The sequence below is a fragment of the Diplotaxodon limnothrissa genome, linkage group LG11, assembly GCF_057381915.1.
Source record: "Diplotaxodon limnothrissa isolate DT_005_m linkage group LG11, D_limnothrissa_male_GT1.1, whole genome shotgun sequence".
Classification (NCBI taxonomy): domain Eukaryota; kingdom Metazoa; phylum Chordata; class Actinopteri; order Cichliformes; family Cichlidae; genus Diplotaxodon; species Diplotaxodon limnothrissa.
Genome location: NC_140606.1, coordinates 35473674 through 35545762, shown reverse-complemented (window position 1 = coordinate 35545762; position 72089 = coordinate 35473674). Strand labels below are relative to the sequence as shown.

Here is a 72089-nt window from a genome sequence, read left to right as displayed (position 1 = left end):
ACCTGGGAAAGTTTGGGCGTAAACTGCACCTCTAAGTCCATTATTTAGCTGCAGCTTTAAGCACAAAAATAATACTTGTAATAGTAATCTTAAGAGAGTGCATATTATCCCTCTATTCAGCACTTTGGCTGACACTTGATGTCTTTTAAATGTGCTATATAAGTAAAGCTGACTTGACTTGACTTCTTTATATTACTTTTTGAGTAGTGATTTAAAGGTGGATGCTGAGTTTGCTAACCTCAGTTCCTCTGCTAAACCGCTAACAGAAAATGCCCAATTTCCTTCAGTAATGAGATGGTGCCGGGAGCAGTTTGGAGAATCTGACCCAGGCGGCATCTCGGTTCATAAAGAGTGACTAAATCTATAATGTAGTTAATAAGTAGGGAGTAAGGCCACGTAAGGCCTGAAAGGTAATTAATAAAAGTTTAAAATCAATTTGAGGTAGCCAGTGTGGAGACAATTTGTTAAGTCTGACAGCTGATTTTTAAATGAGATGAAGGCCGATAGGGACTTCTGGCTGAAGTTCAAGGAGAGAAGTTCACAGCAGACTTAAAGTGTGATGAGATGAAAGCATGGAAAGCAAGCTTGGTCCTTTTTTAATACTACATAGTGACGTTCACTGGGCTGTTTATACCTGGTAAATGTTTAGCTTGCATACAAAAGAAGGGCCTAGTCTGTGAATCACAGTTTTTGAAGCCTCAACCACAATATGGTTGTTAATTTTAGAAGTTTGGGCTGGCTTTAACCTCTAAACCAAAGGTAAATGCAGACCCATTAAGTAGCGAGTTATAAGGTAGGCCTGCTTATTGTCATGCTGACTGTTACAACCCCCAGCAAAATCCATCCTACGGATCCTACAGATGGTTTTTACCAGCCTTGAGGTACTTCATGTTGCTCAAGTCTGTACACAGACATATATGTAAACTTATCATGTTATAGTTTTTATGTTTATTTTATCACTGTACATAGTGAGATGGCAAAATGAATAGTGATATCGTGTTGGTGTTGTTCCTGCGTTATCATAAAAATGTTAGTTCAGAATCAACATTGCAACTTATTGATCATGTTGTTTTCATGCCACAGTTGGAGGGGAAAAAGGCATTTTCGTTATTAATTTATTTAATGTACCAAATGTATCATCACATGGGGTCTATCGTTAGCCAAATTAAGGTTATTCGTGTCGGTTTGCTTATGATAGTTTTTAATAGCATTAGCTAACTTCTTGGCTAATCTCTTTAACAAGCTCTTCCACAGCCACAGAAGACATAAGTCATTAGATGAGGGTGGGAAGTCCTGATGATGCCAAGCAAACTGATTTTTAATATGTAAAATTTGTGCTAATTCAACGGGCGAAAAATACTTGAAAGGAATCACCCAGAAAATGTCAAAGGAGTCAAGTTTTCTAACTGCACATGGAAGCACTTCTCCATTTTTAAGTGTACGTGGAAATGTCAGCAGATCATCCATCAATCCACAGACATCTCCATACGCTGTAATGCATCACTTCACTCCTAACAATCACTCATACAGTAAACCTCTAATCCAGCTCGTGCTCTCCAGTTGCCTTTGACAGCAGCTTAGCCACCCTGCCATCCAGCGTAACACAGCGGGTGTGGAAAAGCCCTCAGGGGGGAGATATCCTACGCCACCCCCTCGCCCCCTCCACCTCCTTCCCTGTTGCCCCCGGTGACAGTGACAGAAGTCTGTAATTGCCACCTCGTCAGACGGCTTCATTAAGACGAGTATTGTCTGCGCAGCTGAACGGCGGTGGATGGGGAAGAGAGGAAACTGAGCTGAGGAGAGGAGAGAGCCCACAATGCAATTACTGCATCGCAGTGACAGGTGGGGCCTCCAATCCTCTGCGTCTGTGGGGCCCTGATGCATGTTGGGGAGCTGCGGCAGGCACACATCATTTTTCACCCCCCCGTCATTAGTTGGTAATGATTGGATTATTTTGCAGATGAATCGCTGTACATGTCTTGCTCACAAACATTTCCTCGCCATATTAATCAAAACCATCAAGGCAGTGTAGTCAGAGCGAATTAAAAAAACAACATGTCTACATTAAAAATTACCGTAATCCTTCATCAGCGAGCTTTTAACCCTCTGATTTGAGGTGTGTTGTGGTGTGTGCCATCTATAATGAATGCCTTTGACATCATGACAGTTTTTTATGAATTGTAAAACTCACAATGTTGACAATGTTTGAGGCTGATGACACTTGAAGAGTAGAAGGAGTAATACAACCATAATTTTGGTGTCTTTTTCCAGCCATATATCTCTGATATCTGTTCATTTTAAATTACACTGCCCAGCTTACATCCATTGCCAGTTATGTAAGGCTTGATTCACAGTAATTCATAGCTCTATACCATAGCCTACACTGTAGGCTAATGTGTACCTACCTTCCTTCCTGGTAGTAATATACTCTGTAACCACAGTATTGATAAAAACAAGAACAATACCTCAGAGAAACAAAGTGTAACTGGCTACAATTGTATTTAATTTGCTCACTTTGCTAATAAATAGCAGACTTCCTCCCAGCTCAGACAGTGGATGTATAGATCATTTCTCCTTCTTGTGTTTCAGTAAAAGTAACTGTTTATAAAGATCTTTTAGCAACAAGTCCACGTGATCAGCTTAGTTTCAGTCATAATGTGGGCACACAAGCCCACAATGAGGTCTTCCATTGCATCAGTCTCTATAGTTTACTGAGATTCAATGTAAGCTTGTAAGTTAAGTTTAAGACCAACATGTGTCCAACTCTGATAACAAATGAGATATTGCATCATCATAAACATACTTTATAATGATTGGCTGTTGTTTTAAGATCTTAGTTCTTGGTCACCTTTTTTAGTCTGCAAATGTATCTGCACTTGTAAACTGTGGCTCCTTAATTGTGAGCTAGAATTAGCTTGCCTAGTTTAACCAGTGTTTTCACTCATAAACTTTTTGTTTCTTTTTATATTTGAAACGTTATTTTCTTAACTGCAATTGAATAAACAGAGAGAGAAAAAAGTGAATTTGCTGTAGGTTTATGTGCTTTTTTGTCTTTTGTTTTTACAGGTAACTAAGTACAAGTGACCAAGATTCTGGAGAAATAGGCCTTTTAACTCTTTTGATGATAGTAATGAGCTCTCAAAAATTCCTCAAAGTTAAGTCTCAAAGTAAAGGTATGGAGCCTTCTTGACTCTCGGAGAACACATTCCCACCATGTGAACTTCAGGGGATAATTACTATTTCATTTATAATTCTTAAAACCATTTCTGCCTGGATGTAGTCAAAAATGGATCATTTATAATATTCTGAAGTTTTGTGAATATCACTGATGTTTTGTGTAGTGAATGTCCAATGAGAAAACATCTACCTCGAATAATATTTTAGCAAAAATGCAAAGAGCTTGTGGTAGTAACACCACAAACAAACCTTAGGTGGTTTACAATAAACAGTGAAAAAGTTTTTTACTCTTACAAGAACTTTTGCACAACCCAGACCTTTCAACAAAGGAGTAGAATGTTTTAATATGATTTCTATGAATGACCCTTGAAATCTTTTTAGGTACATTTCATTAAAAAAGAAGAACGCCTTGTTGTTTCGACTATGAGATGAGGTAATGTGTGAAGGCAGCAGTCTGATTCTCTCCTGCTCAGTCCACCCCCGGCGAGACACATTCTTTTCATCCATCGAAATTCCACATGATTGAAATTGCCCTCGGTGGAAACATATCATAGCCATCCACAGCTCTTGGATGGCTCCCATTGGGCGGTTCAGCCCATGCCAAGCATCTGGGTTGGCCGAGAGCCTCCAGGGAGGCCGGGGCTTATGTCTCCATGGGCCAGTAAGCCTAGAGGCCCCGTAGCCCTGGGAAACGTAGCAAATCATGGGTGCACCTTGGCAATGCTACCCCCCCCCCCCTCCCCCCCCATCTTTCCCCTTAGCCTTAGGACTGTCAAAGCTAAAAGAAGGCTAATGGTGGCCAACTGTGCAGCGAGAGGGTCTGGGGTGTTGGGAAGCATGTCTGTAGGTTCATCTGGATTGGCGTCGATAAGGATGTGCGCTCTTCGTCCTCTGCCTATCACTACCCTGCACAGGGTGTGATGCGTTTATGTTTTTGTGCGTTAGACAGTGTATGTGTGTTTGTGTGTGTGCAGTAGTGGCACAATGATGAGGGACTGGCAGACCATCTCCTGAATGCCAGCAGTGACTGATGCCACACCAGACATTCCTTTCAGAAGAAACAGCAGTGCGGTCAGCACCATGCCAGCTTCCAGGGGCCCTCAGGACAGCCCCTCCTCTCGTCTCTCCTCTTCTTTAAGCAAAGACCATGGCAGTGATGGCATGAACTTCCAACGAATGTGTGGAACCGTGCAAAAGGGAAAACAAACTAAAAAGATGTGCTTGGTTTCAACTTCCCTTTTTTTGTTGTTGTTGTGCTGCAGTTTTACTTTGATTCACTTTTAATCAAACACATTTTACTGCATGCGGACCAAAGATTAAAAAAAATGTTTGATAAAAAAAAAAAAACTACAATTAAAAAAAGTGTCCGCTCTTAGAAATTCAGGAATCTTATTGCATCCGTTTGCCAGATTCAGCATTTGTGAACTTTAGTTTTTGACAAAACTAATCAGGACACTCCAACTTTCCAGATATTTGTGGTGTAACTTAAAACATGTGCATTTGCTGGCTTCTTGTTTTAACTGTACTAGTAGAAACCCACCCTTTACAGGGTGGAGTAAGAAGTAGGTTGGGCCACAGGTGTAGCAGCAAAACTGGACATTTTATCCAGGTTTTTATGGTTGGTGCCAATTATCAGACTAACAATATATCTGGATGCAGTTGATTTTATTACTGATTAAAATTCTTTATTAACATGTTACAGAAGACTCATTAGTAGGCATATGTCTTTGAACAGTGCAGCCATGCAGTTGGCAAAGTTTTTTAGGATTTGCTGATAACTTTTCCACTTTCTCCATCTAATACGGTCACTTCTAGGTCACAATTTATTGCTTAGGTTTTCCCAGGCCAAGGGGTAATATCATGGTGGCTACACCCATTTTTTTTTTATACAGTCCAAGTTATAATCACATGAAAAGCTATTAAATCCACTGCGACCTTTCTGCCTCTCACAGATAATGCATTTTGCATTGGCATTGAGTTGGACATTGCATGTGAAGTTTAATGTGCAGATTCCTTCTGATGTGTGTTATAAGACATCTCGGTGGGACTGATTGAGTCCAAAGACAAAGTCATTAAAATGCTGAATGAATATATTTAGAGATGATTGCAGTTAACAGTGTTAAAATTGTTGGGTGCAAACTCCTTACAAGCCATACAAAGTTTGAGATCAACTGTAATCACTGAGCTGGTTTTTGGATTTTTTTTTTTTTTAAATGAATGAGTCTAATGATTACAACATTTGAGTTTTTGGGGAAATCCATTTTTATATGAGTGGTTTCTATGGGTTGTGGGTTTCAGTTATTTGTAGCTTCATCCTCGGCTATAAAATTTCTCTGATTACAGTCAATCAACAACCCACATCATTCAGGGGTGTTGAGCTAAATATCTGAGATATTTTAAAAACTACAATGTTAAACAAATGTTGAAAAATAAATGCTTTTAAAAAAATATTTTGGAGGTAAATTTTTTCATCTTTTCTTTTCCGAAAAGTAAAATTTAAGCATTAAAGCTAAACTCAAACCCACACAGCAGAAGATATCGTGAGCCACGGCTGAGCACTCCTGTCATACGAGTCGCTCCGTCACGTACCACAGATTATTACAGAGGTTAAGGGGGTATTCAATCGCCAGAGCCCCTCATGCTCCACCAGGGCTTAAGTGATGACACAGAATGATTATAGCACAGTTAAATACCTGGTCTAATGAGCCAATTAGCCCTATTGACATCCGTGGCTGTCTCAGAGGTGGAGCGAGCACCATGTACATGCTCCTTAATCAGAACCGATAACACCATTTAGCCTTCAGACGCTAATCCTGACTCGCAGGCTCTCTCTGGAATCCACTGTGATTTCTCTATACTCACGCTGAGAAACTTCACGCCTGATTCATTTTCAATTCCAATCTTCCTGCACAGTTGTGACTTCGCTGTGGTTTTACAACCATTATGACTACTCAGTTTAGTTATGATTTTTTTTATTACTTGCTCAATAACTTCTAAAATAATTTGCGCAGAGAAGATCTTTTTGCACTCTTTCGGTCCAGAGGTGTTCACGTGGACATAAAAATATATTTTCTTTTAATGAATATGTTTTTAAGATGTAAAAGCAGGCAGTGGAAAACCTTTATTCTCTGATTTCCGTTTGATGTACAAAAAATGAAACTGAGAAACAGAAAAAAAATGCACTTCAGGTAAATTTGGGGCATTTCATTAAAACGTGTGCCACAACAAAGACTCTGAAAGACAAACTTTTAGCCACGGGCACTTGTTGAGTCATAATGGAGTGAATGTTTTGATATTATTCATGTTACTGTAAAAATTATGTGTCCTCAGCCTTTCAGCACCGTGAGAATATGTCATATGAAACTTTCTTTCTTCTCTCAGTGTCGCAGTTTGTTTCTCAGGTTTATTTAAAAAACTGAAAAGAAAATCAGTTTGTCCACAGGCAGGAAAAAAAATCCTACTCCAGGGTCTCTTACAAAGCACTGAAATGTCATATTCGAGGAAACGTGCTGGTTTTATATCGAGTGCAGACAGGATGCAAAGACTTCAGTTTGACATGGAAGAAACAGAGCACCTTCTTCTGTGTCTTTGTGGTTGGAGTGAAGCGAGGAAAGAACGACTGAGGTGACAGTCTGCCGCTTGTCTGCTCATCCTCACTTCTGGGTAACAAACATCAAGGTCAGTTGCAAAAACACACATAAACACCAGACACAGGCAGATAAGCACACTTACAGACACACGTGACCAAAACAGAATTTAGGGCATTTTCCATCTGCTACATGTGTTGCACACAGTCCCTCCAACCTCCAAAGGAAGCAGTTGTGTACATACGTTCAAAAAATGCACACGCATGCAAGGAGTCAACAAATCTTACTACAGTGCAGTTACACACCTACATGAACTTTACACATCACCAGACATACAGTGCATGGGCACCCGCTATGCCCACAACAGAAACAACCTTTAAATCATCCTACACTTTCTCTCAGTATCGCTTTGTTTTCACAGTTGTGTCGCTCAAACACGTTCACACACACACACACACACACACACACACACACACACACACACACACACACACACACACACTTGTACTTCTTGAATTCTGAGGTCTAAGATTGAAATAATATATTACTTATACCACAACCCCCCCCCCCCCCCCCCAAAAAACCCCATCACTCCCCCAAATATAGATCTGCATATTCCAACATTGTGCACTGTTTCAAAAAACAGCTTAACCCCCCAAAAGAGCCCTGCAAACTAAAACTGCTTCTGCTCCCTTTCTTAAATATTTGCACGTTCAAATTGCTTCCCGACTTTCCAAAAATGGCTTCACTTTTGAAAAGTGCTACAAAAATACCTTCACTTTTTTTTGTTTTAAACATCCCCGTCACATTGCGCAGAACCTATTATCACTCTTCCAAAATGTATCTGAATCAAAATATTCTAATTTTGCAAATATTTTTCACAAAGATAAGCACAAAAAGTCCTTTGGTGGCCTTGCTCAGAACCATCTGAAACAATTTGAGCTGAGAAGATTTCAAGTTGTTTTAATAAGTTTTTAAGGTGTAAAAGAGACATAGTGAAAAGCTCTGATGTTCTGGCATCACAAAGCTATGCACAAGATATCTTTTGGCATCACAGCCTTGGTGAATATTAGCAGCCAAGAAATAATCGCCCTGTTTTAAAGAGGTTGAAGGGACGGCACTATGGTTCATGCCATGTTTAAGGCCTTGTTTCTTCTTATTTTCTCCTGCTGATTTGTATCATTTGAGTTTGTTTTTTACTTGCATGCTAGTTTAGGACAGCTGGATAGGCTCCAGCGCCCCCCGCGACCCTGAAAAGGATAAGCGGAAGCGAATGGATGGATGCTAGTTTAGCTTTAGACACCAAAACTTTTGTATTCTACTATAGTGGAGTAGTTGCTTAAAGACTGCTTTAATCTATATGATAATTTGGGTTAACCCTACACGCTGAAAAATGATGCTTACCCATTGTGTTTAAATCTGGGACTTTAACTTATTTTCCATTGTGGACCACATACAGCTCATTTTGATTTCATTTTAGTTTCCTTTCCACCAGTATATAGAAGTCTAACCACAAATGTAATCCCTTCGATATAATATAAAAAAAAGAAGTGCTTTAACAGTAGGTCTCAGTTTTTCAACATCATAAAGAAATGCTCTTGTAGTAAATGAAAGTTGGAGTCTTTATTGGTCTGATTCTGGTCTCTGGGCCTTATGTTTGACACCCCTGGTTTAAATGAAGTGCTAAAGGGTTAGACAAGTTGGGAATGTGACAGGCATGTCACTATTGCCACAACTGTCACTTCTGTTAAAGGAAACCTTGTTCGTGCCTTTAACAAAACAACAGTATTTGACATGCTCATGTCTTCCTGTAGTTTACAAAAAACGCCCACAAGTATCCTTCATTGCATAAATGGCTCTGAAAAGTCTATGACTCAATTTGGACCTCAGAAAGACAAGAGCACATGCACGCACCAGTTTGAACAGAGGTGTTATCATCTAAAATCATGTTTCATCATGTTCATGAGTCTCTCTGGTCCCGATCCGTTTGTCAGTAAATCTGGTGTCCAGATGGTGAAGGAGGGAAACATCATACTGTCGTCCCTAAAGAAGCGATATACAGAGCCGCGTAGCTGGCGTGAATCTCTTTTCCACCAGTACCTCTGTGGACCCGCAGAAGTGTCTATCGGGCCACGTCTGCCTGCTTATCCAAGTGGCCACAGGGGAGGGCTAATTAGCAGTTCCCATGGAGAGACACTGTGGCCCTAATAAGAGACGGAGGGAGAAGGAGAATCAATTAAACCTGCGCTGACCCCTGGAAACATCATGGGAGAATCCGTCTCCACACAACCTTTAAAATGAGACAGCAATATGATGGCGGGAATTTAAGCCTCTTGCAGATGAATTTGACCACTCTGGCCTATTTGTGGAGGACAGGCAGTGCAATGAAATGAACACGAGAAAACGGCTTGTATGTGAAAGAAGGCCTGATCCTTATCCCATCTCCAACCTCAGTTTCCTTCTAAGACCTCGATGATATTCTGCTGTGGACATGGACAGCTGGAGATCACCTGTAATACTTCTATGAAGTCTGCTTCATAGAAGTATAACAGGACTCCACATGCACCCCAGTGGACATAGCCCACCTGGGGCTCATGTGTAGTTGGTGCAGTGTAATGTACGTTCATTGAAGAGATGTCCTTAGGATCACGATATTCAAGCAGAACCTGCACTGATTCTCGCACATCTTCTGAACACAAAATGTATGCTAACTGGACTTGAACAGACTCCCAAACCCAGCCTATTTCTAACAGGTTAGACAGGCTACCAGTAAATGTAGAATCATGCTAACCTAACATAACAAAAAGAAATAAATCTTACATATTTGACCTAGGTCATTAAGTGAAATAGGTATGTAAGCATTCAGGACAGCTGACAGTATAAATAGGGATAAAGCGACTCACTATTTAGCAGTTAGCAGTTGCTGCCATGCTAGCTTTGACTTACGAAGCTAGCTATCAGCCTGTGGCACTTTTTCCTGTGTCATTTTTGAGAGCTGTCCAGTGACAAATTTGTTGCCACTCCTCACATTAGCACGAGTTGCATTTAAACAAACACTTAAAACAGATGCTGTTGCCAAAGTCCAAACCACAAATACATTTGTAAGTGTTAATTTGACTTGAGACAAATACATTTTCAGTTTGCCAGATCCCAACTGCTTGTTAAAGCAGTCAAACATGCTGCCTTACTTTCGTTTAAAAGAATGTTGTATCTGTATGAGTTGGTGGTGCTACATGGTTAACGTGCAACAACCTTTCACATATAGCCAGGAGTTAAAGTGACACCTTCAGTTAGTGAGCAATTAAATCTAATAGGCAGGTTAGTGCATATTACTGTTGAGTTCATTTTAATCCACCTGTTGTTGCTTCCAGTGGCAACATGGAGACACTTGCTCAGTAATCAGAAAATGATGACATCCCAAAACCTGGTTACATGGTTACATGTCAGCACTGGTTACATGTCAGCACATCTTTTTTTTTCTTCCTTCTCATCTTAGTGATGCGTTAAAGGTCCTAGTGCAACAGAAGATTTTTCAGTTTTTCAAAAAGCTCAGCAAAATATCACCAAAGAAAGAAATGTTTGCAAAGCTTGTCACACAGTGTGTTGGTAGCTATGGCTGCTGTATTTTCCAGATGTAAGAAATACAAAACAGGACTGGAGAGGAAGATGGGTGATTGTTTTTAAAGGTATGGACTATTCAAGTAAAATTTTATAAGCTGGAACTGATACTGTAAATGAGGCAAAGCATGAATCATTTGCTTATATCTTGTTGTTTTCAGTTGTATACAAAATCTACTTCAATGCAGGTTTTTACACAACTTATTTCAGAATCATTTTAATTCCCACGCTGAATTGTTACACCCGATCTTTGGGTTCACTCACACATAATTGCTTGACACCAACAGCTTCACTTTTAGGAATTTGGTTTGTTCAAAATTTGAAACTGTCAGCTAAATCAATGGTGCATACACACTGGTACCAATACTGCGATACTAACCAGTCTGATACTGGAAACAATTTAACAAATTCTCAATATACAAACATAAAGCTGTTTCTACATTTCATTTATGCCCTTAAATTTCTGAAAGTGTCCTCAAATATTTAAAAATGTTTGCATTTTCTAAGTGTTACTGCTTATAAATGTGCTTTTACATTTCAAAAACGTTTCTTTCAAAGTATGTCTAGATACGGTCAAAAATACCTTCACTTGTGACATTTTATGCAAAAATGCACAAAATGCCACAAAATTAATTCCTATTTAAACTTTAAAGAACAGATTTTGTTGTTTGACTTGGATGCGCTCTAATGCAGAGGTCCGGTACCAGACCGTGAGTCGTTTGGTACCGGGCTGCGAGAGTTGAGGCTCGAGTGTGAAATTTATAGTTTTCAGGGTTTTTATCGTTATTTTTTATTGTTAATTTGGGTTCCCAGGGTCTTCTCCTTTGTATTATGAATAAATCATCTTTTTTTTCTACCGGTACTGTTTTTTCTTTTTCTATTTATCAGCAACACCTATGTTAAACATAATCCGGTCCGTGGCGCAAAAAAGGTTGGGGACCGCTGATCTAATGGTTATATTAACATATATCACTGATAGCAACAGTGATGTTGTTATCAGTGGTGTGGTGTTTGCTGAAAAACAGAAACTTGTGGGATCAATATGCAATGCATTGTGGGTAGCTTCCTCTCATTTATGTTTTGGGAGTTGAGAAACAAAGATCTAGAGCGAAGCAGCAGAGGCACCTCAGGAGGGAGGACAGGATAATGAAAAGTTTGATTATCTGAGTTGCACTCTGTTTTCAGCAGTAATTCATACCAGAAATTAAATTCTGCATAGAGTTCTCTTAATTTGACTTTAATTAAACAATACTCTATAAATGGTACTTTCAATGACCAAATGTTCCCATGTAGCCCGGTGGAGGTCCCCAGGCATTAAGACTGCTGTAGTTGGTCTCATGGGGGTGGACTTGAGTCTGATTTGCAAGAATGACAGCTGATGACTTCAAAAAGTTAATTAACTTTTCAATTAAGTCTGCATCTGACATCAAGTTTTGTTTGCTATAGAACAGCTAGACTGCTGTTCAGGGAGAAACAGGCTTGTGTAATGTAATAGATTGATGCACTTCAGTGTTTGAGCGATCGAATAATGGTTTGTAATGTGAGCACGTGAAGAGATTGTACTCTGGATTTGTTTTAATTTTGTCGTTAGATTGGTGCTATCGTTGTGCTTGAGGAAGTTTTAGATGGTGTGAGCTCAAATATCATGCAGTTCAATTTGACTCCATGAATATTTGTGTTGAAGTGAATTATTCTTGATGCAGTTATGTTGTTCGTGATCTATTATCCATTTTTCCTGTGTTATCCAGGGCACGAAAATATTAGCAACATGCTTGAAATTCTGTAAATAATCTTTTAAAACATTTTATTACTATGATTATATTATTAAAATTATGACTATTCAAAAAAAGTTGTTCAACAAAAATATATTAAAGAAGTTTTTTGTTAGTCCCCTCGTGTCCCAGTTTGGGTTCAAGGGGGCAAATTGACCTCTTTACTTACTTAGTTAGTTTAAGATTAGGCTTAAAACCTGCTCTGGGCTCCATCCCATATTGTGATACAGAGCTATTTAAATGAAATTGTATTGAAAATCCTTTGCAGTCGATGACTGCCTGAAGTCTAGAGCCCATGGACATGTGTTTCCTCCTTTGAGATGCTCTGCCAGCTCTTTACTGCAGCTGCTGCTTGTTTTGTGTCTCTCTGCCTTCAGCTTTGTCTTCAGTAACTGAAAAGCATGTTCTATTGGGTTGACATCAGGTGACTGACTTTGCCATTGAAGCATTTCCTATTTCTTTGCCTTGCGAAACTCTTGGATTGCTTTCCGTCATGGTGGATGGCACCTAGGGATGGGTATCGTTTAGGTTTTATCCGATACCAGTACCAAACCGGTACTTTTGAAATGGTGTCGGTGCTTAAACGGTGCTCGAACCAGTGCTTAAAGAATGAAGAACACAAACTTTGTCCAAAAACCTCTCATGTTCAGCTGGTTTTTTTGTAAAATGATAACAATATTAGCCTTTTCTGCAGCTATAGGGGATTTATGGTATCACTCTTGGCTGGAAGCAGTGCTTAAACAATGGGGGAAAAAAACACAAACTTTGTCCAAAAACCTCTCATGTTTAGCTGTTTCCCTCTTTTTCTTTGGTGCACGTTCATCTTGGTTTCATCTGTCCAAATATTTCTTTTTTCAGAACTGTGCAGGCTCTTATGCGCAGTTCTGAATCTGGCCTTCTTGTTGTTAAGTGAAACCAGCGGTTTACACCTTGTTGTTTCCATTCACAAAGGCGGCTGTTGATTTTAGACCTTGACGATGATACGCCTACCCCCTCGAAAGCGTTAAAGACTCGGTTAAATGTTGTGAAGCTGTTTTTCTTTGCCATGGAAATAATTCTGTCATCGTGCACTTTTGTTGTCTTCTGTGGTTTTTCAGACCCTTTGGGTGTTGCTGAGCTGGCCATTGCATCCATTCTTTTCATTGCTGATTTGTTGATTTTGCCACTCCTACAGTGTTTACTTTCTCTCTGACCTGATAGGCCCTCATTTCCACTGACATCTCTTTGAGCCGTGTATTTAACACTACAGTGGAAAATACAAGTTAAACACATTAAGTGAACAGGCCTCAACTTGTCCAAATAATTTTGAGGATCTGAAAGTGTCTTTGTTCACATTATTGCCACTTAATATCCACACAGAAAAGCAGGTTTTCAAGGAGAATTAAAAGACTACAGCACATATTAATATGAGAATAAGTGATTATCGTATCCTTCTTGATATTAGATCAAATATGCTTCACCATTTGCTTACAGCCACTCTCTCTTTGAATACAGTATTTTCAATCAGTGCACGATTCCTCAATTTTCAGCTAATATTAAGGAGTGCGCCAGGCTCTAATTGAAGTGGCTGTGTGCGCTGATGTGAGGACAATGTGCTAACGGAGAGCTACTCATTAGCCAGACAGTGCCTTACACCTGGGGTTCATTCAGAGCACAGGTCAGAGGGCACGGGAATTTGTACGATAATTATTGACAAGCAGATGTTATAAAATCATTTATGGTAATGCAGTCATAATAAATGGGCTGTGTGCAGCCGGGCAGATGAGTGTCGGAGGACAAGGTTTATGCAAGATGGAGAGAAAGGAGGGAAATTGACTCTAGTAAGATTTTGTGGATGATGAAGAAAATCTATGTCGTAACGAGCACTTGCTTGCATCTCACGGCACACACACACACATACAAATCATCTGTACACTCAAGGATTTGACTGGTGAAGAATGGGGATAAAGCTATTTTAAGGTGTTTTATTGTGTGTAAATTTAGCAAAATAAAATTGTAAAATTTGAATCTTTCACTGGAGGCACATTTGAGTGTTATGTTGCTAAAATAGCATTTTCCGTATGGTTGCAGGCCGAGAGTCACACTTAAAATGTGCGCTTAGGTGTTTGCTACATGTCTAGTTGCTCTTGATCACAATGCCTCCATTTAATTATAAAAATAACCCCTATCCTTGGTGCAAGGAGGCTCCTCACAAATAAAATATTAGGAACTAAAAGGGGGGAGAAAGCTAGGTGTCTTTACATATATTGTCATTTGCTATAAGACACCCTATCTGTCTCTCGAAATGTGTCAGGAATTACCACCAATTCCAAAAACATGCATTAGCCCCCACCTTAGGTGCAATAGTTCTTTTTACAGCGGGCAAATATCGCAGCGAAACATGGCTGTGCGAGGCAGCTAACCTGGCAGCTGGCGGAGAATAACCCAGCACAGGAAGAAAGCAACCATGTTATCATGCACACACATGTGGCCTGGGTAAAGATTAAGCCGTATTCATCCCTGGCTGCTTCGCTCTCTCCTGCCTCAGTCCATCACAAGATATGGCAACCGTTCAGCCAGGAAGCCAGGAGAGGTGCCATGGATTTCACGGCGTTCCCAAATCAGGCCGTCTGGAGACTCGGGCGAGGTGCTCTGCCGCTCTGCAACTCGCCTTGGCTTTCCCACAGATCATAAGCTCTGTACTGATGCTGGGGGTTTGGAATTTTTCTGGATGGGAGTGTCTGCTAACAGAGGCTCCCATCCACCCACCCAAACACACACGCATACACACACATTGACTAAATACAATCCCCTGTTGTGTGCATGGAATTGGGAATCATCTGCTGATTCATGCTTTCTGAGGACTATTGTTTGACAGCGTGTTAATATTTTCTGGGAATTTCTTTTTAGGGGAGTGGATTTACGTGAATGAAAGAAAGAGTGTAAGAAAGGAAAATGATTATTTAGCATGGAGGAGTGAGGGATCATTGCATGTCCCTGCTGACATGTACATTATCACTGAATGGGACTGAGGGCTCAGAGTGCTGTTGGCCTTGACTTGGGAGAGAGGCTTACACCCTGAGATCTACTTAGAGGCCTCTTGCGGTTAAGCCCCTAATAATTCCTGCAGTTCCCTTAAAAAAAGAAGAAGAAACACAAAGGGGAAACAAAGTGATGAATGCAAGCTGTAGCTTAATATATCAGGAGGTGTTCTCAATGAGCTGGAAGCTTTGAGTAAGAGGAAAGGCCATTAACATGGGTCAACAAAAGCAAAGATTAAAAAGATATTAAGCAGCACTTTGATGCACTTGAAGCAAGTGCTGAAAATGATAGAAAGCAACTCTGCATAAGCAAAAAAGTGTCATAATCTACAAAGGCTGAGAGTAAATCTTCTTTTCATAATCAATCTGTCTCGAACTGTAGCAGCAGTCAGTTGTGTCTAACTCACACACACTTGCTTTGTTTGGCCAAGAGTCCACAACCCTAAATATCCGGTTAAATTTCATTCATAAGGGAAAAAAGTTTTGAACCTACTCAAAAATTTGTGTTAAAATCTTAGTTTATTTGTGTATATTCTGTGCTATGTTTGAGCGTGCTTTAGCAGCCTAAAGGCAATCACAGGAAATCTACCCCAAATTTCTCAAAACATTATACAAACAATTACTTTACAGGTGTTTGCAGGAGAGTATAGTGGGGAAATGTCCCTAACAACATCCAGCACCTTTGTATTTTCCATCCCTAGCAATAATGATAATACAATTACAATATTGTCCACTCTTAATTCAAATCAGTGATATAGCTTCTTTAGTATTAATATTATTATTTGGCCATTTTGCCTTTATTAGACAGAATAAGGGAGACAGGAAACGTGAGATCAAAAAGCAGACATGCTGGCCAAGAAGTGAGGCGCACAATCAGTGCTGGTGACATTTGTGTGCCTGCTTTACCCAAGTTAATGTAGGTTAGTAAAAACTACCGGGTATGATAACTGACACAGCTAACCTCTAGAACAACAGAGCCACTTTGTACATTTACTGTGAATTGTGAAGCATATGTAACAATGTAGTGTTGAAACTGTATGTTATTTAATGAATTTCAGAGTATTCTATAAATGGAATGTACATTAAATTTGTGTGTGTGTGTGTGTGTGTGTGTGTGTGTGTGTGTGTGTGTGTGTGTGTGTGTGTGTGTGTGTGTGTGTGTGTGTGTGCACGTGCGTTTGCAATACTTTCCAGTAAAACAGGTAGCTCATTATGCAACTGTTTTACTGGTCCAGTGCACTTGAGATAGACTAAAATGAGTCTGACACCCCGGCTCTGCAGTCATAATCTCAGAACTTCCCACTCATCTGGAATAAGCCACGACAATAACTGTTCACCAGATTTAATCAGTATTGGTGATTAACTTGTAGTTATTCTGGAAAGGTTTACTCGGAAATCTAAAGTCAGAAACAGGATGTGTTTGAAAAGTAGGCAGCAGAATTTACACATTATTTTATATTTTGCTTTCAAACTAATATATTCCGTTAAAGTTTAAATGATTTGCATGGGTTGTATTTAACTCCTTCCAAAATCCTTTTTACACTGAATAAGAAGATTTGGCAAAACATCATCAAACACTTGCTCATTTTCTGTTGATCAATTAATGCATTAACTGGCTAATTTGAGCCGGAAATTGGCAAAACAAAGAGCTCTGCAGAGCTGCAGCTAATGAAATAAAATTTGAAAATCACAGATAAAAATATTTATGAAAAGTAATGTGTGTGTGTGTGTGTGTTTTTTTTAAATAAAGTCATCCATAAATCAAACACTATGTATGAGTAACAAGAACCAAGTGATAAAATTGGTGTAAAAGTCTCAGAAATTTTGCTAATTTGCACCAGCTGTTAGGTGGTAAAATCAATCTTTTAAGGCACACCCCTCATTTAGGGTGTTTGCCACAAAAAAAAGTCAAGAATCAAAACAAAAATGAAGACTTGTTCGCACAGTAATCACGGGTTGCTAATGCAAAAGAAAAAAAAAGTCATTTATTGCTCTGAATTCATGCCGTGAACTTCAGTAATAAAGTCTCATTTTGCGCTCTGAAACTTTTTAATGGAAGCGCATGGAAACAAAAGGCACTCTGCATCGCCTTGAGAGAGCTCTGAAGTGAAGCCAGGTAATGACAACGGGTTATCCAGGCATAAACAATTAGCTTACCCATCTGAATATTCAAGGTGATGCCCGAGCCATTTGTGTTGTACTTCCTACATCTTCGCTTCAGCACACACAGATGATGGGGGGAGGGGGCACAGCGCTGCAGTAGTGGATCCAAAGTGGTTTCCCTGTGTCAGTAATTTTTTATTTTCCAAAAAGCCACTGGTGCAGTGTATTAGTCATAATTTATGTTTATCATCCCTTGTACCCCGACTGACTTCAACAAACCGTTTAACGCTCCAAGCATATGTGCATATGGCTGCTTTAATAGTTATTCTGCATGGAGGAGCACTTTAAAGACTCTAAATCACTTCTTTGGACAAACACTAATGAATTATGTCACCACAAGTGCAATTGAAAAGTGCAGTGCGAACCAGTGGTAATTATTGGGACTCTTGGAGATTTTAATTATCAGGAGGAAGCTCCTTCAAAGTGTAACTAACAGGATTCAGAAGGAGGGAGATGATGGGACAAATCACTCCGAAGCACTTTGGTTACAAAAAAAGAGGACGGACGAGACAAGTGGGTCCCAAAAAAATTTGATTTTTTTTTTTTAAGTTTAAATTAAAAAAAAAAACAACTTGCTGATTCTTCTGTAATTTAAATAAAATCATGCAGCCTTTTATAAATTAACTGCCAAATGTTTTTTATTTAGTTTATTCATGAATGTGTTTGAGGTGAAAAAGTCATCCTCACCAACTGAAGGAAAAGCCCAAAAAGCAAATACAGTGCTGAGTTGATGCTCATCATGAATTATTTAATGCGTTGTTTGTTCCTTGCATGCGGAGCCTTGCGTCCTCATGCATGTTGGCTTTTAATAAAACATGACCTTTCCTCCAGTCTTAATCTCACATCTACTTTTTGCATTTACTTTTGAAATGTGAAAACGAGACAAAGCTGCATAACAGACTTTCTTATTTATCCACCATCATCTAGGCTTATTTTGTCATCAGCAGCACCTGATTTGTATTTTTTAAAAATGCTAAAATTTCAGTCTTTTCCTAATCTCTTTTCCCATGTTTACTGACATGTTATAAAGTTTGTTTACAAAGTCAGATGCAGCCGGTGTCATCGCACCGAGTGTATTTATGTCTGAATACGTAAGCACGACCATTATGAATGTCCTGAAATCAGGTTTATTCTAGTAAAAATATCCTCATTCCAAATCATTAAAAAATGGCAACGAGCTGTGTTTTTTTCTCCACACAAAAAATAGCTGAAATATGGCGTGTGAGAAATGTGCAAGGTGGCCGTCTTACAGAAGGTGTAGAGGTGGGATAAATTTAATTACAGCTTCAAATATTCATTTGGCAAATATATCAAGGTTGGAAACACAGGCCCAGAAATGGCAAGCCAGCCTGGCAGGCGCTCACAATAGTGGATGGCAAATGACAGTAATCCATGAAAAGAGACCAGACATTTATAGAATTTATAGAGAAGGACTCGCCATCCCAGATCTCTGATGTTTGTGGGATTTACTCACTGGCATGTTAAACGTAGGAGAATATATATATAATAATCCAAAACATGTTTTCTATCCACTACTTTAGTTGCTACATTTCCAAACTGATTAGGGTTTAATTATTGAGATGTTTGAACACATTTTCAAACATCTCACCTGACTTTTCATGGGATTAGTCTAAACACTGAGAATATTTTCAGTTAAATGTGCAAAGCCCTCATTTTATTTTCATTTCAGCCTAATGAGCACATACTGACACTCTCAAAGAGCGGTTGCTAATTTCAGTTATGCCAGAAAAGAGCCGCAATCTCTGTGAGTCTTTTGTTCTGAGGCCTCAGACGGTCACTCGACACCGTCGCGGTAGCAGGAAACGCAACATGTGAGCTTCGCTGCTCTCTGATCTAACACGCTTGCCTTCTCGTCTCCAGCTGTGCAACGGGTTGTAGCAGCAGCAGCACCAGCGAGGCATCGAGCACAGGTGAAGGTACACTAGGGCACTTCCTCTTCCTGTGACAGCGAGCAAAGGCGGCCTACTTTGCCTCTGTTATCTCGCTTTGCCCTGCTTAGGGTTGATTTAATCAGCAGGTCGGAGCGGGTGGTAAAGGAGGAAGACGGCCTACCTCACCTTTCCCAAAGCCTGGAAATGGAGGAGAGCACGTGGGCGCTAAGTGGTTCTCCGAAGACCACACAGTCACAGAGTCCCAGTACCGGTGCCAAACATCCACCCTCCTCCCTATCATCTGCTCCTCCCACCCACAATCAGATTAGAGCAGTTCAAACCTCACCCGCCTCACCTCCACCTCCAGGGGGCTCTTTCTTGGGCACGGTTGGGGCTCGGAGCAGGAATCGCTTTCAGGAGGGGAACATGAGGCATCGGTGGGAGCTCAGGTGCAGGGTTTGGTTAAACTTTAATAACAAACTGGTGCAAAACAGTTTAGTCAAAGTTGGAAACTGACACTGACCTACATAATGGAAAGCCACAAAACATCTTCAGTTTGCTGCACGCAACATTGTTATTTCATACTAAAGTCACACAGACACTTCATTGTAGGATCCTGGGTAATAAATTCCGACGGTGAATATTTCTCACCTTAAAGTAAAGACATCGACTGTAAATCAAAGTTTCCTTAGTATCTCGTGTCACGCAACCTTCGGCTTATATTGCGTTTCATACAATATGAGCCAATTTCCGGGCAAATTAGAACAAATCAACATCTTGACTGTGTCATAAATCTGAACAGAAACTTTTGTTTGAGTAAAAACAAGAAGTTATGATGAGCTGTAAGAGAAATCCCCCATACGGGCTTATGTTTACGTTCAAGGAAGTCGCGTGAACAACAAGGAAACCGCTGTTCGGCAGTCGCTGTTGTTTTGTTTTTAAAAGATGACCAACATGATTCCTTAACCGTAACCGAGGGTTTATTACTGTAAAAGTTTAACCATTTGAAGCAGTCATATCAACCCACAGCACAACCTAAATATTATAAACTTAACCAGAAAACATGGTAACTTGCAAACTACTTTCTTTTCAATGGTTTTGAAGCCCAGACAAATTGATTTAGACCTGCTTTTAAGAAAGGACGATAAGGAGGATGATGAATATAGAAAACTTCTTTTGGACAGTAGTGAAAATTTTTACTTTTAAGGCTGTGGTTCTGAAAACATATGTGTGATAGGTCTTGCCAAAGAAACCTGTCACACAGCAACATCAGTGTTTGTTTGGGATGAGATACAGAAACTTGCTAATGACTGCGCCCGAGCACCACCTACAGAGATTTGAATGTCATCATCGACAACAACAACGAAAAAGAAATCTAAGGAAAAAGATGTAGAAGTGTTGGACAGAGTCGTCTGATTCATGTTTGGTTGGTGCCATGGCAGAACCAAAGAAACAGACGAGGCGATGGGAACTTCTTGCAAAATCAAGACGCTGAGTTAAAATCGTAGTAGTCGGGCTGCTGCACCTTGAAGTTTTGAACAACTCCAACGTCTACCTCCACGTCAGCCCCTGCGACGTTACCACTACTGCTCAAATCAAAGACTCGTAAGAAGCGAGTAAATTTGCGAGCCAAATCGCAAAGCGACTTTCAGCTCGGCTGCTGCACGAGAACAGCCTGTGTGGAGGTATGGGAGACGGGAGGAAAGTAGAGGTGGTGGCGGTGGGGTGGAAATCAGGGAGGGAAGGAGGGATGGATGTAGGAGGAGGATGAGGGGGAAGAGAGGGAGGGAGGATTGATAAAGCCTGATCTGTGCCACGGGGCATTTATGGCTGTTGGGGAGGCAGGGGGACGGGGATAGGGGGAAACGGGTGGGAGGAGGCATTGTCTACTGTGTCCGTGCGTTTATAGGATTGAGCTCAAGTTTCCTTTGTGTTTCCATTTTGTTGAGGGATTATGTTCTTTGAGAGAGTTGTGCAAGCAGGCAGGCACACAGAGTGGAGGCGGAGAGGGAGAGAGAGAGAGAAATGGGTGAGGCAGGGAGGGGGCATGAGGGAGGGAGGATGTCTTTGTTCAGAGCGTTGATCATGAACAAGACAGATAGCGGAGGGTGTGTGTCTGCAGGAGTGTGTGCATGTAAGTGAGCGTATCTGTGTGTGTTTAAATGCCAGAGAGAGAGCGTGTTTATGTGCGTGTGTGTGTGTGTCAGAGAGAGCAAAGCAAGATGTCAGGACATGTAACCAGCCATGTAACAATTTAAAATCAATTTGCCTCCCAAGAAGGAATTGCTCTGCGAACAGTTTTTCCCTCCGAGCGTTCTACAGGACTTTCATTCTATCTAAATAGATATCAATTACATAATCGCTTTTCTTCCCTCTGCCCGGCCGCCGGCTGCAAAGTTTGTCACACCGAGCTGCGGTGTAATTGCCCCTCAAGTCGTAATGTTTTGTGATTGCTTGTGACATTTGCAATGTCATTGATCAAACAGGGCACAGTTCTAATGAAGATGCAGAAAAGCTCTGACTGAAGCGAGGAAGTGGGGTGGAGGGGTGGGGTCGGGTGGTGTCTTATGCTTCTCGTGAACTATGTCAACTGAAGCAACAGTTTCATGTTGGAAACCACCTCCTTTCCCTCGAACCGTCACATCCAAAACCACTTTTCCCTCATTAATCGATTGGTGGCGGATGAAAGTGTGTGCCTCTCCAGCATTCATCATAAATTCAAAAAAAGAAAAAAGAAGAAGTAACTGGAAGTCTTAACTGGTGATAATCTGAGCACTGAAAGTTTTCCAGCTAAATACACTTACCTTGTTCCAACCCCACTGGGTAACCACGCGCCCATTGTGTTTTCCTCAACTTGTTAAAACACCACATGGTACATTTGCATAGGATAACCAACATATAGCGAATCATTTGCATGCCTGAAAGTGCACTTGAGTAACCGTAATTACACGTGACACCAATTACTCTGTTACTTTGTATTAAATTATAATGGAAAATTCCACTAGAGAATTGGAGCCTAATTGCATCTTAATTTGCATAATTTTGCATATTAATCACATCTCAGATGAATAATAAATTTCAGCCGATTTTTTTAATTTATGCGCAGATACAAAAACAAGTTGAAAAATAATTTGTGAGTGAAAAAAAAATAAATCAGAAACTATTACTAAGAGCATTTGTGCTAATTTCTCTCATTACCCGACATTTAAGTTAAAGATATCTGCTCTCTTGATCAACGAGTTCTGCATTTGGAAATTGATGGTTCACTCCGGCAGAAAAAAAGACACAAAAGAGGTGCGGAAATGTGAATTTTGGAAATGCCCGTGCGTCCGTTTTAAATAAAAACTTTACGACTCTATTTAAAGCTTTTTCCGCTGCAGCCATGCCAAATGTATTCTGCAATGATAATTCAAATCACTTTCCACCTCTACCTTTTCTTTCTTTCTCTTTCACTCTGTCTCTTTTTTTTCCTGGTCAACACCTGTGCCTGCTATTGTGTGTGGCTCCCTGCCAGCTCACACAAAATCCAATACCTGTGGCCCAGATTAAATTCAAATTTACAAAAACAACATATTTTCAGATTTAACACGCTATCCTTTCCAACACAAAGTTGACCAAGTAGTTCTAAAAACCGGATTATGAAGAAATGTAAAAAATAAAATAAAATTTGAAATTGCAAAATACCACTTTTGTAAAAAAAAGAAAATGTAGATATAAATATATATATGAATCGGTTTTATATGAGCCAACGCAACCTCTTCTTGTGGCACAATGGTACAGGTTGTATCTGGTTTTTTTGGTTTACTGATTGCATTTTAAATGGCAAAGATTAAAAAAAGGATACATCCAAACACCTCAGCTTTACAAATATTAGGCGATAATGTGACACACTTATAAGTCATTACCATTTTGACTGTAATTTCAGCTTCTATGACTTTTGTTTCGTTTTGTTTCACTGAAACAATTTTGAGGGACTGCATATTTAAATTTCACTCGGTATACAGATAAAGTTCACTGGCATGCATGGCTGTGGGTGTGAATGCCAGAAAAATAAAGAACATATAAAGAAACTGATAAATTTGGCTTGTACAGTATATCACTGTGTGTGGTCAGTAGGGCTATAGAAGCACTGTAAATACCAGCTCAAAAAAATAATTACAGTATATATTGTGCGTTATAGGCAGCAGTTAACAGGTACTTATTTGGATAGCGTCATCATTTTCTTGAGCTGAGAAATGTTTCTGCTTTCTTGTCATTATTTGTTTTAATCCCCAGGTTAGAAACCACTGAGTTAAAGTGAGACGTTTCACCTCGTCCTCCCACGTGAACAGCAAAGCTAAAGTGCCATTTACATTCATTTTGTGACGTCTAAGATGTGCTATAGTTGTGATTCCACCCAGACAGCGTGCCCTTATATTTTATATCCACATGTTGTTTATTGATGGAGTTGTCTCATTGCCTCTGATGAACCAGTGTCCATATTTACTCTCAGTGACCTGCCTCATGCACTCTGGAGGGTTTGTTCAGCATGATATGTTCATCTCTGTTAGAGCACGTTACACCAGCGTGGAGCTCAGCCGTGGACAACAGTGCCTTTCAGTGGCACAACAGAGGAACGGACCCAGCGAAGACGCAGGCTGCAGTGTTACAGCTCACACACTGTGATACTGAGTGACAATAATAACACCCTGAGGGTCCGACACTACAACATTATAAGACTAACAGGAAATTAGATTGAATGAATTCAGAAAGAGCAGAAATACTGCTCGGCCTCGAAGGCTATAAATCTGCCAAATATTTTGGAGGGAAATTACCTTCATTTATTAATTTAGTAATTATGACTCATTTACAGTCCCATTTGAAGATACTGACGCCCGAAAATCTCAAAACCAACCTCAACTGAAGAAGGTACACTACCTTTAAGTCAAGTTCAGCTCTTCAAATGACCCCAAACGATACACAAGACTTTGATATGGCTGTATGTGATCACCTTTAAACAACATCACAATTACTTACACTTGCAATACAACAACATGAGGAGAGACCTGGGGACCTAAAAGTTTCACTAATGTGAACTTTACAAGAATTTGAGCAGCTTCAGATTTGTTATTTTCAGCTAAATAACACCAAAGTCCTTCTACAACCCTGCAAAGCTTACAGATTTATCTAAAAGAACATTTTTACCATCAAAATCTCCAGTGTTAAATTAACACTAGAGAGTGTCTATATGGGTCCACTCCTCTGAGTGTTAAATACAACACTGTTGAGTGTTAAATTAACACTTTTGACAGTGTTATATGTTTAAAAGTAACTTAGTCAGTTTTGAAGATTAACAAAGACTAACACTGAGCAGTGCTGATTTTCTAACACTGGAATATTTCTAACATTCTGAGTTATTTTCCAGTGTTAGAAAATCAGCACTGCTCAGTGTTAGCCATTGTTAATCTTCAAAACTGACTAGGTTACTTTTAAACATATAACACTGTCAGAAGTGTTAATTTAACACTCAACAGTGTTGTATTTAACACCCAGAGGAGTGGACCCATATAGACACTCTCTAGTGTTAATTTAACACTGGAGATTTTGCTGTGTACAAGTGCAGGTATAGAATCTGTTCTAAATCTGATGAAAATCTTTCAAACTTAATGAACCCTGAATTTGCCCTCAAATAAGGCGAAATTTGCCCATCTGAATAATACTTCCACTCCAGTCTTTGCTACTTCTCCCACAGATTTCAAGTCCAGGATTCACTGAATTCCACAACTTGCTCTGATAATGTCTCTGATCGTGCCCTGCATTGTTAGTGCACAGCGTGGCCCTGTCTTGGGGACCTTCCCTGTGTCAGTTCAGACTGTGTATGTTTAATTTACCAATGGTGCAATAAACAGCAACCCGGACTCTAACTCTTCCTCGCTTGTGTATTAAACTGCAGATTCTCCAACAATTAATCCCACCCAGCGAGGAGTCGTTAATATTCTGCTCCACTCCACTGGCAGATGTAAAAAGCATTCTCAACTGACACATATAATTACTATGATACATCCCGGAAAGGTTTCCGTGTCTGAGCGCAATTTCAAATAACCAAGTGCTGCGCGGCTAATTATTGATAAATAAAATTAGTTGGGAGAACTTCAGGTGGGCGGGGCCGCGCGCAGGTGTCTGCTGAATGCGTGCGAGCGCGTGTGTGCACAGAGGAGGGAGAGCGCGACGATACAGCGGAGCTGACCTGCAATCACCGAGAACAGCGGGGACTTAATGATGTTTTGGTCTGCTGATCAAATTTCACATTTTCGCACAATCATTTTGGGCACCTGCTCAGAAAACAAAAGCCTGGCTAAAACTGCTGGCCCGTGTGAACAACTCAGTGTGTGTGTGTGTGTGTGTGTGTGTGTGTGTGTGTGTGTGTGTGCGTGCGTGCGTGTGTGTGTGTTGCTGCTGCTGCTTTTTTCTTTTACATGTTCTCTTTTATTGTTTTTATAATAGACTACATGCGGGCAGAGACACACGTAAAGTTTGTTTTCTAGTTCCCTTATTCGACACACACACGCACACACACACACACACACACACACACACGATAAATGAGTATTTATCTCCCTCTACTGGATCCTATCAGTAAAACCACTTTGCTGCCTTTAAATACCCCCAATGAGTGCCATTCACGCATAGAACTCTTACGCAGATCCAGTCTAGTCTTTCAAAAACAATCTGAATTCAATCTGAAGGACCGACTGTGTAAAATACGGTATAAATATGTAGTCACACATTTTGCCAGAAAATACTGAGCATTATCTGTCTGTGCTCAAATCGGTAATGAATATTATATAAAAAAACAGGAAATAAAATGTAGCAGATCGTTATTGAAAATGTTGCAGAAGTTGAATATGATCATTATATGTACTGTTTAGCATACTAACTTGTAGGATAGCATAGTTCAAGAGTCTAAGACTTCAAAGCAATAAAAACATATTTATAAAAATGTAACAATACTGTAGTGATTGTTCAAAGTAAACAGCAGCAGACCGAGTGCTAGAGTTCTGTGAAAGCGAAGACGAACCCCAGCACAGGCAAGGCCAAACACACACAGTCATTGGGCCTAACTGCTCCGATTGTTAAAATTTCCAACAGTTCTTGAAAGCAGCACTGTTATGTGTACGTCGTTTTCACCATAGGCATTATGGGTACAATATGGGGTGAGTTGCATAAGGTTAGAAGAGGCTGCAGTGTGGATGGAGGCTGTCGCCCCGGTCTGTGGTGGACACGGAGCCTTAACGCTGTGTCCTTCCCGCTCTGATGCAGCGGATCAGCAGCCTCGCCGCATGCCGGGAGTTCGGCGGCCTCGTGGCCTGTACAGCGGGGGTCTGTGCCCGCAAGAACAGCTGCAAGCAGCCGGCTGCGCACCGGCAGTGGGACGGTCCGGTTGTGCGTTCCGTGCGTCTTTACACCGTGGCGCCGGGCCGGAGGCTCGTGTTCGCCGGTGTGAAACACAGACTGTTCTGCTCGCAGCATGGAGCTGACGGGCCCAAGGAGAGCTCCGGCCGCCGGCCCGCTATCTCCGTGGTCGGCATTCCAGACCCGATCACATGGATCAGGTGTAAGGTCATCATGTTTGCACTTGATCTGTACTTTGAGTTAGACGTCAACTCTGAGGAGTTTGAAAGAGGTGTGAAGCAGGTAAATACCGACAGGCCGTTTTACTTTTTCATCAGTACTGTCAATAATAAAAAGCACATTTTTCATGCTTCATATGGACCATTGTTTGAAAGAGTTACCTTTAGTAGTAAATACACGTTTACATCTGATACATCAAGAGGTCATGGATTGGATAACGTGTGGGACAACACCACATTAAACTATACCTCGCTAAATAACATTTTGCTCTGTGCTAAAGTTTGCATCACATCACGTGACCTTCATCCGCCTGTTTATCTTCAGCTTTACTTTTTTTAATAGCAGTGTTGTCCCACATGTGCTTGTCCCCCCCCCCAAAAAAAGCATTCCCCCCATAAACAAATGCTTTCCACCTTCAGTGAATGCACACGCAGCCAGGGATTGAACCACCAACCTTCTGATTAGTGGATGACCTGCTCTTCTATCTGAGCTACAACCACCCCTACTGAATGAACCTGCCAAGGTGAAAACTGGGCAGGTTCATTGTGCTAATGAAGAACACATAACACGACTGAAAGCAGCAGAGCAGTTACAGTTTCAACTAGAGACTTTTAAGATTGTGTATTTATTTATTTTTCTGGTTATTACCCAGCCTGAGGCAACATGGCAGGTTGTAAACCCGTTTTAAAGATGCAAACACACACTTGTACCATCAGGAATCGCGGCTTTTTATTAAATACTGTGGTTAAAGAGAATAAGCCACCTTTTTGTTCCTCATCCATTCCAGGCCTTGGTTCATGTCTCCAACAAGATGTCCAACGGCAGATATCATGAGCTAAAGGGGATAGTGTCCAATGAGGTAACACATCAAAGACATAACAAAGGTGTATTTAAAAAAAGCTGACTTTGTTGAGACTGTCTCACACAGACAGTACAGGACTGTATCAAACTGTTAGTGTTAATAAAATCTAACATTTAGTATTTATGTCAAATTAAGACTTTTTTTTCCCACTTTCAGTCTTTTTTTTAGTAATGATCGTCTTGTTTTTCCTTCCAGATGTTGGAATATGTTGAGAAGAGGTGTGGGTCTCTCACTGATGCTCAGAGGAAGCAGCTCGGTGTCCAAACGGATGATATTGTATTTGTGCTTCCAGAGGACATCTCTGTCGTCTTTGATCAGTATGGTCAGTTTGTGAAATCAGAACATGGGATGAGGAAGTGATATGAACAGCAGGACGGACTCTGATTTCTGTCTTTTTTTCTTGCAGGTAGGAAGTTTTGCTATATCGTCATGAGATTTTGGATCCTGTCATCACATGAAGGACCCGATGACCCTGAGGGTACAAAAATCTTCAAAGTGGGATCCAGTGAAGACGGCGGCCCACAGAAGAAAATTGTAACTGCTGTTTATGAGTAAGCACTCATCTCGTCATCTGTCAACATCACAAACAAGCCAATCATCCAGAAGCATGGCTTTGAAACAAATATTTCCTCATTCAGCTCTGGCATGTTAGCAGAGCTGAAGCTATGTCTGCTCTTTCTTTGCTTAAAGAAAACTTTTGATCATTAATTTGCTGAAATGTGCCCAAATCTTTGTTTGTTTTACTTCTCCATATAGGCTATGCTGATGCAAAATTAAAGTGTACAAATATTTGCTTAGAGATAATCTTATGTTGGCAAAAGCTCAAAGCTACCTGCAGGCCTTCCAGCATACAGCAGGTCTGTTTTTGTTGGGAGGGGAGCAGAGCTGCTGGTGGTGAGTTGAAGGTTTTTAAAGTAAATGCAGAAAGAATAACAGTGAAATGTTCAGAAGGATCCCATGGATGAGGGTCTGTGTTGTATTTAATGCCCCTCTTAAGGAAAGTGGCAAAAGTGACATGTATATTTCTACTGCTACTTCAGTCACTTGAAAGTAAGAAACAAAAATAGTACTGGTAGGAAAAAAAGGGTAAAACAATTATTTCTGCTTTCAATTTGCTTTAAAAACTCTTTTTCATTTTTGTTTTTAAAAACTTTTTAGAATTGTGGAATAAGACTATATAACAGATGAACATATTCACTGGGATGTCACCCATGGGTTGGTTGACATATTTTGAAGCCTTTTTGTTACCATTTGGGGGGGGTTAAACCAGAAGTGACCATATTTCATTGAGAAGGTGGAATTTTGCTTACTAGCTGGGTTAGCAGGAATATTTATGTAATATAGTTGTTAATAATATTTGACAGATAGAAGCTTCTTTTGTAGCTCCCTTATGATCTCCATAACAAATGGATCTAAATGTTTGATTTGGCTGATTTTTTTAGGCTGGATGTCCAGGTGTGCTTCCTCCCAGGAATTTGTGTGTGATCTTTCATTCATTAGGTGAATGTGTTAACCACTACACTAAAATCAAACCTGCCCCAAATCACCCACACAGTTAAATTTGAGCTTTACCAGCATCCAGAGATATATGAAATGGTAAAAATGGCCTGTATTTGTATAGCGCTTTACTAGTTCCTAAGGACCCCAAAGTGCTTTACACATCCAGTCATCCACCCATTCACACACCCATTCACACACCCATTCACACACTGTTGATGGCAAGCTACATTGTAGCCACAGCCGCCCTGGGGCGCACTGACAGAAATCTAATATCCCTGGGGTCAAATATCATGTTCTTTTGGAGCCAGCCACAGTGGCCATGTGAGGACCTGAAGTTTATTAAGTTTCTGTGTTGATTCATTTTAGACTCTGAATTTGCAGGTTGGTTTATGACCAACAGCCACACTACTGCGGTGCTTATGGACCTTTAAAACTGAGACTTTTGGAAATGCTGCTAAGCTACTTGGAGTTTGAAAATCTTATCAGCGTATTACGCTCTTTTCACAGTCATCATCTCCTCGTGCTTCTTAGTCACTTTATGTAACCATTCTTTAAAATCATGCATCTAGGCAAAGGAATTCATTTATACCATCATGGTTCTTCCTCCCCATCAAGAAATCAAACAGTTTCAGCTTCCTGTTTACGATGGCAGATGCATGTTCAGTGTACTTGAATGGTCATGTGACTGGTTCTGCTATCACACAATGTGTGCAGGGATGATGTGTGAAAAAACAAACTGAGAGGCAGCAACTTTTAGTCCTCTGTCACTGTTGATATATGATGCATTCAGGCACAGTTGTGTCTGTTGGTCAGTGTTTAGAACAACACCCACTACCATCACATACCTGAAATGAAGCAAATCAATCTTTTTTTTTTCTTTGAAAGCAACCTGGCTGTGCAGAAATCTGATGCCACATCATAAACCTTTGTTATTCTGTGCTTGATCACTGACTGACTGTAAAAGATAAGCAGTAACTTGTAACTTTATTTTCTATTATTTCACCAAATATCAACAAAGAATTGTGGCTTCTTTTTTTTGCCTTAAAGTGTTAAGAAACGTTGGCATAACTGCAATTCCTTCACTGCAAAGGTCTGCTAACTTCCTGTAGTTTGGAATCCAGCTCTGAGTATGTTAAATTCTTCAATAAAGTTTGCTGGTTAAACAAAAAGACAAATCATTCCACACCCACACAGTGCTAACAGTCAAAGCCTCTTTCTGTTCTCAGCCAGTAATCCAGTTGTTGGACCACAGTGTGTGGCTATTCTACCTAATACCCACCTATCTAGTTAGCCAGATTCTCTGTCCTATTGTTCCAGGTCTTAAAATCCTCTCTGAGAAATCCTGTTACACTTCAAATGTTATCCTGAAGGCTCACATGAAACCGACAGTTTGGCATGAAACAGGCGCCATTTTCAGAATTATATACAATTATTTTCAAGGTGAGACAAGAACCAAAACTTAGTTTGAATGTCAGGGTTAGTCGGTCCATCTTTTCTTTCAGCACTTTCAATAAACTTGTACTACTAATCTAGGATGTGCATGATTAACAGTGTGGGAAGTTTTTAACCATCTTTGCTTCGTGTCGTCGCAGATTCCACCGAGAGCTAACGAGGGGAGCCTCTTCTGACTGGACTGTTACCACTGTTTGGCACTGGCACTGGAAACTAGCTGAATAATCGGACTCAGCTTTGCTCAGATTTGTCATTTTTTGCTTTCGCATGGAAGGCAACCTTCAAAGTGAGAAACTGTACTGATCATTTTCCATTTGGATCACATTAAATGGGACCCAGAGTGCTGGAGCTGTGCAGACACTGAGTACTACTTGATGGTTTTTCTTTGATGCCCCTAAAGCCTTACATGTCAGACTAGAAGTAGTGGTACTGTACAGTCTCTCTGATTCACCTGTCGACCCCCGTCAGGCGTTTTTAAATGAGATTCTGTATATGCTTCACCATTACTGTTCTTATGGTCTGTTGACTATCTCGTTTGTGTTTTCTTATTGAAAATGTTATCCCTTTAATAGACACTCCAAAGACAAAAACAGTATATGAACAGATTGAAGTTATTTTCTGGATCATTGACCAACTTCATGTACATGCTTATTTTTTTGGGACCTGTCAAGTACATGCTTTATTAAATTGAGTTTGGTCATTTGTCATTGTATTACAGCTGTAACCATGATATCTTTTGTCACGTTCCAAAAGTTATTTTTATTAAATCTGAAAAAGAAACTACAAATTATGATGGCGATACACAGGTATTTTTTCTAGAAACTAAGAAGTAATAATGATCTGATTGGTGTCTGAGTACCAGTATGTTCTATCTATAAACTGCATCACCAATTTCTGTCCTTTCCCTGATGAAAATCAGGACCCAACAGATTCCATTTGTTCTACACCAGAGGTGTCAAACTCCAGTCCTCCAGGGCTGATGTCATGAAACTTGTAAATGTCTCCCTGCTGCAACACACCTGAATAAAATTAGTAGGTCATTAGCAAGACTCTACAGAACTTGACTGCATGCTGAGGTGGCAATTCAGTCATTTGATTCATGTTGCAGCAGCTCATGAGTGAATGAGCATGGTGCAATAAAAGTACATTTTTACACTTACATTAGGAGCTGCCACCTCAGCATGCATTCAAGTTCTACAGAGTCTTGCTAAAGACCTGCTACCTTTTTTCAGGTGTTTTGCAGCAGGGACACATTTACAAGTTTGACATGACATCGGCCCTCAAGCACTGGAGTTTGACACCCCTGCTCTACACCAATGGTTGCCTCTGCAGTTTCTTATCCCCACATTAAAAAGCCTTAAAGAAAACCTAAGGGCTTATGCTCCTTACTTCCTGCCTTATATATACTGCTAGAGTGGCCAAAGTTTAAAATAATAAAGTCAGTGTATGTAAAAGTAATCCATGTGAGCTAATAGCTCAGGTTTCACACTGCAGTTCAGTTTAGCATTTCTTTTTCTTTATTCATTTCTGCTTGCAGCTTCATCAGCAACTAGAACAACACATTGAAATCCCACCTGTTAGTGGTTAAATTGTTGCTAAAGTAGGTTTTGAATACTTGTGCAGACATGCAGTGCCAAATTTGTGGAGTACTTTGTGGAGCACTGCAGAATAGTTTTTCCCACAAGTGACTATTATAAAGGCCAAGAGAAAACTTTGTTAATATTAGATCTGTATTCTGGTATTCAACTAATACCGGAATTCTGTTAGTGATAAAAAAAAAAGCATCAGGGAAGAAAATCCACTTTCTGTAGCAAGCAGAAAGGGAGATATGTTCTAGTAGATGGCTGCCAGCGCCAAAGTTGAAGCCAGTTCTTGATGGGCCAAAGAGAGCATAACACAAATCTTGTACAAAATGAAAATAGTTATAATAGTATCGTTTTGCTCCAAGCAAGAATGACTAATTCTGCCATAAAATTCTCCACCTTAGCTTGTGTTTGTGCCCACAGTCACTGCCAGCAATGTGTCACTTGTCGAAGACATCACATTTGACAGGCTCGTGAATGTTGCGTGTCATCCAATTCTGTTAAAGCTTGCTGCAGTATTATTAATGTTGACAACATATCTGACAAACAGAGAGGATTCTGTCATTAGCGTCCGCTAATTCATGCATAATGAAACACGCTGAGGATTAGTCTAATTTTCCTGCATGGTAATACGCAGGGTCTGCGGAAGTTTGCGTGGGGGGGGGGGGGGGGGGGGGGGGGGGGGATTTTTTTTTTTTTTTTATAGTTCCAGTCAAGCATCTCACCGAGTCATAATGGGATTAAATGAGTGTGGTTAGCTTAGTACGTGTCAATATGCTCATGGATATGGTGAGAGTACATTAAACAATTTAACATGCCTGTGCATCACTCACTTTAATGGAAATTAACAAGAAAACATAAACAAGTGGTGAATATACAAAAGCTAATGTTTTTATTAGTTATTTTATTGTTTTTTTGTATGTTCTGACGTGTGAATCAGTCCAGGCTAGACGCCAACTAGTTCATTAATCTGGTTAGCGAAGCAGATTGCAAACAATTCCTCATGCTTTCTTTAATGTGTATTTGTATGTTTGCATGTGTCCCAGCTCCAGGACGCTTCAGATTCATTGTGCTGTCTCTGTCAGAGTCTCATTATAAGGTTGATTAATAGAATTACGGGATAAATATGTGTGGAAATCAAAGTTAATACTACTTCTAGACAGAAAAAAAGAGATAAGATTCAGAGAACATACTTAGTATTTACTGACAGCTGCATTTTAATCATAACTGAACACTGCTTCACAGCAGCTTATTATATGCCAACAAAGGATGGCATGTTGTTTCCAATAAACAGAAAATGTTTGCTCAAACAAAGCACGCCTAAAAACACTAAACTTGATTTTCATTCACTTATTCATATACTGCTGCCATTTGAGAGGGTTGGCAACTACTAGGAGCAAGTTGCAATGTAGTAGTCACGTCAGCACATGAAGGGTCCAGGGACTGAAATACTGAAGCACCTGAACACTCTGATCAGTGGATAGAAACATCACTACAAACTTTTGACATAATACTGAAATGCTGACGTGGCAAATGTGCTGTTCCTATTAATGATGGGTGACATCAACTTCATACGAAGCCCAAAACATGATCAGTGTTTTTAAAACAAAAATCAAAACAAATTAATTGAACAATGAAGTATTTTTGATTAAAACTGTTTATGCCACTCAGCATCACAATTTCTCTGATATTCATTTGTGTGTGTGCACTTTTGTTATACTGATACAGACATGATATTCAGGCAAGATAAACAAACTATAGATCAAAACAAGTTTTGAATGGGACCCAAAAATCTGTGATGTTTGGTATGAAAAAGTACACCTGTGTGTGCTCTCTGAGGAAATCTCAAGAGTGCCTAAAGTAAAAAATGTGCTTAATAGCTGTAAAATCTGCTCTGATGCATAAAGGAGATAAGTTGTTTGTTGCTGTTCCCAGTGATGAAAATAGAGCTTCAAAGAACATCTCAGGTCTTCAGCGTAACATTGCATACGACCAATTCAATGACGCAAGAAATAATTCCATATAGTGAAAAAAATAAAATACCACAGCAAGTGCAGTATGTCTCTTCACATAACCTCCTTTTTGAATGGGTGTTCTGCCAGAAACTGTTAAGTGGCTTCCAGCAAATTCATTAAATAACATAAAAGGCAGCAACCTACAAAGCCTTAATCCAAAAAATAGGTCAAGATTTTTAAAAACAGTTTCATTTCTTGCGTCCTTTTTATATATTTTTACATTTTAATTTTAATTCAGGTAAGTAGATCTTTATCCATAAAATATATAACACGCGATTGTGTAGAAGATGCAGTTTTCATCAGCAGTAGTTTTTGTTTTGTTGAAGACTGTAGCAGCACAGAAAGGATTCAAATTTAACTCAGTCTCTTTGGAATATTTTCATATCAATGCAGATCTTTCATAGCTGACTCTGAAATCATTTAAACAGCCTATGCACTGCAAGTTCCCCTGTTGCAAAGACAGAGGAAATGCAAACAGCGTTCTTTCCTGCTCTTAAAAAAGACTTTAGCTGACAATAAGCTGTGAGAATTATGAGAATGGTGGTTTAAAAAAAGCTTTCCTAACAAACTAAAACAAATTTTTGTGAGAAGGACAAACTTCTATGGATGAGGAAAATTGTTAGTGTTAAAAAAAAAAAAACCCTTCGGTATTACATTGCTTTTATTTCCCTGAGAACGTTGCGGAAATTCTCCACACAAACCTCCCTGGTCGGTTGCTTCATTGACGCGAGTTCCCAGGCTTCCTCAAACGTCTCCTCCGAAATATTCACACCAGCATTCCTGAAGATTGTTGCAATCTGTAAGAAATATGTCAGTAACAGTAAGAAAGATTCAAGCAATGAAGTCAAGCAGTGAAGCTGCTCAGGCACACTGTTGTCTGCCATTTCTTACTCATCACTGTCATCGCTCTGTTATTCTTTCATAAATGGAGTCTGGCAGCCCCCAACTCTCTATGGTAAAATATTTTTAAATCTGGCAGGCTGATAACAGAAAGACCATAATATGTATAAAAGACTGGACTGGACTATAGACGGTAACTTTGACGGATTGGGGTTGGTATTTTGTTTGTTGAATCTTTGGTTATGTGTTTGGAACCAGAATGGCTCGTAAATGGACAAGAGTGAGGGGGGGCTACGCTATTAGCTAAGGCTACCAACCTGACTTAGTAAGCTGCATCCACAGATTGTTAATTAGTGCTAACATAAAAAATTCTTGCTTCAATTTAACTGAAAACTCATGAGTGGTCTCTTGGACAGTCTTGTTCAGTAACTTGAATTAATTGAGGTTAGAAGAGTGTCTTGGCACCTACGTGACACTCAGAGCAGCCATGCGCTTAATTATTCCTACATTTGGCGTTTACAGTTTAAACTAGTTATTTTTAAAAATGTTCTAATAAAGCGGGAAATTAGCTGTGGACACCAAACTGGTTTATATCTGCTCTACTTTAAACATGAGATTCTAGAGGAGCTGACACACTTCTGAAGCCAGCCTTAAGTGGTCTTAGAGGAACTGCACTTTCTGGTACTTCTGTTCTGACTTTATTTTTCAGCTCTCTGGAAGGACTCCTGATTACTTTCACCATTTCATTTGCATTTTATACTGTATTTCTACACCTTCCAGGGCTCTAGACTAACTTGTTGCCACGGTTGTGCTGGTGCGACTTTTCTTAGGCGCACCAGCACAAAATTTAAGAGCACCCAAATTTTTCAACTGCACCGCTTAACACCGCAGTTTTACACTTCGCACTTTTTGGGGGGGAAATTTTCTGTCCATACAGACAATATTGATTTGCAAATGATTAACTAACAATCTTGTCAACACAAAGTTCTTTATTTGGAGCACAGTTCTACAAGAAAGATAAGTTACTGAAAAAGTGCTTGTGCTTAAAATGCTTTGGCAATATTGTAGACAATGTTAAACTTAATCATCACATTGGCCTCCTTTGACGACCTGTTTGCTGCTGCCTGTCACTGAAAGGCAGTGGGGAGAGGGGACACTTGGACAGTGCATTTATCGCAGCATATAATGTGTTTTCTGGATACACTGTGCTTTTTCAGCGTTCAGAGATTGATGGCTCCGTGTCAGAGCACTGGCTATGAATTTCAGGCAGATCAGGCCTTAACTTAACAAAAAAGTTATCAATAGTTCTTTTCATCTTTTTTTATTACCCACACCTACATCCACTTCTGTCAGGCCTAGGCTACTCACTAAGGCTGGGCATCGTCACTGATTTCTATAATCCATTCGATTCCGAATTACAAGGTCCCGATTCGATTAGATTAATTTTTACCCAGACAGTCAGAAATATTATAATTCTGATCATTTATCAGTACTGATACATGTGAGGCTTTATCAGAGGTGTAGCATCACAGCAGCAGATGCCTTTGTATCAAAGTAACTGAGGATAAAACACAGAAAAACATGAAGGAGATTTTCCTGGCCTGGCTTTTTCTAGCAGATAACCTTGAAAATATACTGCAGTAGTAATTATGCATATTTTGCATAATTTTAAAAAGTTTAAATTTCTTCAGTATTGAACAGCAGAAATTAAATGACCTCTGATGAGAAAGCCTAAGTAAAAAAACCCCCAAAAAAACAACAACAAACAAACAAACTAAAAACAACAGCGTGATTTTTATCGTGGTGAAAGCAAAACAGCAAAGGTAAGAGGGAATTCATGACGACATTTATTAAATGTGAAGCGTAGTTTGGGTCTTGTTTTGCTGCTGGTTCAGTAAATTTGGTTGGAGAGAGACAAAACCTGCAGCTCAGAATCTAGCACAAAAAAGACGTAAACACAAAGCAGACCGATGCTTCAGAATCAGCGAGCTGTCGGCTTTCAGCCCCGACGGCATGTCCATGCTGTCAGGTGAGAAAGCCGAGAAAGAGAAAGCTGATTCTGATGCGTCGGGTCCAAGCTCTGTGTTTACATCTTTGTGTGGAATCCGTTTACCTGCTCTCATTTACTGTTTGGTGGTTGTTCAAATAGTTTTGTGAGCTTTAACCTGAGATTCTGCCGCAAAATACATTTATATTTAAAACTCGATTCAAGATTTAATGAATTGATATCGCTTTATTCCAGCTACTCACCTCTCTCTATCCACCTGTACTTTCAAATGTACACACGAAATTGAAAAATTTGGTTGCTGGTCGCACTCTAGAGCCCTGCCTTCAGTAATTTCACATTTAGACGTATTTATGCATGTAATTCTTCCACCATTGTGGGGGGACACCAAGTCATTCCTAAGCCAGCCAAGACATGAAATCTCTCCAGCAAAAACTGTCCATAAAAACTGAACAGAATCAGTGACAAAAGGCAGCCCTGGCAGAGGTCAGAGTTCAGCATCCATGAGAAATGAGTTTGACTTACTGCCAGCAAAGATTCTGAATTGATCTTTAAAAAACAAAGAAAAAAGAAAAACTCAGACATAAGCCTTTCTTAGGCAGATACATTATATGGGCCAGACTTTGATGCAGTAAATGAGATTACCCACATCAGTGGTGTTTATTTTATGGAACAGACCCCATTGTTGTGCATCAACTGACCTATAGTGTAATAACTTTTTAAACGCTTATCTCACTTATCCTAACTTCAAAAGCACAATGCTGTAATAACTTTTTTCCTCTGTGTCAGAAAAAAAATGTAAAATTGTTTCTGTTGGCAAATAATAATAACAATAATGTTCTTTTTCATACAAATAATAAAAGATGGTGAGATTTGAAAGATAGACAGTGCCACCCCAGTCTCATCTATAGGCTGTACCTCCTCCTTGCTGCGAGGACAGAAGAAATGTTCCTCATAAACACCTTGCAGGGCATGAACTGATGGATGTAGAAGATCTCCAGCTGTGGATGTATCGCCATAATTGTTTTTGTCACTGACTCTTTTAATGCGAGGAGCTGGAAGATCTGAGCGCACAGATGGGATCCCGTATGTACGTCCATCTATTTAAAGAGAGACCAGATGATGTACAGGGAAGGGAGTAAAAAGTAAGCAAACTACGTAAAACATTTTTAAAATACAAAAGGATGTTTTCAAATATGCACAATCTAAAATATCTCATGTATTTGATTTTATTAAAAATGGCTGGTTTTGATGAGTTGGTACGACAGTGATTTGAACTGTGTCATGAGGAAGATCTGTGTTTAAGAAGAAGTGAATGACAGTGGATTCCTGGTATATTCCTTCCTTAATCTTGTCCAAAGCGAGAAGCAGCTTTAATAGCGCAAAACATATTTGTCAGCTTAAAGTCTCCTGACTTACCTGATGGGAAACGACCAGCGCCTGCAGCCCCGATGAGGGAGGAGGTAGTTCTGAAGTGGTCTGGGGCTGCCCTTGTCTGCCTAAGGCTTCTAAGAGTTTTCAGTGAGCTGCCTGGCTCAACAGGCTGCAAGTCCTCAAGATCAACCAACCGACAGGCATGAAGCTGTGCTGTCACTCTTTCTATGTCACCTGGAGCTGAGCTGGTTTGACGCTCTGCAGATAAATTAATCAGACCAAAATGTAAAAACTACTTAAATCTGTCGTCTTTTGGCATTCCATATTGTCGGTGGTATCAGTGCAGTTTTAGTTCTGTGATGAAGCATAAAATCAACCGATAGATTAAATTGCCTTCTTCTTACCATTTGCAATAATGCACTGCTCTCGAATGTTGATGGGCATTTTGTCTTTCCAGTTGAGAAAGTTGGCAAACTCCAGAAAGTTGATAAACCCGTCCTTGTCTGTGTCACAGTAGTCCATCAGGTCATCCAGGACCGACTCACTGACGTTCAGCTGAAACTGATGACACACTGCACGCAGGTCCTCTTTGTCAATCATCCCCTTTCCTTTCTGGTAATTAACATAAAAAACAGATTCATAATCCCTATAAACACATTTTGAACATGTAGAATCTGTAGGCAATGAGCAAAATATTTGGTACTGGTTTCTAGTTTCATAAATAACAACCCTTTGAACCCATACAGACTTCGGTATGTGTTTAGAAGTGTGACACAAGTCTGCAAAATGAGAATTAAAGCTCTATTACTTTGAAAATCATCTTACCACAGAGTCACACATCACTGGCTTTATCTTAAAACCAACAGCTTGACTTCCTTACTACCAGCACTTTGACTTATCAAACACAAGTTGGCAACCTGTTGTGAGTCTATTCATACCTTGTCATAATGTCTGAATGCCTTTAGCAAGGAGGGGAAGTTTTCAAAGTTGACCTTCTTGAGGTGATGCCTCACTGCATTCACCAGGCTGCGCTGTCTGTCTGGGCCTCTCGTGTACTGCCGTGGACCTGTGGAGTAGATCAGCTCTCCAATGCCTGCAAAGGAAGTATTTGTTGTCTTCAACTGAAAAAGCTTTTTCTAAGGACACACCAAATATTCCCGTATGTAAGGCGGGAGAACATTTTTATACAAAATTTACCAAAATCATCCGGTGGTAAGACCATTCCAAACGTGTGATCAGGCAGAACAGGCAACGTTTTTTCTCTCCTGAAGAACATGAAAAGAAATGGGAAAATTAAATAAAATCTTAGTGAGATAATTACAGGTCTCATATGTTTCATTACAGACAGTTTAAAAAAAAAAAAAAAAAAAAAAAAAAAAAAGTACTTGACGATGGTTTTGCCCATTTGTTGTGCTATCTTCTCTCTGTTCCCAGATCTCTTCCAAGCAGCTGGATTGTAAAACCTAAGAAAAAAATATGAACAATTCGAGTTGGCTTTCACTTTTTAAATTAGAAGGACAAGGAGCAGATATGCAGTGTTAAGGAAAAACAAAAGAATTTGCTGCATGGCCACTTTATTTCGGTGCTTACTTCTGTGATTCACCCAGCCAATGAAGAGTTTTGCCAAGATTACGGCCATCGTTGAAATGAGGTGTGAGGATCCCAAACCTGCTGTCTTTACTGTAACGAGTCCTGTCATAATTTCTATTAATTTGTTCACCTGGAATAAAGTAAGATAATCACACTGTGGTGAAAATGATGAAATGAATTCCAGAAATAGACCGTTAGTGGAAAGAGTAAAGACAGCATCAATAGTATGATTTTCTTCATTCTTACCAACAAAATAGGCATTACGGCTACGGATGTAAGCATCATGTGCCACCTCAGCTTCCCTCTCTACCTCCTGTGCTGTTTTTGCAGGGTTAATAATCTCACGCACACCCAAACCTTGATGAAAGGAACGGGAGATAGTCAGAAAATATATAAAGAAATATAAGAAAAATATATAAATATAAGAAAACTTAGAATGTAAAACAAAAAATGTAAAAGTTTTAAAATGTTTCAATGACAGCACACAACCATTACAAACTTAGCCTCCTGGGACCTGGTGTCCACATATGTGGACATCACATTTTGGGTTGTCTAGACCAAAATACTAAATTTTGCCCTACAAGAGCCCGATATCCACTTACAAGGACATTATACTGCCACTGTTCTATCAAAATTTAAAGTGAATGTCCTCATATGTGGATCACATTTTTCTTAGAAACAAAACTCAGGTAAAAAAATAAAAGAAAATCACGTAATCCTTTGTTTTTACATTCATCAGGTCCCAAATAGCTCAAATAGCAAAGAGAAATTAAAAATGCATGCCATGAGTTTCGGTCTTAGGAGGTTAAACCAACTTTCTTGTTGTTTTATTAGCTTTTGACTTATTTAATGTTATACATACCTTTTACTGTTTTTATGCCAAATGTAGTTTTCTCATTACACAATGGGGGGAGTTCAGAACGTTGGACACATGATCTGCCTAGAGGAGCCTTCTTATTTGAGGCATATACAGATTCACTTAGTTCTTGTAACTTCTGCTGGAACAAGGTCTTTGGGGATGGATTTAGCAAGCTTTCACTCTGTAGGAATGATGTAAAACGATTATTGTCAGTCAGTATTCTAAATGTGTCATTGTATACTTTAAATTTTCTACTCAAAGCAACATTGTGCACCAGCTTCCAAACACGGTGACATCACAAAACAGATGTGAATACAGAGAAAACTCCAGAAAGCAAATAGAAAAACCATCATCAATGTCTGCTTCTTAGGAAAATTCAATTTGAGGGGTAACATAAAATCATGAAAAAAGCAAATGACTTACTTAGGGAAACCACTATAATACAGCAGTACAATAAATGCGTCTGACAGGGGTAGATCGTTTTTACTTCCAACATACAAACGTACAAATACATCCTCTTGCACCGCTTCGCCTCTAATGCCATGTGCACACAGGCAGGTCAGAAAAGAAGGAAAATGGAAGAGAAGGTCCAATATTAGGCTTTTTCATTCTACGACAAAGCCAGTAAGTAGTGAGCCAGTGCTTTTTCAAGTGTTGTTGATCATTTCCTAAGTAATCCTACATTAATATTTTCCATCCCTTATAATTTGTTGATCATTATCAATCTCAGTTGATATGTGCTCAAGTCCAAAAGAGCATCCCAAAACACAGATACTGTATGTGTGTCTGTGAAGGTTCTCAGTCATCCAGGTCATTGTAGTCAAAGGAGCTTGGAAAGAAAAGGGTCTGGACTTCTTTAAGTTGCTTGAAGACGTTTCACCTCTCATCCGAGAAGCTTCTTCAGTTCTAAGGGTCAAATGGTGGAGAGTCCCAGATTTAAACCCAGTGGGAGTTTCCCCCCAAAGAGGGACAAAGGACCCCTGATGATCCTCTACCTAATCACATGAGCCAAGGTGTGAAAGCGGGTGTGGGTCACAATCAGCCAGGGTTTCGGGTGAGCTCATTGTGAAACCTGGCCCCACCCTATCATGTGATTTCCTGAGGTCAGATGGCCCAGGATGTGAGTGGGCGTTAAGGCGTCTGGGAAGGGATCTCAAAACTGGATTATAGATGGCAGAGAGTTGGTGTCGTAAACCACCGCCTCTGTTCAAAGATGGTCGCTCACAGGGGACGTAAATGGCTTCTTTCACTCCTCTTTCAAACCATCTGTCCTCTCTGTCCAAAATGTGAACGTTGGCATCCTCGAAAGAGAACGCCCAATTAAGATAACCGCATGTTTTAAGTGCTTCCTTTACATGTGTGTGTTCCTTCTTTTTCCCTTCAGGCTTAGAGGGAACATGTTCTGCCCGGTGGTGTAGGGTCCTAATTACCCCAAGTTTGTGTTCCAGAGGGTGATGGGAATCAAAGAGGAGGTACTGGTCCGTGTGTGTGGGCTTCCGGTAAACTTCAATGTTGAGGTTGCCATTCTCTTCAATGTGCACAGCGCAGTCCTGTATACTGTATGTGTGTGTTTTGAATGTGCACAAAAGTAGCCTTATATCTGATATCTGCACTCTAAAGCTTGTCATAAATCATGAAGAGTACAAACAAAAGTAAATCATACACATTTGAACACAAACTTAACAGGGATAACAAAAACAGAATAAGTGAGAGCCTCACTGTATTTTAATCCAGGATAGTTTGAACTTTTGCCAATGTTTTTGACATTTTTTTTTTATCATAAATTGATGTACAAAAGGTAAAAATTCACATATGAGCATCCTCCAAATCTTGAAATGAAATCTATTACTACTTTATCAACTGTAAGGTGGTGAGACTTCCTTCCTTCCATACTTAAGTCACTAAAGTCAAAGTCAAAGTCCAACTTAAACAACAGTACAGTTGTACACAGTTACATACAGGATATTATTTGTAGCAAGTGCTAGTTTAAGTGCTAGTTCAAGTGTAACTTTTTATTGTGATTGCACAGTCATACTTTGTAAAATAGTGAAGGAAATTGTAGTACTACCATACATCAAAGATGTACAGCAGTATAAACAAAACAAAATAAATAAATTCCATATATATGGAATAAAAAATATACAGTGTGTCCAGAAAATTTTATATACTATATTATATTTAATTTTCTGCACTGTATAAATGCCATTTCATTTATTGTGTCAATTCCATTTAAGTTATATGAGCCTTAAATCCACTACCAAGCAGAGCAATACATGAGTCATTGGTCATGATCTAAACAAAATATCAACCTATCAAATTTCAGTTTAGTTAAAAACCTTCCCTGTTGTCCCTTTAACAATCACAGGAAGCTCATACTCACAGTGAGGGGTGCTTTGGTGATGACACCATGAACAAGAGTGCTGCCAACATCTGGGTCATTTGCCTTCCCTGTGTGGACTCGGATAGTTCCTGGTCCGGGCTGGTTGCTATTGCGGAATTTCCTCACCACCGGTGGAGTCGTGGGCTGAAATTTACAGGGAAAGAGTTAACCCACAATTTCACACATTTTGTCTAAAAAAAAAATAAATCTGATTAATAATCCCAACAGATGTAAAACAACTGTTTTAAACTGAGATAATAGATAGAGACGTCCAAAGAGCTTCAAGTGATTTTTCGGGGGGGGGTTTCACTTGGAAGTTATACTTTCCAACAATTATCCCCACTTCCGGATGCTCTGAATGCCATGTCTAAACACATAAAAATGAACTCACTCTTTCCACTTCTCGTAAGCAGATTTTGACACTGTCTCCTGGAGGTATTAATTTCCCGGCCTGCATTAAAGAAAAAAAAAAAGTTCACTATGGTTAATATTAGAGAAATAAAGGTCTATTTTACTAAAACAATACAATAGCAGTACGATAGCACAGGATAAGCTATCTTAAAATAGACTTACTTTCGGTATATTTCGGATTCTGTCAGTACATTTCACTTCGCTAGACGTGTTAATGTCAGTCATAATGAATTTAGATAGAGCCTTTGTAAAGTTTGTCTCTAACTAGGTATGGGAAGTTTTTAAGGCCAAACGGGTTTCTGTCGTGCTCGGACGCAGAGCTGTGCACCTGTTTAAGTACCGTTGCCTAGCAACATAGTTCAGCAATTCAACTTAATACTCTAGTTTGGTTTAAAATACCTTTCAAGCGAATCAAAGATTGTGATAACCAATGGGGAGACCATGTGAATGACTAACTTGTCCAAAATAAAACACATTGTCTAATGTATTTATTGCTTTGAGTCAGTGGCATTAACCTTGAACCGCAATCCCTGCTTTTAGCTCACTAGCTTAAAGATAAAAAAAAATGTAAATACTCTCTTTTGTTATTTTGGAGACAGACATATTTCAATAAATTTGGTATGAATCCTGGCGTGTGATTGGTTGGCCACCCTGATACGCAGGCGGATTGTGAATTCCAGTCATACGATCTGTCATCATCCTTCGTACAATGCGAAAAGGGAAGTTGAAAGAAGTGGGAGAGCGAGATCGCTGAGCCTTATGAAATCTAACGTTTCAGCAGCTGGTTGGATACTCGACACACTGTGAACATACGTTGAAGTACTGCAAATACTGTCCTGGAGATACCTTTACCATTAACTACGCTCCTGTTTTTGATAGGTAAGTAGCTAATATTAGCTTTAGCTGACTAGCTGTAGGCTATCTGGAGGGCTCCTCCCGATGCGGCCGCAGCTGAACAACGTTAGCCTGCCCAGTACCTATTATTTGGCTAGCTAACATTAGCTAGCCGACACTGGAAGGGCCGTACAACTTAGCCTAGTTAACGTTGTTCTGCTGATAAATCTGAAGGTATCATCACGTTTAGATCACCCACACATTAGCATTAATCCACTTTTACTCTCACAAACAGTTGCAGTTCTCTTTCAAACGCTGCTTGATAAGCTACTTCACTAATTCACCGTCACGGAGCTAACGTTAGCTAGCTGTCACTAGCTGTACACACCCAAATCTCCATCATCTGAGTTTGAGCATTTTCAGAACTTATGTAAGTGTCATATTTAGTGCGTATAAGCTTGATTGGTATGCTGCTACCCGCACTCATGCCAGCGTTAATCAAGCGAAATCATGCTTTATAACAAACGCAGATTGGGTTTTGGACTAGGCATTTTGAACTTATGAGCTAGCTATGTTGCTAACGCTAGCAGTTGCTACCAACTAAAACGATCCACTCGGCAACAACACAACAAGTTATTTGTGGTGATCTCTGTGTCGTAACGCGATTTCGACGCTCGAAGTTGACAGCAATTATTTTTGGAGCGATGTTCTGTGTTTAGTTTGATGGTGGAAATGGTTAATGTCTAGGTTACAGAGGTAATCTGTTGTTGTGGCTGTTGTTTGTTTGACTACAAAATCATGAAAGACAAACAACAAAACCACTAAATTGACCCAAATACTTTTTCCCACACATGTGTCCAGACTGGTGGACATGTGTCCTCTTTCTGTCTGCCTCACGTAGTTGAAGCCACACACACACACACACACACACGTTGTTTGTGTGTGAGTGTTGGGGTTTTCACTGCCAGAACAGTTGTTGAACTTGCCATTTGTAATTGTTGTTGAACTGGTACAGGGTAATAACGTTAGAGGCACAAGTATAAATATATGTATGACATCAGTTTCCGAAACTTTGAACATGCTGTCAGGCAAAGTTTTCTCTCTCTCTCTCTCTCTCTCTCTCTTTAAATCTGGTATTGCTGCTTGTTACTATAGCGGACATCCAACTAATGTTTGTAGCTGAATGAGAGTCCGGTAATTTGAAATTATGTGTAATGTGTCAATTTGTACCAAACTAGAGTAAGTTTCCATTCATGTTTACGGGATTAGCCGTGGCATTTTGCCTTTGGATTTGGACTTCTTATTTTAAAAGAAATATAGTTAAAACAACATTATAAAATTTAACAGATCAAATATCAATTGCCCTGATACGCAGCTCTATACGCATCTCTATGCATTTAAAAAAGTAGTTTCCAGGAGCTTTTTATGAAGAGTTCTAAAAGCGGTATTTTTAGATTTAGGAATAGTGGTGTGGGTCATTAACCAAAGGCTAAAGCTGAATAATTTAAAACACTGATCAATTGCAGGGTTTGTCCTGGTTCACAATCTGCCTTTTAGGGTTGACAGTTGGTCTGTGTATTGATAAAATGAGCATGTTACATTACTTAACCAGGGGGATGCATTTCCCTTTTTCTTTTTCTTTTTCTTTTTTTGTTTTTATTTTACTTTGGTGGCTTCCAGAGATTTTGTCCTCTCCCCAAAGTGTATTAAATACAGGAAAAACCCTGAACTGGCACTTTGGTTTTTGCAGGGACTAAATGTTTTGCAAAGGCAAAATTACCACATAAATTCTTATTATCTTTCATTTTTGTATCAGTTAATAAGATCTTCTTTTATAATGACACCTTGCTTTATTTTCTTTCTCCTGCTCAGGTGTTTTTCTACAGTTTTTCACATCCCGGGGACGAGACCAGACAGTGTGACATGGCAAGTAGAGGCGGAGCCACGCGACCCAATGGGCCAAACGCAGGCAACAAGATTTGCCAGTTCAAACTCGTGCTTTTAGGAGAGTCCGCGGTGGGAAAGTCAAGCCTTGTACTTCGTTTCGTTAAGGGTCAGTTTCATGAATTCCAAGAGAGCACAATTGGAGGTACGTAATCCTTACGTCATCATAAGTCAGTGTTGGCGTGTTTGTTTTTGCTCTGTGAACAGGCCATCTCTGAGACTTCCAGTAAACCACATAATGGAATATTTACTAAATGTTATGCTAGATAACATAACGGCTACATGCAGATAGCTGTACTAAGAGTCATAGTCCCAGAGCCTAAAGTTCATTTAAGAAGTAAGGCTATAGAATCATCAAGGTGTGTTGGAGTAAAACAGAGAAAGTATCACCAGGGGAAACTGGAACTCCTCAAAAGAGCATGTAGCCAGTATGAGATTCAGTTGGGAAAAGGGGGAATGTGAGGAATTGTCAATATAAAAATGCCTTATTAGAACAGGCAGCTATGCAAATATTTTGGTCCATTAGGTTACTGCGTTTTGGTTATCTTGATAATCTCACCCTCAGCGCCAGGTGACACCTTTACTGTACTCACTACTGAAAATAATCCAATCATCCTGCCATTCCACCACTACTAGTCTGTGTCCAAGGCTGTGTGTTAAGATAAAAAAAAAAGTCCTTTACAGTCAGTGGTCTGCTGGCATTAGCTGATTGGGTAAAAACAACATTTAAGTGTTATTCACAGTTCTCATTTCAGTTAAAACAGAGCATAGTTTTCAAACTAAGGTTTAACATGTGGTTTAAAAGTGCCTTTGAGCAAATCACACCCATTTTGATTTTGGATGTTTAATGTCATCCCCAAAGTCATTCCTTTGGTTTCCAACATTGGGCCATGTCACCTTGACTGAAACACATTTGTGTAGCTCAGTATTTAAAGACCCACTTGTCACTGGTCCGTCTGCTTTGTACCCCTGCAGCTGCCTTCCTGACTCAGACGGTATGTTTGGACGACACAACAGTCAAGTTTGAGATCTGGGACACGGCCGGTCAGGAGCGCTACCACAGTCTGGCTCCCATGTACTACAGAGGTGCACAGGCAGCCATCGTGGTCTATGATATTACAAATGAGGTTGGTCAGATTCCAGGCTTATGTCTGTGTAGCTGTTGGCACACCTGTTTTCATTTACCTTTGCTAGCTCAAACAACTTTGTTGTCGAAGATGAGGAAGTAGTGGGGCTTTCCACCTTAATATTTCTAAGCAGTGGTTAAGCTAAAAACAGAACCTTATTTTGGTATCCTGACACATTAAGAAATGACTCATCACTCAACAGACAATGTTTTGCAGACAGTGCTTAGACCTTAGATGTCTCCCGGGGGCATTGTCAGGGACGCGTTATATGTCAGCATATTTTCATGACAAAGAGAACATATTATTCTCTGTTTAATATGTAGACAGTGTGCAGGTTAACGATTTGTCCTGTTTCCAATGTTTGTCTGCTTCAACAGCCCTAGAGGGAACCTATTATGCTAATTTCCAGCTTCATGCTCCTATTCTTAACTCAGAGTAGCTTTGTGTGATTCATAGTTCCAGATCCTCCTTGTTTACCTTCTGCTGGACATTAGTGGGTGTAACCTCTCAGCTCTTGTCTAGTCTCAGCTGAGACGAGCTCTTTTAACTTGCTTCCTCCGCCCTTTAACAATAAGAACTTAAGTTGTGTAGCACCTGTAAATGCAGAGTTTACAAAGTGCTGTGACAGCCAAGCAAAAGCAGAATACCAAATTCAAACAGAAAGTTGGACATTAGGTGGAAAACGTTAACCTTAAAAATGGAAGAATTCTAACAAAAAATATGGAAGAAAATTAAAAAATGAATCTCAAACAATTCTCAGTCCTTGTAAACAAAACGTTCTAACAGCAGGTGGGTGGAGTTTGTGTTCAGTCAGAGCTGTGGGCCTGATGTGACCATAAGGCTGATTAATACTGACAACATACAGGGCCAAGAGTAGAACAGAGTGGCTGAAAGAGAGTAGCCTGAAGTCTGAGATTTGGGCTCACAGGGATTACTTTCACAAATGTCGATGTCGATTTTTGTGTGTACTGTGGAGATCCAGCATAACAATATCCAATGAGAGAAAAAGGGAAAAGCACGATAGATAGCATTTTAAACAAACTGATAAATAAATGAAACAGCTGCCAGTAAGAGAGCAGCTAATCTAGTTTTATCGTACATATCATATTACCTGAAAGTTGCATTGCTTCCTGGCCTGCATGACTAAAATGTGGATGTAGAGAGATTATTTTTCCTTTCATCTACTGTATGTATGTGGATAGGTGTGAGTCATTCTTGTGTAAAAGCTAATACAAGTCAAATCGAATATAGAACAGAGCAGAGTTTAAAGTCAGCATTATTCTCTCCTGTAGGTTTTACTTTAGTGACAAAGTCAGTAGTCGTTCCCCTTATCTTTTAATAAAAGCAAAGCACAGAAAGCTATAAAGCGCTTTGACATTTCTTTATTATTATTAAAGGTGGTAATCTTTTAAAGCACAGGTGTCGAACTCCAGGCCTCGAGGGCTGGTGTCCTGCAGGTTTTAGATGTGTCCTTGATCCAACACAGCTGATTTAAATGGTTAAATGACCTCCTCAACATGTCTTGAAGTTCTTCAGAGGCCTGGTAATGAACTAATCATTTGATTCAGGTGTGTTGACCCAGGGTGACATCTAAAACCTGCAGGACACTGGCCCTTGAGGCCTGGAGTTGGACATCCCTGTTTTAAAGAGATCGGGCTGAATGCAACATTTGTTTATTGTGCTGCATAAGTCATTGTAGTACAGCCTCTGCACACTGTGATGTTTACTGTAATATCTCATCAAAAGCATCACTATAATGATTGTGTCCCCTGGAACTTTTTTTAAAAGATAGACAAATCGGACATCATGGGAAAGTCTCCCTGTTATCGTCCATCACACAGGCCTTATTGCTATTTTCACTAATTGAGCCCCTCCACTTACCCCTCCCTGATCTGTTTTCCAGGAGTCATTTGTACGGGCAAAGAATTGGGTTAAAGAGCTTCAGAGACAAGCCAGTCCAAATATCGTAATAGCCCTGGCTGGGAACAAGGCTGATCTCGCAAACAAGAGAGCACTGGACTTCCAGGTTTGTCTTCTTAATTAACTTCAAGATGTGCGCAGAGCCGCAAAGTCATCTTCAAATAAAGTAGACTTTGTGGCAGGATTTGTTGAAGCTAACAGTAAATAATTCTTGGAATAATTGTCGTTAATAATCTGCCGAGAGAAAAACATCCTCTGCTTGGAACATGCCTACTTGGCTTTCTCTGCTGCTTCCTTGCTTTGTCAGTTCAAACTATGAAAAACTAATAATTTTGGTGTAACCTTCACAGGATGCACAGTCATACGCAGATGACAACAGCTTGCTTTTCATGGAAACATCAGCGAAGACCTCTATGAATGTGAATGAGATTTTCATGGCCATTGGTAAGTGTCTCCGCCGCAGGACTTCAAATATGAAGTGAAATACTGCTCGTGACCTTCAGAGCCAGTCACTAGCTGTAGTATTTAAGCACACTGAAATGTCTCTGAAGTATCCTTACTAACAGGAAATGATAGTGGCTGTGCACCTGTCGTGTTGTGTAAATATAATATTGTAGGATTCATCTCAGGGTGTGCATTTGTATGATAAAGTGCACAAGAGGCTCTTACTGCCTTCATCCAAGTGTGCATTTGAGTGCAGGTTGTGTAATATTAGGCTACCGGAATGCACTACTGGGCAGTCGGTTGGCTTCAATCCATAAACCTGGCAAATATTAAATGAGTGTGTGCAGTATTTATATGCAGGTGATCATCTGTCATTAATGAGCTGGATCAGTGAAAAAAAGCCGCTGCAGAGTGTTAGCAAGAACCGGCGGGTTTTAAAGTGAACTGTGTGGTTTGTTAGCAGCTGCTAAATGACTCGTGTATTCACAGATAAATGGTGGATACTTGTAACGCGGGATGTTTGCAACTAGGTCCATAGCAGTTAATCCATCAGGTTCTGAAATTATATGTTGTATAGTGCTCACTCAGTCGTCCATCTTTATCCCCGATTGTTGAAACTTTGTCAGCAACCTCGAGTAATGTTGCATTTGAACAGATATTGTAATCTGAATCTAGTTTTGGTCTCAGAGAGTTGACGCGCGGCTAAGCTTTCATGTTGCTGAAGGAAGTTTGAGAGATGCAGTCGGGACTGTGATGCAGCTTCTGAAAGCTTAACTATATTTAGTTGAGTTTTGTATTTATTTAGTCTACTCGGTGGAATGTCTTGCAGAATGTGGTGTGCCAGCTGGCACTGTAAAATGCAGTTTGAGGTGTAATCACTGAGGCAGTACACAGTTTGTCCACCAGAGAGCGCTGTCAAGTTATTTTTAAATTGCGAAAGGTCTTGATTAGTTGCTCTCAGTTCTGTGGAAGTGCTTTTTGCTTTTTCATCCAGATGTTTTAACTGATGATGGACACACACTGTGTGAGAAATTCTAAACATTTAATAGGCAAAATAATATATTATCAGAAAGTATTTGAGAAGACTATAAGCGGATCAGTCTTTATAAAAGGGAGGGGGAAAAAATGGAAACCATTTGGCTGTGAGAGCGCCACTGAGGTGTGGGGCCACACCTATCTTCCGACTAAACCTTCATTTTGATCCTAGCCACACTCCTCTAAAGTGTCATGACTAGGTCATGGCAAGTTATGACATCGTGTTGACAAAATCTATCCCTGGACAAATTAACACCCGCCAAAGTACTTAGAGACCTATTGTAAGAACTAGCACAAAGGTGGTTTTCACATGTGGCCATGATGAGACAATGACTCACAGAGTAAAAACAATACCAGTCATGTCTGCATGGCTGGTAAGAGCTGTTAGCTGCATTCCTGCCCTGACATTAGCATTGTTGCAACAGTTGGGGTGTGACTGTTCACACAGACATATAGGCTGTGCCAGAAATCAGTGCTAGATACTTTTCAGGGGTTTTCAAAAATACATTTTAGGGCTCATATTATTTGCTTAGTAAGTTAATTAATATCTCAAAGCGACTTCTCATAATGGTTCTTCACCCTGACACGCTGCTTTGGGAAGGAAATTTGGACTTTTGTGGAGGGGCAAAAACAGAGAGGGAGGTCGTGACAGCATTATTGCAAAACCGACTCGAACATGAAAGACATTTTATCTCGAATATATCTCTGAAAGCTAAAATTACAACTGGAAAAAATTATTAGGTATTATCTAAAATGTATCAAAAATAATGGGCTTATTTGAAGTTACTCTTCAAATAATTTTTGATGTAATCACCTGTCAGGTTGTGGTCTTTGCTTGTCTAAAATTTCTGTAGGTGCATTACTGATCCGCTGTCTTTCTCACTGCAGCAAAGAAACTACCCAAGAATGAGCCTCAAGTGACCGGAGCCAGCACCGGACGGAACCGGGGAGTGGACCTGACAGAGACTGCTCAGCCCACCAGCCGCCCATGCTGCGCTAACTAACCCAGCTCTTCCTGCTCATGCTCCCCACACAAATGCACTCTCCTCCTTCTGGCTCCTCCCTTCCTTCTCACCTGAACAACATCTGGACATCGGGCTTCTTGGCTTTCTGACGTCAGACCTGACTTCAACCTCACTCCCCTGGAATAGCTAAAAGACTCTGTATAGCTGCATTTCTAATACTTTTTTTTTTTTTTTTTTTTTTTTTTTTGATGTTCTCTCTCTTTTTTCTTTTTTTTTTTTTTAAACTTTTTTTAAGAAGTGTATATCAGTATAATGGATGCATGTATCACTACAACGCCTAAAGGAAAAAAAAAAAAAGACAAAAAAAGAAAAACACATTTTTATCTCATATTCACTTGGAAGACTAACCCTGGTTAAGAAAGATGAGCGAGCGAAAAACCCGTGAGCGTGTGATTATGTTTTGTATGAGTTTCTGATGAGAAGGTGTTGCCACTTGGCAGGGTCGGCTTCTTGTTGCCCGTGTGTGTGTGTGTGTGTGTGTGTGTGTGTGTGTGTGTGTGTGTGTGTGTGTGTGTGTGTGTGTGTGTGTGTGTGTGTGTGTGTGCGCGCGCGCATGCATATGTGTGTTAATCTTTTCTTTTTGGTTGGGGTTTTTTTTTTTTTTTTTTTCTGTGCTCACTATTTGGAAAAAAACAAATTGTCCCCATCTTGAGGTGCCTGGATTCTCAGACTGTTTGTTGTGAGCCACTTGGGTGTCTCAGTGGTGCCAGGAAATGATTATCGTGCAAACCAACAACCCTTCCCTCCCTCTTCACATCTGTTACACAAGAAGATGCATCCCTCCAGGACTTCATTTAGGGGAGACTGTGGAAAATAAATTTGGGTACTGTTTGGTGTTTGAATAAATTCTAGCATGAAGAAGAAGAAGGAAAAAAGAAACTGTCTTTATAAACATGTGACTCCTGAGTATGTGCAACCATGCATAGAGCAACGCTTGTCAGATTTCTGTACATCATACCCAACAACAAGCCTTTGTGGTGCCGAAAATGTGGAGTTTGACCTAAAATTTGACCTAAAGAAGGCTCTTATGTTGTCATCACAGTGTCATAGTAAAAACTTGGAGTGACATAGAGAGAGAAATCAACAGGAAACCGTAAGAGTGCCGAACATTCTGTTTTGCAAAGACTTGAATGTATGACTAGCGATATGTTTAAACTTTCAGCTTATCTAACCTGCTCTGTTTCCATTCAGGCCAGTAGTCAACCTGCATCAGTTTGGGTAATGTAGATGAACGGAGGGGCGTGGTTTTAAAAATTCAGACAGCATACAAACAGAAAATTGGACTATCACCCCATGTCACGAGTCTGTGGGGGGGAAAAAACGAAAAACTCTAATGTTGTTATAGGGTGCAATGTCGCAATGTTGTCTTCTTCCTTTAGTACAGCTTGCAGAGCTCGCAAGCTCACCAGGAAATTTATCTAGAGATGCCGAACAATTGTACAGTTCAGTATAGGTCTGCATTTTTTTTTCTTCTTTTATTTACATTCTAGACCTTGTCACAAACTGGTCAAATGTTAAGCAGTGGTGGTCTTTTTAGGTATATGTAGTGTTATTAACAAAATCCCTCTCTGGTGTCTTGTTACTTTTCTCAGAAATGGTCCATGGTCGTGTTTGAAAGGAACTTTTATTGCATTGCACAGTGTTGATCATGTTTTAATTATTGATGACTGCCCTTCGATTTTATATGATGGACTGTATTGGACTTGCTAACCTTATGGCTATAAGGAAGTAGCATAATTAACCTAACTGGTGGTCTCTCTTACAGCTCAATGAATTTTAATGATGTAAAAACAGCATTACTAGTGATGGGCTGATCATTTTGAGTGTCTGAATACAACTTAATAAATCCAATAAAGAGGTCTGTTGTACAGCTTTTTGCTCTGAACATGTTGTGATATGCGGAGCAGTCGGACACTGCATGTCAGGCCCATATCCTCGTGAGTATATGATGCAAAATGTCCAATTTGGCCACATGTCACATTGAGTCATAAGGAATCTCAACAAAAATGACTGGATCTATATAAAATACTTAATAACTCATAACGGTCTGTGTAATCCTAATAAACAGGCAAATCAGACCAATCACAATAACCTCTTTGGCCTATCTTAGCTTGATGTCAAACAGAACTGACATTACACCCCTCCCATTGTAGAAGAGTTAGTTAAAGTTGCGTATAATTACCAGGTAATTGTTTTCTAGCATGCCAAATAAACTAAACACAAGCTGTCAAGATTAAAATGATGGGTAGAATATCAACTTTGCAGGTAATTTTGTGAAATTAAAATACTGAATGCTGGATGTTATGGAGACACAAATGTCTGATGTGCCAGAAGACCTGACCAGTGTTCTGCATTATCTAAACCATTTAAAGTCCACACCTCTGTGGCCAAAGCATTTGGCTCCTTGTTTGCATATGCCATCAGCTTTGTTTGGTTTTTGTAGTACAACATGCACATGTGTAAAAATACACCTATATAAACATTACTGACACTAACATTCATATTTTTTCTTATAGACACCATATATACTAAAAAGTACTTTCAGCTGTTCCCTCATTCACAAGGTCAGCACAGCAAGCAGTGACATATTTGAGGTGGCAGAGTCCTGATGGCCTTCCCGACACACCTTCCAAGGAATTTGCATCTCCTCCCAGGATCAAGTGAGTAAGCTCCTGCTTGTATGAAGTCACTTGTATACTGTACATATTACTCATATAATTATTCTAAATATGCAATAATTATTATTCCGTATAGTGGATATAAATGATTACTATATAAGTTAAAAATTCCTGTGAATTTAGCTGTGCATCTTCCTTCTTTGCAGTGACCCACAAATCACTTGACATAGAAAAGGTAAAATAAATAAATAAATAATGCTGAGATATCCTGGTTTATATATTCTGTAGTACAGGTCAGCATCAAAGTCTCAGTCATTAAAATCACAAATTATTAAACTGATCTTAGTTAAGTTTAATTGCAATTTCAATCTAGCGGCAGAATGACTTGCAGCTTCTTCAGGCTGCAAGTCAAAATGATAAAGTGATACATTTTGATGCGTCATTGCTGTGTGAATGCTGCATCTTTAAAAAGCTTTAAAGTGACTGGTTATGTGTATGTGGCTTTTACTATATGGTTAATATTACCAGGAAAAGTGCTCATGCACTCATCAGTCCATTCATTAGCTACACTTTGCTAATGCCATGCTGGTTCTTCGTTTGCCTTAATTCTTTATAGCATAGATTCAGCAAAGTGTTGGAAACATTCTTCGGAGATTTTGGTCCTTCTTGACATGAGATCATCATACAGTTGTTGCAGATTTGTCAGCTGCACATCCATGAACCCCTGTTCCACCACATCCTAACGGTACTCTTATTAGACTGAGATCTGCTGAATGTGGAAACCATTTGAGTACAGTGAACTCACTGTCATGTTCAAGCACCAAGGTTTGGACGATATGAGCCACCACTGTGTTCATAAAGGCATAGACATGGTCAGCAACAATACTCAGGTAGGTGAAATGATGCTCTTTTGGTACTAAGGGGTTCCAAGTGTGCCAAGAAAATATCCCCAACACGAGCATCCCCAATATTTACACCAAATTCTGATCCTACCATCCAAATGTACATACCTTAGGTTACTTGCTATCAGTTGAAGAAGTCCATGTCTGACCTCTGACATCCACAAGATATTTTCACCCAGAGAACTAACGCACACTGAATATTTTCTCTTTTTTGGGCCATTTTCTGTAAACCCTAGAGATGGTATGCATGGGAAAATCCCAGTAGATCAACATTTTCTGAAATCCTCAGATGAGCCGTCTGGCACCAGAAACTATGCCACTCTAAAAGTCCCTTAAATCACATTTCTACCCCCATCTGATGCCTAGGTTAAACTTGAGCAAGTCTACAGGCCTAAAGGCATTGAATTACTGCCATGTGATTGGCTGATTAGATATCTGCGTCACTAAGCTGTTGAACAGGTGCACCTACTAAAGTGACCGGTGAGTTCAAATGTAGTCTACTGAGGTCAACAGCTTGTTTTGTACACACATATTAAATTTCACACCTCCAATTTGTCACACTTGAGCTTTGAGTTTTGGTCTACACCCATCCATTCACACCACCATCCAACCGAATTTTCTCACTTGAGCTCACTTCTTGTCACTTCCAGGCCCGTGCTTCAGTATATATTCCCATCTTCAGCCTCTTCTCTCAGCATCTTGCTCGATGACATCCTGACACTTCAACAATCTCTATCCTTAAAGTCCACATAGATGAGTCATGTGAACTCTCAGCCTGATCACGTTTGGATAGGACTCAAATTACAGTTCTTAAAACCTTATTAACAGCTTGTTCATCGAGTTCTGCCCACACACTGCAGAGGCACGGAGCGGCAGATAGAGAGAAGAGTGGTAAGGCTGTATAATACAGGGATAAATATCCAATTAAATTGGAGGCTAAAGTGGCAAAAAACCTCTTGGAGAACTTGATGATGCTCCTCAACTTGACAGCGCTGTGATAAGAGGTTGATTGCACAAAATTACAAATCATTCCCTACTGGTACAAAGTCAGTCATTTAAAGATTTCAACTTTCACTACAACATCATGGAGAAAGAGTTTGCTCACAGTATTTCTATAAAGTCTTGTCAGTCCACTGAACTGTCAGACGTTCTCAGAAGCACTGTTTCTCCAATTGTAGTAAAATTTGAAACAATGTATATTTTAAGATACTCCTGCAGGAGGTAGAACAAAGCACAGCCACATTTTTGCATATCCTCAAAGGTGTCTGAAGGAATTTTAAGCAAATTGTCATTTAAAAATATTTTACTGTACAATCAGTTGCATCAACAGATATTAAAAGAAAAGAAAAGAATAATAGATAAATACATAAGTACAAAATAGTGCCAAGCTGTTATGATGTGCTCTGTCTGAACTCATGTTAAAAATGTGGATAAACCAAATGATTCACACTACTTATGTCATTTCTAGCATACTAATTATACACTAGTTATGTATTTTACTTCATGTAGTAAATTATTTACTCAACTAATGTATAAGATAAGTAAGAGGTGGTTCATCTTTCGATTGGCTTTCAGAAGATGGGCAAGAAAGTGACTTGTCCATAGTGTTGGCAGCAGAATTGAGTCCAACAGCGTGGAAAAGTAGAACTTAAAGAATAGACTAGAATCCCAAATACAAAAAAGACATGCAGGCAGACAAGTGGAGGATGCCATACTGTACCTCCTACATAGAGCCCACTCACACCTGGACAAGGGAAAAGGCACAGTCAGGATCCTGTTTCTTGAATTTTCAAGTGCCTTTAATACCATCCGGCCCTGTCTGCTTCGGGAAAAACTAAACAGGATGCAGGTGGACCCCTGCCTGGTCGCTTGGATCTCAAACTACCTCACCGACAGACCACAGTACGTCAGGCTGTGGTCAGCAGCACAGGAGCACCACAGGGAACTGTGCTGTCCCCTCTTCACCCTGTACACCTCTGACTTCTGCTACAACTCTGAATTATGCCATATTCAGAAGTTTGCAGACGACACAGCCATCATGGGGTGTATCTGGGATGATCAAGAAGAGGAGTACAGGAGTCTGGTGAGGAACTTTGTCACATGGAGTCACACCAACCACCTGCAACTCAACACCTCAAAGACCAAGGAACTGGTTGTGGACTTCGGGAGGTCCAGAGCAGGTCCACTGCCAGTTCAGATAGAGGAAGAGGAGGTGGAGGTGGTCAACAAGTACAAGTACCACGGGCTGTGGGTGGACAACAAACTGGACTGGTCATGCAACAGGCGTATTGTCTACATCTATCAATAAATCCGTTTATGCGGTGAAATATTTTTATTCAAGAATACATTTCATAGTTGTTATAAGTTGAAAACTGCATCCGTAAAAAAACAAAATTATGTTCTTTTTTTCTGCTTCTTTTGGGCTTTCTCTTCATTTCTAGTGTCAGTGCGCGGCACTAAACCTTATTTACCTCACTGAAATGCTTCAACTCAAGTATTGATTTAGAAAAAGAAAACAAAAATGATTTTTTAATTTTTTTTTTTTTTTTTTTTTTTTTTAAATGACATCAGAAACAGCAGTATGCGACATTACGTGATGGCAGAGCTTCAGTTCATCCTTTGTCTTTTTTTTTTTTTTTTTTTTTTTTTTAATAAATAGGACAGGGGGAATGAATGAGAGAAAGAGGGGGAGAGAAAGAAAGAAAACCAAAGGGGAGAAGAGACGGTGAGAAGGGGGGGGAAGAGAGAGAGAAAAAAAAAAAGAACTCCTGGGTCACCTGTATGGAGAAAAAAAAAAAACAAACAAAAAAAACAAACAGAGGAGACAGCAAACAACAAAGAGCAACATAATAATAGAGAAAACAAAGCACCATCACAATAAACTAGCTAGTCATAGATATCAATATTTACTAAATAATAAACGATATTGTGCAGCACGCAAGATAGACAGCGCACAGTGTGCTTTGAGGCAGCAGCCAAGAAAGCTTTAGTCCGCGTCTGTGAATACCCATGTGTGCATACCTGTGTGGATCAGCATGCTTGCATTCCAAAGGTTTCTCCATGTAATGATCTGCTAGGGAGTGTGGGGGGGCCACAGCCCCGTCCTCCAGGGTGTGAAGCAGGTATGGAGGAGATCAAAACTCCAGACATCCAGAGGCCCCCAGAACACAAGAGACCATGGAAGACCAACAGAGGGGCAGCCGCGCCACTGTTCCAGTAAGAGCTGAGGAGAGTCCCAGATGAGGGCTCGCCCAGCAGCCGCGGAGCAGAAGTCAGGGGGAGTTGCAGTGACGCGCCCGTGAGCTCCGCCGGCCCCCAGCTGTGCCTGAGTGACCGAGCCCCAGGCCGAGAGGCCGGGGGCACCCCACCTCCAAAGGGGCCCGAGCGAGCCCCAGGCCCCAGGCCCCGACAAGCGGCCGCCAAGGAGTGAGCCGGTGTGTACCCGGACGCCCACCCCCAGACACAAAGAACCACCAACACACCGACACCTGAGGGAGTCCGCCACCGGCAGGGGAAGTGGTGGTGGGCGGAGATAGGCCTCCAAACCTTGGAGGGCCTGAGGTGTCCTCATCAGCCAACGGAAAGTGGTTGTCTATAAATCTATGACAACTGGAGGAACTCCGTCTGCTGATGAAGTCTGATTGTTTATTCGATCAATGTCTGTATAACTGCTATTGAAGGGACTTGGTAGTGAAATTGCAGTTTCCACTGGCACAAATTCACTTGAACAAAACTGTCGATATAGATAAATACAATTTAAGAAATTACTTTTTTTTACAACACATATATTTTAAAGCTTCTTATATTTTAAAGCTTAACCTTCTAATAATCTTTGAGTGTTATTCTCATCATTAGAAATTATTGACGTTTTCTGTTTCTTGTCATGTTTAAAAACACCATTACCGACAAAGATGAGTGGCATTCTGCTCTTGTCGCAGTGAAGCCTCGAGCTTTGCCAGAAAATCTTCAAACAAACGTTGGGCCAGAATGTGAGTCACCATGTCACATTCTGCTTCACTGGAAAAGCCGTCGATACACTTCATCCAGAAAGTTAAAGCCGAGCCCTTTGATAAAAAGTTCAAACATAAAATGAATATTGACCACAGTTTGTGATTGCAATCTTTCCACTGGGAGATTCTCACTCCTGACCTTCCACTGTCAATCAAGCCCACCAGATGATTCTGGAAATTTTATTTATGTCCAGGGAAATAACTTGAATCATCCTATGGAAGGAAGTTTCTCCCTCTCTGACCGAATTAACACGGACTTGTTACTGGTTCTCTGAGCTCTCCCTTTGAACAGGCCTTTTTAAGTGGGCCAGAATCTCTCTGGTGGTTTTCTTAGGAGAGGAAGTTTTGAAAAACTGGTCCAGAACTAATACTGTCACTTCGCTTGGAATGGAAGTCATAGCAGAGGGCCTTCCTTTAGTGTGTTACATCTTCAGTGAACCAAAGGGTTGTTTTGGTTTCAGTTTTCAGTCTAAAAAAGCAGCAGTTTTCACTCAAAAGCTGAGCAGCAACCCCCAGGGCTGAAAAATGAAGCCAACAGAGAAAACTGCAGTACCTCAAATGGCCACGTGAGGCTCACTCTAAACAACACGATTAAAGACTTACAAAAAGAGTTTTGGCTACTTGAAGAGAAGCAAACGTTCTTTCCTTTTTAGTTACCAACGGGCAGCAGGATGAACTACAAAAAGAATTCTAGTTGTATAGAAGTCTATACTCACTCTCAGTACTTACTTTCATGATGAGTACATCGTGTCAGTCGTTAGTTTCAAGCATGGCGTTCCCCTAAAGAACAGCAGGGTTTAGGGGACAGCTACTTTGTGATTGATGGTGATCATCGGATGTCTTCTGAGTTAGAGCCATGTCTCGCGCCTCACATCAGGTTTGTAAACACAGAGATGGCGACAGCCAAAATGTGGAACTCGTAGATTCTCATAGAAGTTCTTTTTTGAATCTGCATTCCTGTCTAAATACTGAAAAATCACTCCACGTCATGCCTGACTTGATTCCCTGGATCCAGTCCATATTAGCCTGTGATGTTTTCTCAAGAACTTATTTTTATTTCATGTATATTTGTGAAGATATGATAGAAAATATCAAGTTTTGTATCATGTATTGATAAAGAAGTCTTCCAAAACTTGTGCATTCAGATCCAGAACAAGCTCAAATGTCAATTGTTATCGTTACATTTTCATGCAAATCAGTCCTTCAAAAACAACTTTTTTAAACGAACCACTATCAATATTGTAGCAGATGAAACGTGAAGGTGATGTCGGGACTGGTTTTTGTATCTACAGATATAATGCTCACTTCTCTGGCTTCAGTGAGGTACATTTCTTTTTGCCTAAAGACGCCAAAGTTTTTGATTGATTGATTGATTGATTGAATCTTTATTTTGAACATGTTGAAAAAGTACAACAAAATAAAATTAAAAGAGACAAATGAACAAAGCAAAACAAAAGGAAAATGAGCAACCACAACTCCAAATAACTTTCATGTTCAAAAAGGAGCAGGAAGAAGCACAAGCTTATTTAATCCCACCCCTTTCCCACTATCTAGTATCAATAGACTACAGAAATACCTCCTTGCAATTACATTATATGTCATGTGTATTTTTTTTTAATATATATATATACATGTATGTTTCTATCTATCCATACATACGTATATACACATACGCACATATACACATTTTCAATAACCCCATTAACACCTCAAGGATACACAACCTACAAATATATATATATATATACCCATACCAACATACCCGTGCACCCGCACACACATGAAAATATTAGACAAGAACACCCTATCAAATCTCTACCTTTTCCCTGTACCCTGTAAAAACCATATCCTTAAACCGCTTTTTAAACTGCGCCATGCTCGGACATTGCTTCATATCTTTACTTAGTCTGTTCCACAGCTTCACTCCACACACAGAGATGCAAAAACCTTTTAATGTTGTACGGATACGAGGATGTTTTAAATTTAATTCCCCCCTCAAATTGTATCCCCGTTCCCTTTTAGAAAACATTTTTAGAATATTGTCAGGAAGCAGGTTATTTATTGCTTTATATATAATTTGTGCAGTGAGAAAATGAACCAGATCTGTGAATTTTAGAATTTTTGATTTTAAGAATAGTGGATTTGTATGATCTCTGTAACCAGTTTTATGGATTATCCTTATGGCCCTTTTTTGTAATATAAAGATTGATGATAGCGAACATTTGTAAGTATTGCCCCAAACCTCTGCACAGTAATTCAAATACGGTGCAATCAGGGAACAATAGAGAATGTGGAGTGATTTGTGGTCCAGAATGTGTTTTACTTTACTCAAGATTGAGACACTTCTTGAAATTTTGTTATGTATATGATTTATATGAGACTTCCAGTTTAATTTATCATCTATAATCACACCAAGAAACTTATGTTCAAGTACTCTTTCAATTTCCACACCATCTAAATGAATCTGCACTTGTGCATTTCTAAGGGAATTCCCAAATAAGATTATTTTTTGTTTTACTTAGATTTAGCGATAGTTTGTTCCTGTTAAACCATTTTTTAAATTTTGCACATTTCTGAAGTAATTGTATCCAGCAGCTCCTTTAGATTCCCCCCAAAACAAAAAATATTTGTGTCATCTGCAAATAATACAAATTTTAATATATCAGATGCCTTACAAATATCATTTATATAAATAATAAATAATTTTGGACCCAGTACAGAGCCTTGTGGAACACCACAAGCAATGTCCAAGCATGATGAGGAATGGACAACCAGCTTCACAAATTGTTTCCTGTCACTTAAATAATTTTTCACCCATTGCAGTACAACCCCCCTGATCCCGTACCGTTCCAGTTTATTAATTAATATGTCATGATTGATTGTGTCGAATGCTTTCATGAGATCCAGAAATACTCCAGCTGCATACTGTTTCTGATCAATAGCATTCGTAATCTCTCAATTGATTCGATTAATGCCAGAGTTTTTAAAACTGAATTTAGCTGTCAACCTTTCCACAGTTACCCGGCAGCAAAAATCACTTTGTGAACCATGCAGGATGTGACCATCTGCAGATTTCCAAAGCAGAAAATAAAGAAGAAGTAAAATCTTGGCCACAAACCTAAACAACATGTATTAAAGACTCTGTAACTCCACTGGCCCAACAGACGTACTAGTTTTTAGTGCTATCTGTAAGAATGTGAACTGATTGCGAATGATAGAAATCTGGCCCGTCATATTCTTTGGCGCTGCTCCCAAGGTAGAAATGGAAACTACTGCTCCATTCAGTAAAAGGGAAAACAGCTTCTTCTTATTTATTGAGTGATGGGTACTGGAAATCAAACTCAATTTGAGTGTAAACGTTTAATTCACAAGTGCAATAAACTATGTCAACAAAGAAAATTTGTCTTTAAAGAAAACAAAAAAATGCACATCTAATTTTACGTTGTTCACCAATTAAATTTTTAGACTTTGAAATGGAAAGCAGCAAAATGATTTTTTCTGAGAAATGCATTTAATAAAAAAAAGATCAATAATCAGTGCAAACCTTGCTCCACAATATCTTAATGTTTAACTTTCCTCAGTTAAACATCACCAGTTAAATTTAAACAGAAGTGTCACATAAAACAGGCAAAAAAGCCAAGCGATCTTGTATCAGAAGGATGGATGCGGGATTAAAAAAAATCTTGCTGGTTTAAAAACAGATCGATCCCCACACCAAACGGCTTCTATATAAGCTTTTTATTTGGTGTCTAACATTTAGAGCACAAGGCCCACCCTTAGACGTCTCTGAAGTCTGAACCTTTGCCATTTCATGAAGGGAAAAAAACACTTCAGGGAGGCCAATTTCAGGACCATATCTGGTAATCACCGCAAAGATCCAGGAAACAGAAAACTCCACAGCTCTCATAGGTATGTCCATCCCACACAAAGGATCCTGTAAATGATTGAACCTGTTATGGTCATTTTCAGCTCCATCTATTTTTATTTTTCCTCTCTAATAGAGTAGCTTTGGATGATTCTTCTTTAACCATACTGAAAAAAAAGTAAATTTTAGCTCCCTTTTAACTTCCCTGCCAGAGATGATTATATTTAGGTATAGTTGACTTGCAATCATCTCTATGCATATGCATATCTTATTATTTTAAACCATGTTTATTATTCTGACAGATACCAAGAACAACAAAATATCAGGAAGAAGAAACATGAGAAGCTCAAGAAGTACCAAGGGCTGAGAGAGGAGCTAGAGAAGATGTGGAGTGTGAGCAACAGTGGTCCCCATGGTAATCGGAGCACTCGGGGCGGACCCCCAAACTAGGTGAAAGGCTTCAAGGTCAAAGATTCCCTTCAGGGCCAATGGGGAATTATATAGGTCTGCAAAATGTATTTAGCACACAGTATTAATACATCAACTCGTTTTGTTCTCATTCAGTTAGACACACGCAATTCATCCTTTACCACTTTCATCCAGTACTGTCTTTCATGCTGGTGACCATGTGGGGGCAGCAATGCACTGTATTTATCTGCCATTATCCTCAGTCCACACATCCAAAAGGAATGTTTGACAATAAATACATTTACTGCATTGATATTCACTTCAGAGGCAATCTGTTTTAGGATACATTACGTCTGCAGTTTTTAAGTAGAGTAATTTACCGGAGCAATCGCGTTAGAAAGTCAGCAAGTACCTGCAACGAGAGAAACGTTCATTATTCACAAGACCTCTGAATTTATCAATAAGTGAAAAGACAGTATGTTCATATTGGGAAATTGCACATAAGTCCACAGGAACACAAGTCACTGCATGTCCTGGCTGCACTCATGGAGCAGGACGGTTTTGTCTACTATGTGTAGGTAAAGAACAAAAAACGATATGAAGTCTATTTGGTGCTGAGCCCAAGAGAAATCAGCCATTAAATTAGTCAGTGAGTTTGTTTATATAAGCCATAACATGAAACCGGTTTAGCAGCAACTTTGATTGACTTTGATTATTAACTATGTATCAAATATCACTTTGGTGCTATTGGTGTTGCCAGAAATATTAGTTTTCCCAGGGAAAATGTTTAGAAATGCAAAAGCTTCATGCTCTGACGGCAAAAATGTTTTCATTAAACCGGTCACTGCAGTGAACAGCAAAAGAGAAATATGAAAATGTTATGAAATATAATAGCAACCTTTTCCACCTTTTCCTGCCAATTAACAGAAATGTCATCAGACAGGAAACATCAAAGTGTTGTTTTCTTGCCCGCATTTCATATGCTGAGGCAGAGCACAAGGTGAGACCTCCTGAAAGTCACGGCTGTTGCCTGCTGTGATCTCCATAGCCGACGGCATGCGTCACCTGTCCTGGCTGTCACCAGTAACCCCGGGATGTCGCCACGGTGACAGCCTCATTACAGTGATAACTGTGCTGACTGAAAATATTTCCGTTATGTTCCTGGTGATGTTGTGATGTGCAGTGTTCCAGTGATGGCCCGGGAGGGGCACTTCTGCAAACTTTTAACCTCGGCTACAGGCTGTGAGATATTTCATCCACGTACAACCTGCAGGCTAAAGAGGGTGCAGAGGAAACTGTTACCACAGCGACAAACCACAGCAGCCCCAGCTCATAAGCGCCTGTGGTTTATCACTATGTGGATAGTGCTTATCTAACCCACCCAGCTCTCCAGTGTCTCCCACCTTGGTTACACACGGGCCACATGGTGACATATTTCCATGCCAAAAAAAAAAAAAAGTGTTTCATAATGAGACTGATTTGTTCTACCTGAGATAGAGTTTGCAAAATGTGTGCTGTCATAAGCTGAGATGGGTTTGGACAGAGTTAAGGGTTTGAGAGATGGAGAAAATGTATATATTATAAAGTACTTTTGAGAGATACGTTTTTTGGTTTCTGCTTTAATTTAAAAGTTGGCAACTGAGAGAGAAACTGTCATGATCCTGGGATTTTAGATGCTGTTGAAGTTTAGATTTTCCTGTTTTGGTAAGCTGAGTTATGGGTTCCTGTTTTGATGCCTTATCATTCTATTACTCTTCAACTTAAGTTAAGCTTAAGTTTGGTTTTTTCCTCTAATTTCTGCTCGTCACTTCTCCTGTTTCCAATCACCAGTTAGTCCTTGGTGTATAACTAGCCCTGCCCTCCCCTTTTGTCTTTGTCAGACCTATCATCGTGTTTCTGATCGTGGTTCTGTTTCTCATGGTTATTGTGTTTTTAGGAACTTTATGTTTCAAACTAAACAAACATGTACTAGAGTCTTCTTCACATCACTTCATAACAGAAGCAGGAATATGGTTACAAAGGTTATGTCGCTTTATGGACATGGCATGACTTATTGCACCCATGCACAATAACCTGTGATTTGGTCAAGACGGAGATCACATCAGCACCACAATAATGATAATAACACTGACTCAGTCTGCTATTATTTTGAAATTTAATGGAGTCAAGCTGCCAAAGATATCAGATTTTAACTTAGTAATTATTGGTGTCAACCATTTTTACAGTGATACAGGACATATCTACAGGACTTAGGAAAAACAAATGGCTAGCTAACCAAAGCTAACCATATTAAATACTTTAAAACATAAAACATACTTTTCTTATAAAAAAAAAATCAACATACCTTGGAGCTAAGGAGAGCTGTGGTTATTCAACCAGACCAGCTACAACCTGCAGAAGCCTGAGATTACAGACACAACTCACAGTTGCTCTCTTTAACAGAGCAGCTAACCTTAGCTCGAAGAGTAGAGGCAGCAAGCTGACCACAAATGGGTTATTAAATTAGCAATTAAGTTCTCAACAGTTCACTCAACTTCAGTGCTTCTTTCAACAAGCTTAACTGCAGCTCTGTCACTCAGTCAGGTTTAGTGAGTTTGCTGTGGGAAATGAGTCTCTCCTGCTGTGTGAGAAAAGTTGCTGCAGCAACAGAAAAGTGGTAATCGCTTTACTTTAGTCAACCAGAAAGTGTGCAGAGAAGCTGAGGGTGCACTAAAGTCTCCACTGAAAGAGAAACAGACAAACTAGGAAGATGAGAATTGTTGACATGTGTTTATTAAAATTCTTTAATTATCACAGTTATCATTAATACAGATGTATTATAACAAAGCACTGTTTGTTTGTTCGTTCATCAGAATTTTTAAGTTAAGAGACACTGAAGGTTTTAGTGTAAAGTAGGTGCTAGCATCTCTGTAAAACTGTATAACTGTTACAAGTTAATGTCCACTTTCATCCAAAACTCCACAAATTTGAAAGATGAGCACTCACTGTAGTACTAGTTGGTCCAGGAGGAATAAAAGCCTGAACTCTGAGAGCTTTAGTCCATCTCTCCACCAACTGACCTGACTGAAATAAGCTCCATAAGCCTTACCAGAAGATAAAATCACTCTCTAAGCTGAGCTGTTTTCACTCTGCAGGAAGGTTGTATTAAGAGATTGTGATCTCCCCGCCACCGCCCACCACTGCCACCTTGCATAGTACCAGTAGATCTTTCATCAAGTATTCCCAGCTCCTTAACAGATACTTTCCCTCCATATGGGCCAAATTAAATCTGCTAATGTCTTCTACCTGGGTACTTATTTGGTTCCTTGAGGTGAAATGGAGCAGTGTAAGTATCTATACCCATCCTACAGGCTGATGTATGAGTCAGTCATTGTCATGAAAGCTCTCCTTTTACTAGTTCCCTGTCCTTGAAATTTATAGCACCTTGCAAATGTGTTCATACACGACTGCTCATGGTCGGACGGTCAGACACACTCGCCGTGTGTTTATAGCTCTGTGTTATTCATCAGGGTCAAAGTATTCGTCTCGCTTGACTGACATCTGTTTGAGCCAAATATTAATTGCTTGATAATTGATGTGCACATCATATAGGCAGGGATATTACTGAGGGGCTTAGGTCACTCAGTAATGCACGTTAATGGTTACCAAATAACCTCTGCAGTACTTGATACTGAATGCTCAGGCATCCCAGAAATGATGACTGCTTCATGTTGAATGGAATAAAATAGCATTTTATTGTCATTGTACATGTGCAATGGAATTGTGGATTCAATAAATCATTGAATCATGTCGAATAATAACTCTTTATGTTCAACACTGAAAGCCATGAAGGACTAAAAGTGATAGGCTTGACTTTCACTCATTTGTGATCATTTACTTTGAGTACTCACGCCATAAATGCAGTGTACCACAGATAACTCCAACTATAAACACTTCATTTACTAAATTCCTTCGTTTTAAAACAGTTTCATTTGATATTTTTCCTACTGCTTGTGATTGTGTCCGTGATCCAGAATATCCATATTTAGATGAAAGGTTGGGATGCGAAGCTGCCGCTAACAAGCTTAGTGAGCAAAGTGTTTTTTTAAACTGACGGTGCACATACACCATCTTACTGCGTCCTACTGCTGGTGCTAAGTCTAATAAAATAACCGAATTTTGAGCACTTTCTCCTCCAGTCCACATGTGTCCTCTGGCATGATACTGAAATATCCAAGCTGCATCCATTAGAGTGTGTCTGTGTGTGGATAATTAAGGTAGAATATGCTTGGGTAGAAAAGTGCTTTAGAAGTGCTTGTGTATTTACCTATAGAGAGTAAAATTGTGAACCTGTGCGTTTAACGAATGAAGCTGGGGATTGGTCTGGTGTTGTTACTCCAAAATATTACATATTCTTACTTTTTAGAAAATTTATGCATTGCATTCATTAAATAATCCCTGGAGACATCAATTCACTACATGTGACATGACTTTAGCATTAGAGTGTTACACAGCCTAAAATATATTGTTAATTTTTAGTTAGCAATATAAACCCCTCTTCTAAATGTGGGAATGGCAGATCTTCAGTCCTCACTGGATCCTTGTCTCGCAACAGTTAGTGCAACCTGGCTTGAGTTTATGTTTCCGCTTCCCTGTGAGAGAGATCCGTACCTGTTACTTGAGCTTTTGAAAACTGTGGAGAGCCACAGGCGAGTCTGGGAGTGTCACAGCTGCTCTGATCATTTGGAAACTTTTGTTATTCGCTGTAAATAAACACACTACACTATGATTCAGAGCGCTGTGTGTGAGTCCTACCTGTGTCCAATCCATGATAACAACACTGACTCCAGATCACTGTTTCCTGCTGAAGATCAGGTTCTGGCTGTTTAGCAGGGTTCAACATACAGTGAGCTTTAACATCACTCTGGGTTCTTTGCTAACTTTGTACAGTGGAACACCGGCTTACGAAGACCCCATTTAACGAAAAATTCAAGTTACAAAGGCACTTAACGGCAATATGCCTGTGTAATGAAATCCGCTGGCTCTGATTGGCTGAGCCCAGAATGCCCAGAATGCCTTCTGAATCATGTGATAACCCCTTGGCTTTCGTACTTGCGTTTCACTGTTCCACGTGAAAGACGTATTGTTGTTGCAGTTAGTAATTAGCCTATCGTGCATTAACGTAAATGTCAATTTTAGTTTTAATGTTTAGAATTAAATTCCATAATGTTATGTACATGTACGCGTATGTATGTATGCATACGTATGCTTTCTTCAGCCTCCACCAAGAACTTCGTCTTCAGCCAGCATCGCCTCACTCAAAAGGCGATGGAAAAAGGTGCTTCGACTTATGAAAATTTTGACTTACGAAAGAATTAATTTTGTAAGTCGGGGTTCCACTGTATATATATATATATATATATATATATATATATATATATATATACTGTATGTAGTTACTTTAATGTGGTGACGTCCAGTAAAAACAAAACTAATGCCTCAAGTCTTCGAAAGTTGTAGATTGCTCCTCCTCCCAGTGAGCTGATTGTATGTGCACGGATTTTTGTTTCTATCCACCCATCCTGCAGATAATTAAGTCAACTTTGCAACACAGGTAATAATCTAGCCTTGTAACCGTGATGTGATTACTGATTTTAGCACAATAATGGGTTACATTACTGTGTTGTAGCAGTGGAGCTGAAGTTGCCTGTTAGAGAAGATGATCATCTGCTTGTCCAGTCAGGGGATAACAGTTTGTTTAATGACCTCCTCTCCACCACAGCTTCATAATTGTCCTGATTGAAGCCAATCGCAAAGCCCAATCAGTAAGGGTGTTCCAATCACCAGCTTTGTTACATTGCATTGTGTGGCACTCCCTACTGAGGGTCCTCATCTGGACTACTTAGGTCCACTTTTCGGGGTGACCGTGGCTCAGGGGGTTGGGAAGCGTATCTGTAACTGGAAGGTCGCCGGTTCGATCCCCGGGCTCTCTGTCCTGGTCGTTGTGTCCTTGGGCAAGACACTTTACCCTATCGCCTACTGGTGTTGGCCAGAGGGGCCGATGGCGCGATATAGCAGCCTCGCTTCTGTCAGCCTGCCCCAGGGCAGCTGTGGCTACAATCGTAGCTTGCCTCCACCAGTGTGTGAATGTGAGAGTGAATGAATAGTGGCATTGTAAAGTGCTTTGGGTGCCTTGAAAAGCGCTATATAAATCCACTCCATTATTATTATTATTACTCTCATTAGCTACAAAGTTACCATACCTGACATACATGTGAAATGAAATCCAAGGTAACATTTCATGAATAAATAAAGTTTCTTTAGATGGTCCAGTCATGTTTTTTTAATAGTCACAAAAAAAATCAAACAACCATCAGTTTTAAGTTCTTGCACTGGGTTTCTGTATGCCTTTGGTTCACCCTCAGTAATGATAAATTCTGAGGGTCTGAATTGATCAACAACCTCTGGATCCTACAATTCCCTCAATTTCAGCCCAGGTTCGAGTTTTGTTAAAGCCTCTTTCCTGGTCACTATTTTTCAGCTCCACATTATATCCTGTTCTTTCTGTTAAAATTCAATGAGTCCAAGTTGAGATTTCTCAGCGGAGTCATTCAAGTTAGGCATCAACGGGTAAAACATTTCCCTGTCATAACGTTCAATTGGGGGAATCGGTGCCCTGTCTTTAGATTTTTCTCAGTAACCAGAGCAGCTTAGAAATAAAATCTTATGTTTTTCCTCACACGGATGCATTAGCTCTGGGGGAGCTGGCTCATTCATTTTCCATTTTGTAAAGATCATATGCTTCTCAGTTTTATTTCGTTCCTTTTCCAGCTGGATGCCATTGTAAAGTCATCACTAAGAACTTCCATTCAAAGTCAGGAAGAATTCAACAGCAGCATTTGGAGCTGTTAGAGGACTTCTCATTCACTGCCCTCAGCAGGGTCTATGCAGCTCTTTTAGGCACCTTCAACATTGATTCACAGAAGAGCACAAAGCTTTCTTTACACTGCCGTGTGAAAAAGGTCTCATATGTGCTATGCGGCCATCATTGGTTGATTCTGTGCTATTATGAATGTACAGTTCGTGGGCTGCAAACACCACCAGAGTCAAAGGGAGGAACGTGGTTACACGTGTCAGTCACAGTTACGAGAGCAGGCAATGCTGTCTATATTCATGAGCACTGTGATAACATAGCTGTCAGACTAGGCCTTGAAACGTTTTTGATTGCACTCGTAGTGTTCATGTAGCTGCGTTGTCAGCAGAGATTTTTCAAGAGCCAGATGGAAGGTAATATCCAACAGGGAGACACTTCAGTACCTTTATGTTATTCAATTTAATCTGCAAGTCGGGTCTGTTTTTCAGTTTGGTTACTTTGACCAAAACACATTTAAGTTCATTTTAATTTATACTAAACAAAACAAAAACAAAACATTTACACATTCCTGAGAGCAAATTGATACAATAGTTTTACAATGGTGTTGATAGGGTTAAAAAAAATATAATTTTGGGTCAAAATGTGTAATCTGTGATCATAAACATTTGTAATTTGACTGATTGTGACTGATGAAAAATACAATTGTGCACAGCTGACTTCTGCTTCTTTCTAAATTTATATTTTTCACATAAACATTTATGTTGTGCTTTGTGTTTGAGCGGTCGAAGTCACGAGAAGCCAAAAAATCGTAAATATCTCATTAGTTTTTAAGCTGATTGCTTCTGGTCATGAATTATTAAGTTTTCCTTTTACAAAGTTGAGCAAACCCTGTCAGTGGGTCATTCAAATGAACTCAAGCATCATTAACGCAGCCTATTTAAAGCAATCAGTGATACAACTTCCAGCCCTAGAAACAAATGTAAACACTTCTCTGTTTATAGAGTAAAACTGAGGCTTTGTCAGTGATGGAGAGGTTGGAAAGCCCCTGACCACACAAAAACAGCAACCACGCTGCTCATTGACAGCTTGGAGGCTCTCCTCTCCAAGGACATTTCCAGGACTTTTTTTTTAATGGCATGAAAAATGTTTTGTATTGAATATATTGGCAAAGTGGTGCAGCAAGTACAGTGTATGCAGGCCCTTTACTCATAACAGCACACAGGCTTTGGCACAGCCATATACTTAAATGTACACCATTTCAAATGCAGGGATGAAAACAGTTCGAAATATTCCAAAATTACCTAAAACCGTAAACATAAAGAAGCAACAAACTCTGTCATTATGTTCAGGCTAACCACTCATGTTATTATTGTGCGACAAAGACATAAACGGA

At 39.8% G+C, this 72089-nt stretch overlaps 3 protein-coding genes across 3 annotated transcripts; 2 read left to right on the top strand and 1 right to left on the bottom strand.

Annotated features, from left to right (window-relative positions):
• Positions 1-26423: 26423 nt before the first annotated feature.
• On the top strand, positions 26424-31388 carry LOC146623462 (m-AAA protease-interacting protein 1, mitochondrial). The gene is made up of 5 exons (XM_085365907.1): positions 26424-26903; positions 27628-27699; positions 27898-28024; positions 28109-28253; positions 30795-31388. Exons 1-5 carry the CDS (start codon positions 26523-26525, stop codon positions 30877-30879), a joined length of 810 nt encoding a protein of 269 aa, XP_085222033.1. The 5' UTR covers positions 26424-26522; the 3' UTR covers positions 30880-31388.
• Positions 31389-34902: 3514 nt separating this feature from the next.
• efhb (EF-hand domain family, member B) lies at positions 34903-43936 on the bottom strand. The gene is made up of 13 exons (XM_085365906.1): positions 43874-43936; positions 43692-43751; positions 43301-43444; positions 40924-41101; positions 40308-40418; positions 40062-40191; positions 39857-39934; positions 39669-39736; positions 39410-39564; positions 38876-39083; positions 38517-38729; positions 38016-38197; positions 34903-35049 (listed from the first exon to the last, which is right to left on the bottom strand). The coding sequence occupies exons 1-13, from the start codon at positions 43934-43936 to the stop codon at positions 34903-34905; spliced, it is 1737 nt and encodes a 578-aa protein (XP_085222032.1).
• Positions 43937-44414: 478 nt separating this feature from the next.
• rab5ab (RAB5A, member RAS oncogene family, b) lies at positions 44415-52353 on the top strand. The gene is made up of 6 exons (XM_085365905.1): positions 44415-44590; positions 46418-46634; positions 47465-47616; positions 49520-49642; positions 49887-49980; positions 51904-52353. Exons 2-6 carry the CDS (start codon positions 46469-46471, stop codon positions 52017-52019), a joined length of 651 nt encoding a protein of 216 aa, XP_085222031.1. The 5' UTR covers positions 44415-44590; positions 46418-46468; the 3' UTR covers positions 52020-52353.
• The last annotated feature ends 19736 nt before the right edge of the window (positions 52354-72089 follow it).

Excerpts from the sequence above, each read along its gene's own strand:
- LOC146623462 (XM_085365907.1), top strand. The coding sequence starts at position 26,523 with ATGCAGCGGATCAGCAGCCTCGCCGCATGCCGGGAGTTCGGCGGCCTC. Across the intron at positions 27,700-27,897 it reads AGGGGATAGTGTCCAATGAG|ATGTTGGAATATGTTGAGAA; the intron begins GTAACACATCAA and ends TTTTCCTTCCAG. Across the intron at positions 28,254-30,794 it reads ATTGTAACTGCTGTTTATGA|ATTCCACCGAGAGCTAACGA; the intron begins GTAAGCACTCAT and ends GTGTCGTCGCAG.
- efhb (XM_085365906.1), bottom strand. The coding sequence starts at position 43,936 with ATGACTGACATTAACACGTCTAGCGAAGTGAAATGTACTGACAGAATC. Across the intron at positions 41,102-43,300 it reads TCACCAAAGCACCCCTCACT|AGTGAAAGCTTGCTAAATCC; the intron begins GTGAGTATGAGC and ends TCATTCCTACAG. Across the intron at positions 39,565-39,668 it reads CTTACCACCGGATGATTTTG|GCATTGGAGAGCTGATCTAC; the intron begins GTAAATTTTGTA and ends CTTCCTTTGCAG.
- rab5ab (XM_085365905.1), top strand. The coding sequence starts at position 46,469 with ATGGCAAGTAGAGGCGGAGCCACGCGACCCAATGGGCCAAACGCAGGC. Across the intron at positions 47,617-49,519 it reads TCTATGATATTACAAATGAG|GAGTCATTTGTACGGGCAAA; the intron begins GTTGGTCAGATT and ends TCTGTTTTCCAG. Across the intron at positions 49,981-51,903 it reads TGAGATTTTCATGGCCATTG|CAAAGAAACTACCCAAGAAT; the intron begins GTAAGTGTCTCC and ends TTCTCACTGCAG.